Source organism: Oenanthe melanoleuca, chromosome 6 (assembly GCF_029582105.1).
Source record: "Oenanthe melanoleuca isolate GR-GAL-2019-014 chromosome 6, OMel1.0, whole genome shotgun sequence".
Taxonomy (NCBI): Eukaryota; Metazoa; Chordata; class Aves; order Passeriformes; family Muscicapidae; genus Oenanthe; species Oenanthe melanoleuca.
This window is the reverse complement of record NC_079340.1, coordinates 9,440,242-9,511,907: the sequence shown is the minus strand read 5'-3', so window position 1 is coordinate 9,511,907 and position 71,666 is coordinate 9,440,242. Positions and strand designations below refer to the sequence as shown.

At 41.7% G+C, this 71,666-nt stretch overlaps 1 protein-coding gene and 1 non-coding gene across 3 annotated transcripts; one reads left to right on the top strand and one right to left on the bottom strand.

The window, feature by feature from the left end:
* Nucleotides 1-17,666: 17,666 nt before the first annotated feature.
* Nucleotides 17,667-17,738, bottom strand: TRNAE-CUC (transfer RNA glutamic acid (anticodon CUC)). The gene has a single exon. It is a non-coding gene; the product is annotated as a tRNA-Glu (tRNA).
* Nucleotides 17,739-56,528: 38,790 nt separating this feature from the next.
* GHITM (growth hormone inducible transmembrane protein) lies at nucleotides 56,529-66,653 on the top strand. Of its 2 annotated transcripts, none has more exons than XM_056494425.1 (9): nucleotides 56,529-56,628; nucleotides 57,957-58,116; nucleotides 59,572-59,671; nucleotides 59,912-60,023; nucleotides 61,261-61,402; nucleotides 62,426-62,534; nucleotides 63,639-63,827; nucleotides 64,385-64,556; nucleotides 65,447-66,653. In XM_056494425.1, the coding sequence occupies exons 2-9, from the start codon at nucleotides 57,988-57,990 to the stop codon at nucleotides 65,532-65,534; spliced, it is 1,041 nt and encodes a 346-aa protein (XP_056350400.1). In that variant the 5' UTR covers nucleotides 56,529-56,628; nucleotides 57,957-57,987; the 3' UTR covers nucleotides 65,535-66,653. The 2 variants fall into 2 exon arrangements, with proteins under 2 accessions (XP_056350400.1, XP_056350401.1); XM_056494426.1 differs by lacking the exon at nucleotides 56,529-56,628 and adding an exon at nucleotides 56,698-57,092.
* The last annotated feature ends 5,013 nt before the right edge of the window (nucleotides 66,654-71,666 follow it).

Below are 71,666 nucleotides of genomic sequence, written 5' to 3'. Positions count from 1 at the left end.
TTGGGTTGCAGAGGAGGAGTATCATATCTGTAGGGAAAGCACTGCTATCCATGGGAAATACCCTCCATCCCCTCCCTGATTAGCAATGGCTACTCTGGTAAACCTCCCATTGAGATCAAGAGTCACAGAATCACAGAGTATGCTGAGTTGGAAGGGACCCACAAGAATTATCCTGGCCCTGCACAGCACCATGCTCAAGAGTCACACCATGTCCCTGAGGGTGTTGTCCAAGCACTTCTTGAACTGTGTCAGGCTTTGTCCTGTGACCACTGCCCTGGGGAGCCATTTCTAGTGCCCAACCACCCTCCACATGAAGAACCTTTTTCTGACCTTTTTGCTGAATCATGTTCAACTTGCCATCAACCAGGTCTGTTTCTGCAGTGCTGCTTTCCAGCATCTCATTCCCCAGAACCCAGGGTTATCCCACCCCAGGTGCAGAATCCAGCACTGTCTGCTGTTGGAATTCATATGATTGGTGATTGCCCAGTGTTCTGATTTGTCAAGGTCTCTCTGCAGGGCCTCCCTGCCTTGGAGGAGTCAAAGGCTCCTCTCAGTTGTGTATCATCTGCAAATTTTCTCAGTATCCCTCCCAGTCCTGCACCCAAGTCATGTTGAAGAGCACAGGGCCTAAAGTAGAGCTCTGTGGAACTCCACTGGTGACAGGCCTCCAGTCTGATGTCATCCCATTGTCACCCCATAATGTGTTTATCCAGCTCTGGACATTTTGTCCAGAAGGATCCTGTGAGAGACAATATTGAAAGCTTTACTGAAATCCAAGAAGATGACATCAGCTGGCTTCCCTTGATCAACAAGAAGGGTTACCCTGTCATAAAAGGAAATCAGGTTTGATCAGCAGGACTTTCCTCTCATGAGGCCAAGTTGGCTGTGACCTATAGCTGCATTGTCTTTCAGGTGGTTTTCAATACTTCCCAAAATCATCTCCTCCAAAGCTTTACCAAGCACCTGAGTTTTGCAGTTTTGGGGTCTCCTTTCTTGCCTTTGTTGGCAAGTGGGATCATTCCTCAAGGACTTGGGTGTCTTGTGTTGTATCTACTCCACAGTTCTAGCTGAGCAGGAGAGGAAAAGGAGCTAAGACCTCAAATACAACTGAAAAGTTTTGCAGCCTGTCCTGAGCTTTTTTTTTTTACTCCCTTCTCAAAGTCCCAAACAGAAGGCTGCTTCCAGAGGAAAAGCAGCACCAGGCTGATTGGCCCTGTGCAGAGCCAAAACCATCTAGGGCATCACCTTGTTAGCCAGAAGGAGAAAAAGACTGCAAAAGACTGAGACCTACCTCCATAAGGTAAAGTTTTTGCTGTTACTAAGGGAGCAGCTGAGGTGTGGGGCAGCACCACTGGTGTTTATTAATAGCAGAGAAGCACTCTCTGCCTTTTCAGAAGCAGGACTTACCATTGCACCTCATTTTTCTCTGGTCACAGGAGCAGCCTCCCAGATTCTCCAGGGCTGTTTCTGGATGTCCATCCCAGTTTTGCCACTCCACAGTTTAGTTTTGCTTACATTGCTGAAAAGCCTTTGTGTCTGGCAATAATCCCAAGGACCACAGTCATTAGCTCAGCAGGCTGGGTCCCAGTTCACCCTGTTTGGGTGTATCAGTGTCCTCCAGGATCAGGAAGCTCAGAAATGCCATAGCAGAACCCCTGAGCAAGGAAAGAGGGCTGAAGCCCTTTCTACACAGGCAGTGAAGCTGTAGCAACATCTGCATATGAAGTGGATGTTGGCTTTATACATGGAATAGCCCCTCTTGCATTCAAATTCATGAAAGATGCTGAAGTCTGTTCTTCCTCACCCACTCAGTGATGTGGTGTGGGTGTTTCAGTGACACTCTGAGTTCACAGCACCATTTCTCAGCTTCTTGTTAATGCTTGCCACAGTAGAAATCTCATTCATGGATGGCACTGATCTTATCACAGATATTGATTCATCAGCCAGAGCTGAGTATTAGCAATGCATTTTCCTGCACAGTTCTTTGATGGCTCTGATGTCTGATACCAGTGGAATAAGCTGGTGTTGGTTATGTAGAGTAGGTGGTCTCAATGGAGGGGTTTTGTTCAACTGAGGCTTCTCTGTGATTCTGTGAGGACTTATGTGTGGGTTTGGATTAGGTATTCTGCTCAAAGCAACTCCTAATTTCTTTTTCCAGCAGTTTCCACTGAACTCCAAGTGCCTATTACACAGCAGCAGATTAAAAGGGGAGGAAGGGTGAGGTGAACTGCTGATATTTGCTGGTATTAATTGGAATAGCTCTTCCAAATGATATCTCTCATTAATAATTTTTTTTAAAAAACTTTGTCCTGAAAACTGGAGTTTAGGGTGTACTGGAACAAACAATACCAGGGAAGGGAAAGCTTAGCAGTTAGAATAATTTATGGTTTTGTTTTCATTTGTCTGTTTTCATTCTGTTTGGGGAATATGGAAGAAAGCAAGGGAAAATCCTAGTAACCATAAGGCATTTTAGCTGCTTTAAGCTTTGTGATCTCCAGATTTCCAAGGCTGAGTGAAGCCATAGGCCATTTCAGGGAAAGGTGAGTCAAACCTGCCTGAGTAGGGAGCATGGGCACTCTCAAGTCTTCAGAAATCGTGTTTCCTAGAGGTCATTTTCCTGAGGCAACAGACTATTAATCATCCTCAGACTTTTGCAGGATTGAGTTTTGATGCATTTCTTTTCATCCATCTACTTCTTGCAGCTGTCTCTGTGACCAGATAAGCAGTGTCCTGTGGCATTGTCTGCTCTCTGCAGGACTATTAAATACATATAAAGCCATGCAGCAGCCCCTGTCAGAAAGTGGCAGGACACAGGCTGAGAGAGAGATGTAAGAGACAAGGTGTTGTAAGGGACAGCACCATCTGCTTTGTTGACAGCCCCTTGTGCAGAGGGGACAAGGCACTGATTAATTTGTCAAGGACTCATGAGCAGATGTGTGAAAGAAGGCACGTATGTGTATGCACAAGGCATGAGGGGGTGTGGGGGGCAATGAGATGGCTGTCAAGATGAGAGAGAAGGGTGACAGAGGCTTTCAAAATGGGTATTTGGACATCTCTTGGAGAAGGGACAAAGGCATTGACACAGCTGCAAGACCATAATGAAAGTTGCAAGTTGTTGCTGAGCAGCAGAATATAAGGATAGGTAATTATTTATGGTGCACAATAAGATGTGAAAAAGAAAGTGCAGGCTGGCTGCTAATTCTTAGCTGATTTTTTTTTTTTTTTTTTTATTTTTCCTCTGAAACCTAGGAGTTTAGAAGGTCTGCTAATCTCCACTAATTGGCAGTGCTGCTGCCAGGTTCATGTACAAGGGATAAAAGAGCCAGAAAGGATGAGGGACTGCCAGGGAGGTACAGCAGAGGGATAGGACACACCAGTGGTCAATGAGAGTTTTCACAGCTGCAGTCCACTCTGGGTTATTTCCCCAGGATCTGTGTTCTCCTAAAGCCATGCTATAAAATGCAGACAAGTTGTGTAATTAAGAAAATTAAAACCAGTCTAGAGGCATTTCTGTCAGCCTGGCTAACAAAGACAAAAATTGCTTCTTTCACAGAAAAGCTGTGAAGGAGAATTATCTTCTTACAATTGGTGCCAGTACTTTAGATCAAAATAAAAGTATGATCAAATATGAATGGCAAAGATTGACAAATTTAGGGAGACTTTTTGGAGGGAAGGGAGTTCCAAGCAGATTTGTGATAATCTCATCACTTTTATAAATTATCTGGAAATAATCTGTAAAGTAGACCTGAAAGATAATAAGTGACATTAACCTTTTGGGCAATTCAGCATTTCAGCTTTGCCTATTTGTGGTGTTAGTTATCTATGGATCAACAAAAAGTAACAGGTGAAGACCCCTAACTCACAATATCTCAGTTCTGGGCTTTTCAGGTCTTACCACTGACAGACAGTTTCTGGCCAGGGTCCATTGCTGAAATAAGTCCATCTGGCATGTCATATTTGAGTCCTCTAGAGAAGCTTCCATCTGGGTTCAAGGAAGCAAAGAGGAATGCTCTCCCATCCTCAGCACTGCACTTTTGAAAATGAAGAGATTAATACAAGTACTGTTCCATCCTCTTACAATGTACATTTTGCATGTACAAAACAAGAGAGTAAAAGTGTGAGAATAACTCAGTTTTTAGGGACTCTGTACCAAGAGTGTACAGAGCTGTCAGGACAGGATGCTTTGAGCTGGACATGTACCTTTCTCCAGACTAATCCAATTCAGTAGTAGTGAGGAAGATGAAAGGGTGGAAGTGTTTGAGGCTCTGCTGCTCTGGAATGCTCACACATTCATTGCCAATCAAAGTTATGTGCATTGTGTGGAGAGTGGGTGCAGCATGGATTGTGTGCAGGGACATTAATCACAGAATAGGTGTAAGTTAAAGCAAACTTCCAATTTTCTGTCAATTGTAAGGGCACCAGATGCTTAATGAAAGGAATTCCATTTTGAACACATTGCAAGCAACCCAAGAGATCAGTGCAGTCTGTTCTTGCACAGACAGGCAAAGAGGGACTGGGGCACAGATCACTTTCACTTCCACATAAAGTCTTTACTAATCCCTTGGTTACAAAAAGATTTGTCTCAGTCACAAACTCCAAGTCAGACTTGTAAAATACTACCCAGGAGCAGGATTGACATTGGAGCTGTGCAGACAGACCCCTGCCAAAGTATAATTGCAGGATTGGGGGCTTATGTTAATCACAAGTTTGTTCCCAAATCTTCTAAAACCATGAAAAAATTTCAGTGGCTTTGGATTAGGCCTTTATTTATGCTGTTTAGCCACTCTGTACCAGTTTGATCTCTAACTGGCTGGCTTAGAAGGTTTGAAGATGTTAGTGTCCACCTGCTTCCAGGTTTTAGCCTGGGAGATTCATGTCACTTGGGAAAACATAATTTTGTAATTACTGTGAATCCTGGTTATAAAAAAATCAACTCATGATAAACATGTTTTTCTTGCTGATTTTTTCAGGAGGAAGCAGGAAGAAAATTTAAGTTACTGGAAAAAAATTTGGAGGCATTTTAAAATAATCTGTGGAGAGTGGATTTTATTCTAGTTTCTGGGTGGCATGGGTTTGGGGTTTTTTTGGAGGTGGTTTTGTTTTTCTTGTTTTGGTTTGGCTTTGTTTGGTTTGGGTTATTTGTGGTTGATTTTCTTAATTTTTTTCTTAGTATTTTTCTTTCTGATGCTTAATGAAATTTTGGCTGGTAAGATGTCCCATGAGACATCCCAAGCAATTCACCCAGTGTTTTACATGCTATCAAAATACATGGATCCAGCCTGTGCAGCTGCTTGCTGTCAGGTTCATTGCATCCTGAGCATCCATGCCCCCAAGTGATTCCTGCTGGAGCCTCTCTGGCTCGTTGTGGGAGATGACAGCAGGCACTGAGTCAGTCTGCAGGGAAGGAGGATACAACAGGCAGCTGGTTTTGTCTCTCTCTGGAGCATTTCACATTCCTGGATAACAGGGGCTTTGTTTTGCCTTTGCTCCACATAATAAACTGACAATGGCTAAGGATTTTAAATCTTTTTTCCATTTGTTTCTCATGTGTTCCTAGAAATTGGAGAGGGAAGTGATGCTGTGTGTTTCAGGCAAAGCCAGCTTGTCCTCTACAGAAAAGCTTGGTGCATTTTACTGCACCCAGTGTTAAATCATCACCAACAATTACACCTCAGTGCTTTACACTCTCAGAGAAGTGAGAGGGTGGGTGTTGGGAAATATGTAACAGGAGAGCCTTAGTTACTGAACTACCATGAAACAATAGGATGGCCTGCTGAAGGTAATCCCCTCTTGATAGAACAGTGTCCTCTGCCAGAGAGCAAGTCCAAAGGTCCAAAGAGTAGTTTTTAAAGTGTGACACACTATGGTAATATAAGGATTCCTATAGGCTGTATGTAAATGCTATAGAATTTGTATCTTGTATTATATTGGTTAGTGGAAATTAAAATATTCATCATGGAAGAAGATTTATTGTATTGTAAACGGGAAATCGCTCGCTTCTTTTTCTCTCTCCCTCTCTCCCTCCCTCTTACCTCTGTCTCTCTCTCTTTACTCTCTCTTGCTTTTACTCTTACCTTTAATACCTCTTCTTCTCTCTCTTACTCTCCCTCTCTCCCTTTACATCTCAGAGAAGTGCGAGGGTGGCTTCTGGAGCACACAGCTCCTAAATACACTGGTATAACTCCAGAGCCTCAGGAATCGTTGCTGCCCTGAGAGCCCATGCAGGACTGCATTGAGGAGTGTGTGACAAACACATGTGGGCTGTGCAATCTGCTGCTCAGCATCCTGTCCCAGAGCACACAGGGCATCCCTGCCATCCAGGGGACACCAACAAGGCAGTGGCACTGGGAATTCCAGCTTCACACTGACAAGAGCTGCCACCAAGCTTTTCCAGCAGGGAAAGGAGCTGGCATGGCTGCAACAGCCACTGCCTTGCTCTGAACAGGTGGTGCCTTCTACCTGAGAGTACAAGCAAGGTGAGTGCACAGGCCAGCAGGATGGCCTGGGCTAGATGAGTGACCCCATGGGGAGGAGGACCACGAGGGGAGGAAGGGCACCTGGGTCTGGGCTAGTGACCCCATGGGGAGGAGGACCACCAGGGGAGGAAGGGCACCTGGGTCTGGGCTAGTGACCCCATGGGGAGGAGGATCACCAGGGGAGGAAGGGCAGCTGGGTCTGGGCCAGCACTGCCAGGGCTTTGCCTTCCCTGCCTCTGTGCCAGGCTGATGATTCACCCTTGCCTGGAGCAGCACATGGTGTAACTTGACTTTTATGCTTGTTTCAAAGTCCAGCTCTCCCCACATGGCAGGATTTTTAAATGACAGGTGCGTGTGCTTCTATGAAAACATTGCCTTGTTTCCCCAAGCCCTTAGCTAAGTGACCTTGTCAGGTGAACAGTCAAAAAGAAAGGCAGAAGAGGAACTGTTGTAGCAAAACTACCATTTATAAAGGGTGTCTGGATCGTGCACAGCTCATTCAGGCAGCTGATGATTTAAGATCATTGTTCAATTCAAAATGACAAGAGAATTTGAGCAAAGATTAATATGATCCTGCACCTGCAGATAGACAAATGTGGGATGGGCAAATAAGAATGTTGATTGTGACATTAAGGAAAAAAATAAAAAAATACAGTGTTTAGCTCATCTGAGCATTAGGCTCAAGGATTTCCCTGTTTCCCACTTCATTACAGCATTTAATGCCTTGTCACAGAAGGGTTCTCTCAGGGCTGCCTTTGTGATCACAGGCTGAGTTCCATGCAGAACCTAGAGAAATACAACATTGTACTGCATCCCCAGCAGAGATTTGAGCTGACAACAGTTGTGTTTGTAAACTCAGTGCCCTTTCATGTTACCCTGCACATAAAAAAAGAGCAAATGACACTCAGAATGGATCATCATGAATCCTTCCTTCACATAGGAAAGAGTTCCTGGACTGAGCAGAGCAACTCTGCTCTTCACTCTGGCACTGGCAGAGGACAGTCCTGCATTAAAAACATTTCAGACATGGTGTGCACTTGCTGTCACTGAGCTGGAAGGGCTGTTTAGCACAACACAGAGTCTGGTGCAATTTAAAGCCATTTAACCAGAACCATAGAAGTTCTCTGCAGCAAATCCATTATTGTTCTGTAGTTGTTGGGAGTTTTTGTGTTTGTGTTTGTGAGGTTTTCTTGGTTGGGTTTTATTGTTGCTTGAGTTTGGGGGTTTTTTGGGGGGAAGGGAGAGGGAGGATGGGGGGTCAGATATTTTTCTTTTCCTCCCCTAGGTCATCTGACAACTTCATTTTTCTGTGTAGTTCTTCCTCATGTCTAAATGTGTTTTAGTAAATCCATTACTTCCTCCTCTGTTTTGGCAGCTGCAAGTAAGTGATCTGTTTCCATCACTCCTCAAAATAATAATAATTGATTTTGAAGAGAAAATTAATTTTATTTACTTTCCTTTATAGCTATCCATTGCCTCTTCCTTGTAATCCAATAAAATGCCTTCTGCTTACATCTAGGTTAGTGGCAGCTCTTAGCTTGATACTTTGGCCACCTCTAATGTGATAGCAAATTGCTGATTATCAAAGGAGTGGTAGCACTTACTTAGACTCCCCCACACTCTAAATCTAGATTAAGGAATGTGAGAAATTAAATGCAGGCAAGAGAATGGTGGGTTCCTTAATCAGAAAGCTATTAAACAGCAGAACACAGCCCATTACTGAAAAGAAAAATTAAAAAGAGGCATAATTGAATATTTAATATGACAAATATGATGAAATGGACATCTGGAAAAAAAGCTGATGTTATAGCCTATCATGTTCTAAAATAATCAAAAAGAGGACAAGTGAAGAGTGTGTTTCTCCTGATGGTTACAGGAAGAGACAAAAGCCTGCCTTTTGTTTCTGACTGTTTGCCTTTATGGAGAGTTCTGTTCCAGTGTCCCTCTGCAAAGTGGCTGCAGTAACACCTGGCTCCTTTACTACACCAGCTCAAACAGCCCAGTCTGTGGAGTACATGGGATTTTTTTATCAGTTTTTCCTTCCAATTGAATAATAATGTTGTCTTTTTAGTTTTTTCCCTTGAGGACATCTTAAATTGAAGTTCATCTTTAAGAAGGGATTCTGTTTTCCTGTTTTCAAGTTCACTTATAAGAATGACCATTTTAGGACAGCAATTCCTGTTGCTTTAATTCTATTCCATGCCTTAGAATTTTTCTTAAACTTTAATTTTGGAGTCAAGAAATCTCTGGATGTAAGAATCTCTTCTTATAGAAATGCACATTTTTATTTTCATACAGAAAGATCAGAATATCTGAAGAACAAAGAAGCAATGTGCACAAATGGTAGGAAAATTAAAAGAAACTTGCAAAATAAACCATGTGATCTGATGGTTGATGTGAGGATGAGAAAAAAAGATAATGTCTTTTGAATGATTATGTTAAGAATGAGTTTTAGGGCTTTGTTTGGAATTAGTTTTGGAGGCACTCCTTTTTTCTTCTGACTTGCCACAGAGCAGTACTAACTCTTTCTTCTGTATTTTTTTTTTTCCTGTCTGAAAGAGCAGAAAGAGGCACTTCTATTTATTTATAATCTCTTAAACTGAGATACATAGCCTGGTGTTCCTGGCAGATTGCATAAAAGACCCATCTATGAACCAATAAAGAAATGCTCCCAGATTGATTAGACACTGGATAAGGCTTGGGCTGAGGAGAGCTGGCCCAAATCCATTTTAAGTTAGGTACAGGTCTGAGTTATGCTTCATCCTGCCTGCCTTTTCCTGCCTTCAGCTGCAGTCCATTGAAGCTGTTGTCTAGGATACAGGCAGGCTGAGTTTATTCAGCCCATGGTTTAAATGCAGAAAGAAGGATGGCTGGGGGCTGATGCAGACATCCATGTGGCATTAACAAGTGACTTAGCAGAGCTGGTTTCATCCTTCATGGGGGAAGGTGCATGTACTTAGGAGGGACCTTGAAAGTGCAGTGATAGAGACCACAACAGCTGAGAGAGAGAGAAACAAACACCCTGATGTCTGCATCCTCCAGCTGCACCTTTCTGTGTTTTGTATTGGTGTGGCAATGGGGATAAAACCTTCCCCTTTGTTCACTGATTTCACTCAAGTTTAAAGCTTCCCTTCCTAGATAGTCCCAGGGACAGTCTGCAGGGACCATCCTGAGCTGCAGGACACAAGCACCCATGTCTGTCACCATCATGGATGGGTGAGGATCTGCAAGCTGCATTCTGTGTCAGCACTGAGCAGCTTTCCCTGGCTGTGATGGCACAGCCAGCCCGTGAGGAAGAGGAAGGAATGCTGTTCTGCTCATGGCCTTTCCTTGACAGGTGATTATGGTGAGGAAGCAGGAGCCCAAAATTTTCTGCTTGCTTCTGCTAGGACCACTTCCATTTGGGAGAACCTTCTAAGGAAATGAAATCTGTGTCACAGAACATCATAAAACTAATACAAAAGATGGATTTGGAGACATGGGATTTTCCAAAAAGTTGGTTGGTTGAGGCTAATATGTAGGGGCTTGTGCAAGTCAGCCTTTCCCTTCCTCTGATGCAGGAGTTTTCTGTGGCATGCAAAACAAACTTCCAAGCAAAGCAATTAGCCAGTGTCCCTGCCTCTCAGGAATGAGCACACAGGAAGGGTCTGGTAAGACTTTCTGAGCTACAGAGCTTTAATCAACATCCTGCACAGAAGAAACTGCAGGGAAAACTGCATTATTTTGCTCCATTCCTCTAAAGATTAGCAGGGAAAAAAAGCCAGAACAAACAACAAATCCCCAATAATCACAGCTCATAAATTGTTCGTGGTGTGAACGGTCCTTAGGTAGATACACCCACCATGGGAGGTGTGTGACAGCTTCTAGGCACAAACTGCTGCCCTCTGTGTGGCCTACAAATTGCTGTGTACACTAGCTAACACTTTGCTGATGGGCTGGGCTGTTTAACAGGAAAGAGCTCTTGACTGAAAACAGGCCATTTTTCTCCTTCAAAGCAGATCTATTTTCTCATCACCACCTTTCATAGTAATTCAGAGATACTCACTTTGCTGTGCCAGCATCATTTTCCCTGGCTGTTTAATAACCATGCTCTGAACCAGGGCTGCAGAGTATCTCATTATTCTGCCCAAAGGTAGGAGAGGAAAGGTAGATGTGAAGAAAAGCATCTCAAAAATAAGGTTATGCTGCCAACTGCAGTATGGTATCTGGGATACTGCAGTCAGCATCCCTGCAGCAGCTCTAGGAGAGGAATGAAATGAGAGGAAAGAAAAATCAACATGGAAACACATTATTGATTTCTTTTCTGCAGCACTGAGTTTAACCTGAGTTTAATATCACTTGAATTTAAAATATTTGGGAGCTGCTGCTTGCTAATCCATTTGCAGAGTTGGATGAAAGCTCCTATTTGTTATCTCTGGAGGATTTGCAAAATCAGGAAGGGTTCATGCTGGAGAAGGCTCTCCTGATGTTCCCCAGTGCCTCAGAAAGGACTCACATGTCCATGAGGGAAGTCAGTCATTCAGAAATGCTGTGAAAGCAGCATCCAGGGCAAGATTCACTGCTGGGAGAGGAATGTCCTTCAGAGCAGCACAGGTGCCTAAAGCACCAGGAAAAACTGTGGGGGTGACACCCTGCAAAGGCACCTGAGCTGTGGATCAGCTTTCCCAGTAAAACCTGGAGCCTGGGGTTTGTTCCCAGTGCTGCTGGCTCTGTCTGTCCCCATGTGGTCACCAGGCCAGAGGGGCAGGAGCAGCAGCTCAGAGGGGCTGTGGGGTAAAGGCTGGAGGGGTGGCACTGCCATCAACAGGAACAACAAACCCTGAGGCAGACAAAATCAACAGGCACTGCTGAAATGTTTGGCTTTTGCCTTTTTGCCTCTCATTTCTCATGGTTTTCTTCAGGGCACAGGCCTTAATCTGCTCACTGTGAGAGTGCAGGGAAGTGCTTGGCCATGACACCAGGTCTTTCCAGCTTCTCTACACAAATCACACTTAATTTAAAATAAATTTCTAATGGGAATATTTGACATAAAATTTTTCAGCTGGCAGAGCATTGTCCACCACATGCTGTGTCTGTCTTTCTGGAAGCTGGTACCACAGGAGAGCCTGAAAATTACTTTCTTGTAATGGGACTGCCTTCTCTTCACTAGGTTTGCATTGATTTTTCTATCATTTTCAGCCATGAGTTAGAGGACATTTCAATCCTGCTGCTCCAGCATCTGAAAAGGTAAAGCATTCTGCTTGTGGTATTGCAGTGACTATTTCAGCATGGCTTGAGTTAGTTGAAAAGAAATATTTCAAAGGTGGTTTTAGGATGATTTTGTTTTTTAGCTGCCTCTTTTAAAACAAAATATTAAAAAAATATTAAAAGTAAAATAAAAGGATGACTGAGGAAAATGTGAACGCTCTGGAAGGAAATGGGAGACCTGGTTACCCAGGACATGAAGAAATCTGAGGTCCTCAAGAACTTTATTTCCCCTCAGTCTTCACTGACCATGAAGTCCAACAAGGCCAAGACAAGGTCCTGCACCTTGTCAGGGCAATCCCAAGCACAGACACAGGCTGGGGGAAGGGGGAAGGGTGAGGAAGGGATTGAGAGCAGCCCTGAGGAGGTCTGGGGGCTTGGGGGATGAGAAGCTTGATGTGACCTGGCAAAGTGTTTGCAGCCCACAAAGCCAGCTGTGGCTGGGGCTGCTCCAAAGCATGGGAGATCATTCCATCCCCACTCTGCCCTGGGAGATCCCATCTGGAGTGCTTTATTGAGATCTGGGCTCCCAGAATAAAACAATGTGGGTCTGTTGGAGAGTCCAGAGGAGACCACAGGGATGACCAGAGGGATGGGGCACCTCTCCCAGGGAAATGAGCTGGAAAAGTTGGTGTTAGCCTGGAGAAGAGAAGGCTCCAGGGAAACTTTGGAGAAGCCTTACAGTATCTAAAAGCCATCTGCAAGAAAGATGGAAGAGACTTTTTACAAGGACATGTCGTGATAGGACAAGAGGTAACAGCTTTAAACTGAAGGAGGGCAGTTTTAGGTGAGATATGAGGAAGAAATTCTTCACTGTGAGGTGGTGAGGCCCTGGCACAGGTTTCCCATCCCTGGGAGTGCTCAAGGCCAGGCTGGATGGAGCTTTGAGCAGCCTGGGAGGTGTCCCTGCCTTTGGCCAAGGGGTTGGCACTAGGCTGGTCCCTTCCAAATCAAACTGTGCCATGATTATGTGATAGACACACCAGTGCCCTTTGACAGACACACCAGTGCCCTTTAGCCATGGAGCTGTTCAGCACAACAGCAGCACAATGAGAAGAACAAACAGAACAAACCGAGCCAAAAAACCACAAGGTTGGGGAAAACTTGACAGTGCTCAGACTATGGATTTTTTGACTTGAGGAAATTTTGTCATGAAAGGCTTTCTATTTTGGCTGCTAACATTTTTATCTTTTTTTAACACCACAAAATATTTGAGGTGAGCATGAGCAGAAGAGAAGCTAACAGGCATTTTAACCAGGTGTTTTAATGAGTAATAAATTAAATAATTACAGAATCAAGAAGGAACCTTGCATTTTAGGATCACTGGTTCAGAGCCTACCAAGACCAGAAACAACCCTGGGATTTCTACTTGCTCTTTGCCTATTTCTGCATCTCATAGAGAAGGTGGAAGAGATTTTTTTTTTTTTTTTCCAGGTGCTTTCTCCCTCTCTCCTGCCAGCAGACTCTGTTAGCCCAAGGGCCTGGCTAGGGCTGGCCATTATCCCCACTGCTAAGCCAGTATATGGATAGGATATGTTGCTCCTGTCTTTAAGAGCAAAAAAATAAAAGTTGCTTTCTATTGCTATAAGACAGTAAGGTGGGTGGTATGCAATTGCTCAGTATACCTGAGGGATTCAGGAGCATCATTCAGCTGGTCCAAATCATTGGTACTTTCATAACACCTGTTAGAGTATTTATGATGGAAAATCCTGCAGCAAATGAGATGAGCCTCTTTCAAAAGGTCTCTTTTGTTTTTTAAAGCTTTTGGAAGACTCCTGAGACATGAGCCCAGAAGGCTGCCCATTTAGTAAGTGAGAGACTAAATTTTGTTTAATATTGTCTGTTTCAGAGAAGATGCTCATGACAGATGCTGTTTATTGAAACAAAAGCTTGATGGGTTTTGCTAATGATGGTGTATCCTACAAAATATTTATGTTCTGGGAATACTCTGAGTTGTGATCTTTTGGTAGGAGATTTTATTGATGGAATCTAGCACCCCATTATGGCAAATTTATCCTTTCCTTAGAGTTATATATATGAAACCTTTTCTCTGTCATTCGTTTTCCTGTCTCCAAAATGAGCATTAGCATTGCAGGATATTATGGTGTGGGTGAAAAGATGAATCGTTACTCTTTGGAAAGGTAATTAACCTCCAAAGGCATCTGCCAGAGAGCTGCCATTACACCATCAGCTGCACTCTGTTTCAGTTTTACCTTTCCCTGTCCTCCTTGTTTATCAGCTCAGCCCAGTGCAAGCAGGAGGATGGATACCTTCAGCACAACACCTGAAAGGAGCAGGGTGACAAAAAAAAAAAAAAAAAAAAAAAAAAAAAAAAAAAAAAAAAAGGGGGCTTTCACCAGGCCAGCTGTGCTTTGCTCTCCTGCCATCAGCATGCAGAGCAGAGCTGTGACCTTGGCACTGCACCTGAGCAGGTGCTGGCAGCACCCAGTGATGCTGATAAATTGAGCAGGCTCAGAGCAGGGAGGGCTGCTCGTTAATCCTGTGCAAGGAAAGAGGAGAGCCTTAGGATGGGGCCCTCAGGTGAGCCCTGCTGCTCTGTGCCACAGAAAGGCAGCTGCACAAAAGGCACATCGAGAGAGAGAGAAGGGGGAAAGCTTCTCTCAGGTGTGAATCCTGCTATGAGTGTACTGTAGCACTGGGAGAGAAATACTCAGCCTGTCTACAGGCACTTGTTTGCTAGTAAACAAGAAACACTGCTCCAAACAGAGATGATTAATGGTGACAGAAAAATTTAGGAACTGGGTGGAAAGCTTTATTCTGCCTTGATCACAACTACCCATTATGTCAGAAGGTTCTGATTTTTTCAGACTAATGGTAGGTGTACACTCATACAAACATGCAACTGCACTCTGATCTCACCCTCAAGGGACTGTGGATTTATCTCTAATGCTGCCAGATTTATTTATAAAAGATAGAGTACACTTACAAATGCTCCATTGTGCTCTGTTATTTGGAACAGACTGAAACCTGGTCCCAGTGGATAAGGCAGAATGGAAGAGGGTTTTTAAGTCTTTGCCCTCCCAAATGAAGCGATTTTTGATTGAAACCTTTGATGAGTTTCTACCAGCATACATGTAAAAAGAAAAAGACAGTGAGGATTCCATACAGAATTCCTGGTAAAGAATGCACATTTTGTGGCAGTGCTGGGGGAGTGCTCAACTTCATGTGGCAATGACAGCAATAACCATTCTGCTGCTGCTGCTGCTGCTGTTGCAATGCATGTTTTCCTGTCATGACACTTTGTCTGTCACCCCTCAGTGACCAAGGTGTAGTTTAGCTTTTCCATAACAAAGCACTAGAAAGATGGTGGAGATGATCAAGAGACATCTCAAACAGGACAGACTCTGCCATGCCTCCTGGGTATCTCACTGACAATTAGTAAACCCCCTGATTTTTTCCTAGCTACTTCTTTGTGTTATTGCCTAACTAGGTTTGTATATGCAGTCTCCAGTGCTGGAAACAATGCTCTTGCTAGTTCAGGAAAGATTTCCAGAAACTTTGAGGGGTTTTCTCCCTTTTATATGTCTGCTGCAGCAAATGTATCCAGATGTTGTGCCACAGCTGTACATGCTTTTGCCTTCCCCATCCATAATGTGGTTGGATTTTTGTGCAGATGGGCATGTGAATATCTGTTTGCAGAAAAAGCATGGCCTCTTGTACAAAAATCTCTGCTTACATAAGAAGTACATTGTTCTCAGCAGATAGTGAACTCCCTTTAAATCTCAGCTCTTCATAAGAGCCAAATGCCACAGTGACAGAATTAAACTCACTTTAGTATAAAGACTAGTATAAAGTATAAAAAGAATGTATCCAGCCAGAGCTTGAAGCTTTCAGGTATGGGCAAGTGCTGCTGCATTAAAAAAAAAAAAAAAAAAAAAAAAAAAAAAAGCAACTGTTTCCAAACTCTGTTAGTGATTTTTATTTCACTGCTTATAGTGCATTCAAGGCATGAAATTATGCAGCTCCTGAAGTGCAATGCTCATTTGAATCCATGGGTTCCAGCCTCTCCCAGCCAGTGGGAGTCTCTGCATTGATCCTGGCAGGCTGTGGACATGTGTAGGCAGAGAAGACTGATTTTGTCACCAGAATGATGAGCTAGCTGCACCCCCTCTTCTGTTACTGAGAGCTTGGCTCATGCAGGCATTCTCCTCAGGTTCTTGTTCTGTTCCAGGTAGTAAGGAGGTTTCACACACATCCTCACATCCCTATGCAATCCTTGCCTGGTAGGCAATGCTTTGTAAACAGCTATCCTTTGCCAGAACAGTGCTTTCCCAGATCTTTGAGCCTGAGAGTTTCTGCAGGGGAAGCATTTACTCTTTTGTATCTCCTGACAAATGGCTCTGCTAAAAGAATTGTGAATTTGTGTGGGTTTGTTTCTCTTTTGCTGCTTCTGCTGCTTGAAGTATTCTCAGGAAGGTCAACTGACCTTTATCAAGCCCTGGCCACTGGCAAGATGATATCCATAATGAATGTACTTCAAGCCGCCAGTGCTCCAGCATGAGTGGTTTAACCTCTGAGCCCTGCAGCACAAATAGTGCAAGACACAGAAAATACTTGACTCCTTCTCCTAGAGGAGAGCAAACTCCAACTGTGCACCAGATAGTGTGTAAAATATTATATACTTACAGCCTAGCTAAAAGAATAATGCATCCTGTCCTTTGCTTGGTTGAACACAGCAGTTCTTGCAACTTATTTAGTTTTTCCACTATATGTATGACCTGTGCTGCTGGAACTGTACTACTGGAAAGATGCAAAGGTTACTATTCCTAGTAAAGGTTACTCATTTCCTGGTATTGTTTAGGTTTCTTTTGATATCACTTGCCCTACCCTCTAAAAGAGAAATAACTTAGTTAAATTATTAACATATGGAATAGTAAGATGAGGCTGTAACACATACTTTTCACTTTCTGTGATACAGAACATAACATCTTGTGCTCCACACTGACCAGGGTTTTTACTGACACTCAGGTTGTGTTCCTCCATATCATGAGAGAAATGTTCTCCCAGCTGAGCAGCAGTGAAACTTCTAAGGCAGGGTGTGCACTTTTGATGAGAGCTGGCTGAAAGGTGCCAGCATGGCAGTCCAGGCTTGGGTGAATACAGTGAGGTGGAGCATTAATGAAGTGTTTCCTCACTACCCTCACTTATTGTAACCCATGGGTTTTTCCCCTAAAATTAAGACAATGGCCCATATTAAGCCAAGTATAAACAAACATGTTACTGAAGTAACCCTTTCCCTACCTTAGGGTTTTTTCCACCTGAGCTGTCAGGCCAGACAAACACAGAATGTACCACAGGAAAATATTGATGGGAAATCATTGTTTTTATACGAAGATTAGTTTTGTAAGTCCACTCTTGGGTTGCCCTTGTATGCTGTAGTAGTGCAGCTGTTACACAGCTAAGTGCTCTGCCCAGAGGGTAGGGACCAAGTCAGCCCATAAGCAGAGGTGATCCCTGGAAAGAGGGAAACAGCAATGCACCTGAACTGGGGACTCTGAAGAAGTGAATTCCTTCCCATTTCCTCACACAGGTGGTACTCTGAGTTCACTGAAGCACTCACTCTGCAAATGAACAAGCTAAATGCTTTATGAAAGAGATGGAAATAAATAACTGAGGCTAAAACTTATGAGATGTGTTGGGTTGATGTGGCCAGAAATGTGTATTCTATCACCATCTGTGTTCTGGGTTGGTGTTTTGTCTGCTCCTCTCCCGCTCCCACACCTCGCTGTCTGCATGGAGCCGCCGCCGGTGCCCTTTCTCCCCCCCTGGGGGGGTGGTGCCCCGGGCTGTGCTTGCTTGGCTGCCCCGGCTGCTGCTGCTGCTTGCTGCGCTAGCTACCCCGGCCGCTGCTTCTGCCCCGCGCTTTTTTTTTTTTTTTTTGGAGGCTTTCCCCAGTTTTGTCCCAAACTTGGACAAATAATTTGGTTCCCTGACCGGGAATCGAACCCGGGCCGCGGCGGTGAGAGCGCCGAATCCTGACCACTAGACCACCAGGGAACGTGGTGCTGATAATGCCAAGGTCGCGGGTTCGATCCCCGTACGGGCCACCAAATTATTTGTCCAAGTTTGGGACAAAACTGGGGAAAGCCTCCAAAGGAGCCCCCCAAAATAAACCCCCCTCACAATTCCTCCCCCCCACTGGGCTCGGAGAGAATTTTACTCAGGGGGAAAAGTGGAAAAAACTTGTTTATTAACAAACACAAGAAAAACACTTCCCAGCAACAGGAAAGTACAATCCCAGATGACAAAAGAACTGTTTTCACCGAAGTGAGAGACGGTCGCTGCTGGGAAGGGCGAGAAGCTTCTTGGGCAGGCTCCGGAGGCAGTCTCTGATGCTCAGGTCCCGTCCGGAGCCGGTACAGATCTTGGAGCTGAAGGAGAGAAGGGGGAAGGGAAGGCAGCAGCAGCCGGGGCAGAGCCGGGGCAGCAGCAGCAGCAGCGGGGCAGAAGCAATAGGGCAGCAGCAGCGGGGCAGAAGCAGCGGCCGGGGTAGCTAGCGCAGCAAGCAGCAGCAGCAGCCGGGGCAGCAGGGCAAGCCAAGCAAGCACAGCCCCGGGGCACCACCCCCCCAGGGGGGGAGAAAGGACACCGGCGGCAGCTCCATGCAGACAGCGAGGTGTGGGGGCGGGAGAGAAGCAGACAAAACACCAACCCAGAACAATCTGTTAAAACCAGGTGGGACAGTGATCCTTATCTCTGTGGCACATACCATCTGCTAATGGGCCATCTTTAAACCAGCTGGGGCAATCATCTTCATCTTTTCCACAGCCCATCCTCCCTCCAGGAAGATATCATCTGCTGCTGGGCCATTCAGTCCCACTGTGTGACTGATAAAATTACATCATCCCACTGGGAGATGCTCCAGACAGGGGAGCAGCCAAGCCTTTCCTACCTAGATAAAAACTGAGATTTTGGACACCAAGGGACCTTCTTTCCACTGGATTCCATAGGAAAGCCAGACCTTTCCACATCATCCCTGGAGCTCCAGAGGAAACTGCACCTTCTCCAGGAGCACTGCTCCAGCTGAACCACATCTGCCCCTGCAGGAGGATGCAGCCACCATTGAATGGGACTGTGCCAACACCCTGACTGACTGACAGGGTGTCAGGTTGTATTCTGACTGTCAGTGTTTTGGGATTGGTTTTTTTTGATACTGTATTTCTATTTTCCCAGTAAAGAACTGCTATGTCTAATTCCCATAACTTTGCCTGAGAGCCTCTTCATTTCAGATTTATAATAATTTGGAAGGAGGGGGTTTACATTCCCCATTTCAAAGAGAAGCTCCTGCCTTTATTGGCAGACACCTGTCCTTAAAACCAGGACATGAGGATACCTACACTTCTTTGACTAAAGACTGAGTTTCAAATAAAGATGTTACCAGCATCATAAATACATGACTTTTTGTATGCTTTCTGCAAGGCAGGCATTTTTTCAAACACAGGAGGGAGGATAAAGCCAAACAGATTGTGCAGTAACAGCAGTAGCTAATCAAAGAAATGGGAGAAAGTAGAATTTAATGAAGAAAAAGTCAGAGCAAATATGTCAAGAAAGGACCTACACTAAGTAGTCACCTACCAGGAGATGTACCTGCCCCAGTGATTCCATGTGTATATTATGTAGCTAACTTAGTTTCTAAAGGAGAGCTCAGTTTCAAAACCCTGATCGAAATCTGCGTGTTTCAGGTTGGTTTGGATGAAAACCAAAGGTGCCAAGTGTTATTTCTGTTCTGACTGGCCGAGTTAAGGTTTAAAATTCAAGCAGGTTTCATATCTGGGCCATTTGGGGTTTTGGCTGCTTTAAGCCACTCAGTGTGTGAGGGGAGCAGGCTTCACCCATGCTCTAAGGTGTGCAGTTGCATTAGCAGAACACCTAAATTAGGATAAAATATCCAACTGGGTCTCCACACAGCATCCAGTGAGCTGCAGGGGTCTGCATGTGTTCACCTGCACAGGACTGGCTGAACTTGCTCTGATCTCCCTTTGAATGAGTCATCCTTGCAGCATCAGAGAAATCTCCATCCCTGCTGCACAGAGAAGCACAAGCTACTGTCTGTTCTGCATTCTGAAAACAGAGGTTTGGGGTCTGTGCAAGTTAAATCTCTACTAGATATTCTTATCTCAGCAGCATTTGCTGGGATTTTAGTGTGTTGGGGCTTTGGTGGGGGTGAATTTGTTAGTTTTTCTTTTTGCTTTGGAGTCAAGTGGTTCCTTATGCCAGAGTACAATAACCCTTTTGGTAGGGATTTTATACTGACATTTGTTCATTATGTGCAGGTAGATTTATTGTTGGGTATAATTTTAAGGACAAGTAGGCTTTGAAATACTCCCTTCCATGACCATGACCAAATTCTCATGTAATTTCTTCCTATTACACAAGAAAAGTAATAGAGATGTGATAATTTGAAATATCTTCTTATACTCAGAAAATTAATGATCATTTATTCCCTGTCCCTAATTGAGTACTCATCCTGATTTAGAGATTTTAATTTTACTTGTAATGTTATTACCAGTTGTTAAATTATAGAAGTCTATTTTTCTCCTGTACCTCTGATCTAGATAAATGCAAAATCAGAAGTTACTTGAAGTCATTTGAGATTAAATAAAAGAAAAATGAGAGATGAGCTTGAGGAGGTGGAAGTATTTTAGGATGTTATCACATATTGCCTGAACACTTAGATTCCAAGGTGATACATACCTAAAAACACCAAAGACAGATGTATCTGGCATTATCTCACCCTCTAAATGCTTGGTAAAATTACAGAAAAACTGAAACAATAGAGAAAAGGGGGTTTTTCTTCTTTTTATACCTCCACCTGTGACAGTTGCCCTTAAGGAAGCCTGTCACATCTTTTGATAAAAGGTCCATCTCCAGTTTTAAATGGGAACTATCTAAGCTGAAGCAGAGATTCAAAAGCACTTTGTACAAACAGTCCCCCGGGAGCCTTGATCTCCCTGCTAACACAACAAGGAGAAAAGGCAGCTCAGAGTCAGGCTGTCCTGTCAGGGGAGGCAGGGGAGCCTGAGCCTGGCAGGGCACTGCCCCTGAGCACCAGGGCACGTGGATTTATTTGCACTCTCAGGGCAGTTCTCAGCCCTTCTGCACTGACAGAAATTACTCCAGCACAGATCCCTCTCCTCTCCTTGACAGTCTGAGGCAACACTGTGGAAGTAAATGAAGCTGCACTCTGCTCCCACGGGCAGTTTTAGGGATGTGTCAGATAAATGTTCAGTAAGCTCTCTGAACAAAAAGAAGCAAGAACTGAGGCCAGCTCCTCCCCAGGTGTAGCACGGGGCAGTGCCTTGCACTCTCAGGAACTGTGACCATTCAGTCCATGTCAGGACCTGTCCCCAGGTCTGCCCCTGACCTCTGCAGAGCTGGGGTGAGAGAGAAGCCTGGAGTGAGCCCAGACTGTCCTTCTCCAGCCCCTCCTTTTAGCACAGACTGCCACCCAGGACACTTGCTCGCAGAAAATGCAAAAAAACAAACAGGAAAAAAACTATCCCAAGAGCCAGAATGAATTTACTAAATGGTTCATGTGGGAGGGAATGAGAAGGTCTGCGTCCTGCTGGTTCCTTTTGTGCACTGAAGGATCTGCAGCACAGGAGGAAAGCAGTGATGGAGAGCAGGAGGGAACAAGGATCTCTCTGTGGCTGCAGGATATGAGGAGAAACAGTGAGTAGCAAGAACGTCTTCTTTGAGACAGAAATGCTTGAAAATGTTTTTCTGAAAGGGGATGCCTAGTATAGACTTGGTGAGGGAGGGTGTGGGAAACACACAAAAAAAAACCAAACCCTTTCAACAATCGAGCTACTGCAATGGTGAGCTCGATGGTGCCACCCAGAGTACCTTTCTGCATAATATATGATGCTCTGTGTGGGTCTGGAAACTGGGAAGATTAAAGCAGATGATCTTTCTGCATGCAAAGCAGCCAGAGACAGCATGATGGATTATTACTGAATACATTTCTGGCCATGCATAATTGTGTTCTGCTCTTCCTTGCTGAAGTTCTACCACCATCTCTCTGCCAGACTTTGTTACTTAACTCATAAGAGCCAAAAATATTCTTTTCTTCTCCATGTTTTGACCATAGCTCTCTCAGAGGTCACTTGCATTGCAAGTAGGTTACTGCCAGCTCCAGTAAAGTATTAAAATGGCATCAAAACCACCTAGAGCAGACCAGCAAGGTGAATCAGGCTGCATGTAAGGTCTGGAAAAGAAGTGTCTGTTCAGATTTTGATAGGCATAAGCTTTGTTTAACACTTTGTGGTTATTTCTGCACTGTCTGATGTCTGATTTGCACTGATAATGTTAATGCAAAACAACAGAGGGGGGGTTGTTTTGTCATTTAGTTTCCTGTAATTTTTATTTGACCTTTATCAGACAAATACTGTGCAGTTTATTTACTGAATAAGGGTTAAATAATCCTTAACATGTAGGGGTGAGCAATACAGAAGAAAAATTCACTTGCTTAAAAATGGGAAACAAAGTCAAAATGAAAGTGTCCATGTGCACTGGGAGTTTCAGCAGCCCTGAGACCAGCTGCTGAGGGACAGGCAGGGCTCTTGGTCTGCACAGCTGAGCTGCTGCTCTCCTGGGGACAGGATTTCTGTGACCTGGTTTGTACTGCTGCCCTCTGCATTGGTGAGAGGAGCTTCACTGCAGGCTTGTCACTGTGGATCATTGCCTGGTTTACATCTCTGGGGTGTCACCTACTTCAAATAATCTATAATTTATCCCCTGCATTAAACAACTTCTAATTGCACGTGGTACCTATGAACACTTAGTGGCCTTTTACTTCTTAATAAATACAAGTGAGAAATGCAGAAACTGCCAAAAAATGTCCTTCTCTTCTCTTCTCTTCTCTTCTCTTCTCTTCTCTTCTCTTCTCTTCTCTTCTCTTCTCTTCTCTTCTCTTCTCTTCTCTTCTCTTCTCTTCTCTTCTCTTCTCTTCTCTTCTCTTCTCTTCTCTTCTCTTCTCTTCTCTTCTCTTCTCTTCTCTTCTCTTCTCCTCTTCTCTCCTCTCCTCTCCTCTCCTCTCCTCTCCTCTCCTCTCCTCTCCTCTCCTCTCCTCTCCTCTCCTCTCCTCTCCTCTCCTCTCCTCTCCTCTCCTCTCCTCTCCCATTCCCCAGTAAAGAAAAACTGGAAATTTAAGGAAATATTTAAATCAAACTTATGTTTAGGTATTTTTTTTTCTCAGAAATAAACAGCAAAAGTTATTTTGAAGCAAGGTTTAAAAAGGAGATATAACTCCTTCACTCAAATCCCAGAAGCATTTCAACAGTCTTTAGTTCAACACATATCATATAGGAAATTACTGGAGATTTTTATATTACTGGAGACTTTTATATATATCTATGTGCATATATATATATATGTAAAAGTACAGATATATCCACAAGCAGTCTTCAATTTACATTCAGGATTACTGTTGGCCCTAAATATCAGGCTGTGCTAATTAAGTTGTAATGAACAAATGTGCATCATTTGCTTTCCAAGCTTTTTCATCTAAAAATGTGGGATTTTTATGTTCATTGTGACATTAATTCTCCAGTTACATACTGTTACTGAGCCTTTTGGATATAACCTTCAAGAATATTGATGCTTTCTATTTTCAACATTTTCATTTCTAGCCTTAAAAAGACATGTCAACAGGTGAAAAGTGTACTTTAATGCCTTATTATGCTGCTCAGCAACACATCTAATACTATGAATATTTTTCATTTATTCAAAATTAAAGAATTTGAGCCATAAATATACCCCATGGTATTTTTATGTGATAAATAAATGATGCAAATAATACATTTTTTTCTCCCTCAAAGACATAAATATGGTTTAATTTGGATCAGCACATAGCTAGTAGGGATATATAATTGTTTTCAATGCTTCCATTCTTTCTTTTAAGATGTCTGGAATTGTCTAATTCCAATTTGCACAGGACTGAATACAAAATGACACGTTTATAGAAAGCAACTGGTTGCCTTTAGACAGCAAAAGCTTGGTTGTTCCTGAGCTCAAAGTGTTTGCTTGCCATGAGGTGCAGGGAAGGGAGCCATGTGGCTGCACCCTGCTAACCTGCACTAAGCTGGCACCTCCTTGCCAGGAGAGTCAGCCCAGTAAGCACAGCTCATGGAAAGAAGATCTGCCTGCAGGATTAGCTGTGTCTGTGAAATCAGGCACTTGTGATGGTTGTTCCTTTTGAAGCCAATTCTCGTCCCTGAAGGATTCTGAGATGCAGTCCTGTGTTCCCACTTACAGACCAAACCACAAGGGCTGGGACCAGAAGTAAGTCCATGGCCTAAAGGATGCCTGTACTGAATCCTGTTAAAAACACAGGATGGATGCAGCTCCTCTGTAGCTGCAGTTGTTTTCCTGCCCCTGGGTGACTCTGGGTGAAGAGCAGCTTCTCTTCCAGGAGCTGTGCAGCAACTCAGCTGTGTTCCTGCAGCAGAGGGGAGCTGGGGAGACATGGCAGGCAAAACATACCCAGGCACACATCAGGGCCCCCAAAGCCATGGGGAAGCCCTGATGTGCTCCAGGAGGTCAGAAAGCCTAGAGAGAGATCAAGAGCTGTGACAGCAATGCCAGAGTTGGGAGGGCAAGAGAAGCATGAGAAGAGCACGTGTGCTTCCATCTGAGAGGCTTCAGGACTTTGTGGTTCCCTCTCCACAGCTCTTTCCATCCCCTGCAAGGTGTGTGTTTTCCCTACATGGCACTAGAAAGTTGCAAGCAGGAATTTCAGGCATGGAGAAAAAATGGAAACACAAACTTGTCCTGCACCCACAGTCTTTTTCTTTTTTCTGATGGCATCATCCTACAGCTGCCTTGCTGGGCTAAGATGCTCTCCCTTTGGGACTCTAGAGGTTTTCACTGTTTTTACTCTTGTCTGTCATCTATGTCTTAGGCATAGTCCATTTTTCCTCTAGAGATTTGTGTAAGACAATGCACTGAGGAATTAGTTCATGCAAGTCATTCCTGAGCACAACCAAAAAGCCTTGAAAGTGATGAAATGTTTTTGTGTCATCTGTGAATGCATTGATATTTATCCTTATTATCCTTCACATTTTCAATTCAACCAGCACATAATTTATCAGCTCTGTTGTCAAATGCTGCATGTAATTGTGTTAAGTAGAAAGCTTGGTGGGGGAGAGAGGAGAACAGATGGGGGGAGATAACCATTCCCTTTTTCCCAGGAGAATTGCAGAGCAGACCTTGCTTTGAATTTGGTGGCCATCTACTCTTCTCAAGTACTCCCATGGCACATGTTGCAAAAGTGGAGCAGCATATCAAATGTAAGAATGTCGTTCAGCAGGGGCAACACAGGTAAATGTCTTACTGGAAGGATGCAGAGCATGGGACTGGAATGCTCTGAGGGTTTGCCAAGCTGAACAGTTGCAGAGCAGCCCCTTGCTCATTGACAGCACTCTGAAAATGAAATCCCTCAGATACAAGATGCCAGTGCACTGCAGTGGTCTCCTTTTAGTATCAATGTTATGCAACTTTGAGTAGAATTTAGTTCTTTTAGTCCCCTTCATGAAAACATGTATACAACACAGCTAACAGATGGCACCACTTAGACTGGGGATGTTAGCAAAAGAGGCTGGAAAAATCCACTGACAAGCTTTAATCCTGTAGGAGAACATGGCTCTGTCCATGTTCCCTGGCTGTTCTGTCCTCAACAGTGTGGAGTCACAGCACAAGACCTGACACTGAGATCCCTTAGTGTGTGCTTTGCAGAGCTGCTAATTAAGACACACAGGGAGCACACCTACAAAGTATGGCCAGGAAAGTAGCAAAGGGGACAACTTGTGGGCAAGTTAATCCCCACACCAAGGCTACTGCACACTGTGTCACAGCTGGTTCTTCTGTGGCCTCTCCCTTCCTCCATTTCTCATCATGACAGAACACTCCTTTGAAAAATGCTCTTGCTTATGTCTTGGACACATTCTCACCAAGATTTTTTGCATATTTTAGCCTAAAAAATTACATTAAAAACATTTAGATCTTCCTGCTAGCTGTTATCTTGCACTCTGGAGGAGCTGCAGTGCAGGGAGCATGTTGGGAATTGACAGACATCTTGATTGGTTTCCCTGGACCTGGTAAACCTGGCTAGGAGAAAGCCCTTCTGTCGGAATGAATTAGCTGAGGGTCTATTATTTTCATGCAGAAAAAGCCAATTCTTTGTTCACATAATGCATTTTTATACAGTTTTTCAGACTTTGTGTTGAACTCCCATTAGTTAATAATTTTCTTGCTATTCAATTAATTGGTTAGAAGGTGTTTGTGTACATGCTGAGATTCAGGTGTTTACAGTTTTCCTTTGTGGATTCTCATGGGATATATCTATTGTTTATACAGGTGCACTTCTTTTTCTCCCCAAGGATTGGTTGTTGTGTTAATCAACTTTTCATATCTAAGATTGTTTTCATGGGAACTTGCAAGTTGCACTTAGAAGAAGACATCTTTTACCTGTCTACAACTCCCTTCTGCAATTCTCTTTCTGAAGCACACTTAGAAAAGCACTGAGGAAGTACTGCTGTTGGAAGGAGCAGACTCAGTGCCTGCAGCAGGAAAAGAAATCCTTTTTCTTTCTCTTTTTTATTCTTTTGATCATGAATGGAGATACAGAAATTGCAATAAAGCTCTGTGTTTTCCCAAGGTGCTTTGCTCACAGGAAAAGGGAATGTTGTGACCTGGAACCTCAGCACCTTAAGAACTTTAACATTAAGCCTGGTCTTTGAGTGTGATGTGTTTAAAAAGAGGACATTTCTTTAGTTAGGTTTGGTTTCCCCATAAAAAGGCTGCTGCTCTGGTGCAGAGCAGTGCTGTGGAATTCTCCATTGGTAAGAACTTGTAAGGCTTTGCCTTTTCTCCTGTTGAATGGTGCATCTGTGCTGGGACCCTTAGCTGGCATTGCCTACTGGAATATGGCAAAACAAGGCAGCTACTGAGCTGTCAGGAATGGGGAGGCTGGGCCAGGGAGCCCATCCAGGCACCAGCTCCTGCCAAGCACAGAGCCCCTCAGCCAGCCTGCTGGGGAAAAGCTTTTCCTGCAGGATGAAACTGCCCCGTGCACTGGCTGCACTGAGAGTGAGGAGTTCTGTGCTGCAGCTTGGAAAGCAAGAAGGGAAATAGGATGTGGTCTGCCCTGGTGTGTCAGCCACTTGGGAGCACTGGCAGTGACGAGTGCCTGTCTCAGGCAGAGCAGGGGGTGTGAGGGATCTGAACAAAAAAGGGCTGCCAGACTGGTAGCTTGATGTCAGCCCTCACTGTGCCAGAAGAGCAGCTTGTCTCCTGTTAATAGATCAGCAGAAATTTCTGTGCCCCTCTAGCATATTAACAGCAGTTTGCCTCTGTTTTGTTATATAAATAGATTAAGCTTTAGCTGTGCTCCTATCAGACACATTTTCTTTGCCTTTTTGGGTTTGTTTTTTTTTTTTTGAATAATCATCAGATAGTCTCAGTTTTGTCCTACAAGCAAAGCTTTGAAAAAACCCTGAAGAGCTGACTGAACAGTTGCTTTTCTTTCAGCATCTGTAGCTGTTTAATATTTTGCTTGTCTGTCTCTTCAGGTGCACAGGGGAGACAGAGCTGCTCTCTCCAGTCTGTATCAAGACAAGCAGAACTTGATCAGCTGGGGAGAGAGGACGAACTGCCACAGCAGTGCCAAAATTTCTGGCTCATGTTCTTGAGCTCTGCTGTTCGTGTGTCAAAAACTGAAATGTAACTGGGTGAATAATCCTCAGGCCATAAAATTCATAAGTGCTTGGGTTTCAGCCAGCTCTTTGGTGGGGATTTTGTGGGTCCAGTTTTAATTCTTCCTTCCATTTGACATGGGAATCATGTAATTTATGCAGTTCTGGAGGTGTGGAACCAAGCAGTGCTTTTTATCATTGCTATTTTATTTATTAATTTATTTAAGTGCTACAGTGACCTGTTACCTTCCTTATAAAATCAGAATTTTACGAGTATTTAAAGCAAAGTGACATGTGAAGGAGCTTTGTATATAGTTCTGGATACTCACTGCCACAAGCTAAATGGACTTAAATTCGTTGAAACAAAAAAAAAAAAATCCTGATGCCACTGCTGTAATGTAAACACCTGCCATGGTGAGGTCAGGCATCAATGGCCTCAGTGACAGAGCTTTCTTTAAGCAATTTTGTAAATAGCAACTGTTTCTTTCATGGACAAATTGCTTTTTGTCTTAAATTTCTGCTTAAGAACCTCATCTAAAGTCAAATCACTACAATGCCACTACAGTACTTGTCTCACAAGCTGAATCCCCTGTTGGATTTAGTATCTCCTATAACTTTTAGCCTAATACTTACCTCTTGGCAGACTCTTGAGGCATAGCCAGTAATGAATTCAAGAGACATTTCATGCCTGAGCTGGGAATTTATTTATCTCACTTCTGTGGATCCACAGAGTGGAAAGACAGGACACTGACAGCATGTCTTGCTGGCACGTACTGAGAATGATATTGAAAACATATCCCTAACTACTTTTATACATCTGAATCCTGTGCAACAACTTACTCCAATTAGCTCAAAATGTGTCTGACTTCTGTGGTGAAACGATATCAGCATGAAATGAATTTTCCTTGGACAAAGGAGTTAAGTGCACTTGGGGTTTTTTTTGGGTTTGTTTGGGTTTTTTTTTGGCACAGACTTGCATACCTGTGCTGAGGTTCTGGTGATGCTGTAAGCTTTTTTGTGAGACTGCAGAAATATATTAGTATTCATAACCTAACCTAGAATGTTATTAATGCTCTCCTGCATTCTGCTTACAGTGTGAGCTTGTAGACAACTGTCACTAATTCTCCAGAGCCAGTAACCTGGATTTAGTCTTGTAGAATTTGCTCTTATACATGGTAATAAAGCATGGGAATGATATCTGGCTGTGGTCATCTTAAGTAGAAAAGCATTATCAGCTCTTGAAGTCTGAGCTACAAGTTATTTCTGAGCTGAGGTAAAAAAGGCTGTCTAATTTTATTTCTCCGTGTATAGAAAGGAGGAATAATAAGAACAAAAGCTTTTGAGAGAAGCAGGTGAAGTTTATTGGGGTTTTTTTTTTTTTTTTTTACCTAAATCAGTGACCTCTCTGTCACTGATCAGATACTGGTCATTTGCTTTTTTCTTTCTTCTTTTATTATAAAAGCGTTTGGTTTGTGTTTTTTTTTTCTTTTTCTTTAAATCACAGCTGTGTCAGCCCTACTTCCACCCCTTCACTCCCTCAGAGTGGATGAGAATTTGCTGCAGTGCATTCTGATAGCCTTAGTGCTTTTCCTTTAAGTCAGTTCTGTGGTTAAACAGATACTTTAAAAAAGATGACAGAATCCAAAGAGGATGAAATATCATCCCAGTTTTCCCTAGGGAAATAATATCCTTGATGTAGAGTCTGTGTTACTTAGTTTTACTCCTCTATCCTTTTTGTGCTGTCTTATTTTTTCCCTTCTTAGAAAGACACAGGGATCTTGCCAGGCACAATATCAGCACATGAACTACAAAGGGCTCTAAAATGCATCTCCCTGCGTGCCAGGACAGCAGAGTAAAATACTGCAGCTTTCTGTGAGAGTCCATTTTGTACCACTGGATTACAAGAGAGCATCACATAAAATGTATTCCTATTTTCCGACCTAGAAAGACAGATGAATAATGTAATATTGTCATAAAAAAGAAAACCAGCTAAAGATTTATTCTTTGAAAGAAACAAATACTATTACTTCCTTCCTCTCTGGTTCCTTCTTCTTGACTGGCTCCCTAGCAATCACTTCTAAATTTCAAAACTGCACTACTGCCAACTTGGCATGCTATATAGAAACACAGCTCTTCAATAATATATGTGCTGTGCCTGCTCTGAAAGCATATTTTGGCAAGGGCTTTTCTGACTCGAGCTGGTATCCACTGTCAGGGATTACTTTTCTATTACGCTTTAATTTCAACGCAGCCTGCGAGAGGCTGCTATCCAAGGTGCTGGAGAGGAGTGCGCTGCTTCCTGCAGGAATTTAGGGGGTATCGGGGGCTGAAGAAGCAGCCCTGGAAATCCAAATCCTGCATGCAAAGAGCAGAGCTTCTCACTGGACTGTACTCCCAGTGAGGGTCTGAAGGAGCACATCCACAGTGTAAGTCCTGGGGGAAGGTTCTTAATATTTTCTCTGGTCTGCTGAATCACAGAAAATGGACATGACACACTTTTCTTGGGTTTTCTTGGGTTTTCTTGGGTTTTCTTGGGTTTTCTTGGGTTTTCTTGGGTTTTCTTGGGTTTTCTTGGGTTTAAGTAATCTGAAATTACAATGCACTTACTAGTTCTTACTAGAATGAATACAAACTGGATTCAGTCCATCCTGGATTTAGTCCACCCTTAAAAGCTTACCATGCACAATATGCTTTAGGTTATTCAATTTCTGGATAACTTATGCTGAAAAATAGAACCACAGAATGGCCTGGATATTGGTCACGGGTATGAAACTGTAAAAATCTATTTTATAACGTTATTTTAGAAAGTGTTTGTGCCACAACATAAAATTAAGCTCCCCGGTATACTGATATTTATGCCTGTGTAATTCTGTGAATAATTTTATAGAAAGCCATGTGATAGGATGAGTGCTTTTTAGGAATTTGATACTAAGAGATACAATAGACTACATTTTTTTAAAGTAAAACAATAATTAAAGCCTCTTCTTCCTACAATTCTTATGGCTCTGTTTCTGAAAGCCAAGCAAAGTTAATAATTACTGAAGCATGAAATTGTGGCAGTTAAAATGTATATTTGTCTTCTATTACAGAGAAATACATGTGAAAGAGAAACTTCAAAATTATGAGAGGTTTTTTAGTAAATCTTACTTCAGAATGAACATTCTTCCTTATTTTGAGGTTTGGGAAGGGTTTTATCCCAGTTAGATGGTTTTTTCTCATTTGTGATGCTGACTGTGTACTAACACAAACTGATGATGTGGCAATTGGCACATTTTTATTTACAAAGCACTGGTAAAATACTTCCCATTTTAAGATAATATTTTTCTTTGTTCAGTGGCAAAGCAGTTTTATTTTTCATGAGATAGAATTGCAAAAAAATTTCAGTATTTTTACATAAAGTGATGCAATCTACATCACAAAACAGCTTTCCATAGAAAATTTAGAAAAAGTGGTGAAAAGCAGTGCAATGTTTCAACTTCAGATTAAAACCCAGCATTTTCATCATTATGAAAACAAGTAAAAATGTATGACCACCATCACTTCTCAGGATCAGCAATCAGTGGAGTTAGTTTTTTGATTTTCTCTTCCCTTACTCTATCAAATTGTTGCATTTGAATATTTAGCTCAGCTCCTTTGATCTCCTTCCTCTATTCAGCTCACGTTTCTGTCTGTACTTCCTCACGTTGACACATAATGAGGAATTATTTATAGATAATCGAATCTCTCTCAGTTTTGTAGCCACTGTGAGCCTGCTCTATTGCATACATTTGTCAATAAACTACAATGTGATTTATTTCAATGCACCTAAAGCCATCTTCACAAATGGAATTCACTCACAAAAAGATGTTCACCTGCTTTGCAGAATTGTTCCTCTCAGGTACTGTTCTCATTTGGACAAGCTTGAACAACAAAACCAGAGCTAACAAAGTAGCTGTAGCAGCCCCTCCATTGTGGCTCTCCTTGGGAAATACCAGTGGTTCATGTTTTTAGAGTTGTGTTTTGGCTCCTCCACAGATGTGCTCTTGTTGCCTTCCTCAAAATTCCTTCACTTCTCCATTTTGTCACCCTATTTTGGATGGTATTTACAAGATGCTTGGTGCATTCTCAGTAACAAGACTGTGGGCAATAAAATGGGATAAGCTTATGCTTGTGCACATTTTTGGAGCAACTTGGTACAGCTGGAACATGTACAAAGCACACGTGGAAGGATGAGACAAGTGTATGGGACACCAAATGCAACAAAAATTAATTTTGCTCTCTTGATTATTTTCTTAGCACACTGGCATCTAGCTTTACAATGTCCCCACTACCAGAGGATTCTCCTGTTAATAGTACTGCTGTGCAGTGAGTGTCCTGCTTATCCCAGCTGTCTCCTTGCTGAAATGTCCTGGATTATGAAGCTGTCAGCTTGCTGTGTGGAGCCAGACTCATGTCAAGCAGCTGCCACCCCATATTCATAACCTATCTTGAATCAGTCTGAAGGCTGCTTGCCTAAAGGGGTGCTCAGAAAGTCCTTAAATATCCAGCTTTTCTAATCTAGAAAGGAGTTCCTGTAACTTATAGGTATCACCTTGGTAGGTGTGTATTTAAGAGCCTTTTTTTTCCCCCTTCTTCTAACATATCTCAGGTTTGCAGCAAAATCTGTATTTCAGCAGGCATGCACATACCCAGCGCACATCCAATCTTTTCTGGTCTGTGTGGATGCTGTTAACATTATTTATACATTTCCAGACATGGCTGGAAGCAGCAAGATAAAAGCTGTACTTTATGAGTGCTCCCAGAAGCACTGCCCTCAGCTGCATAATTACCTGTGGCATCTGCTGGGAGACGTGTGTTACAGAGTGGTGGGAGCTACTGATTTGCATACCACTATTACCCTGGTTTTCCCCATTTGTTAACTGACCACAGCATGCTCAACTTTCTCTTCTTCATCTAGAGGACATTATCCCTGCTTTCTTCTGAAGGCAGGACACAGTAAGCAGTGCAATAAGTTGGGAAGGGAGAGGAGGTAGGTGGAGGTGTCCTGCACCTGTGTCTGTGTGTGCATGAGGATACACAGGTGTTGGAACCCTGGGAGTTTTGAACTTTCTGTGCTTTCTGAGACTGACCCCCAGGAGAACACTGCTTTTGACTTCAGGACTTGGAGAAGGCTTCCAAATTTGAATAATGGAGTTAAAATCACTGGTGTGTAGTTAAAATAGAAGTAATTTCACATGGTTAAGAGTTTTAAATTTAAAGTTTTCAGAGTATAATAATAAGTATGGGACAAGATAGAAGGTTTTGGTTGTTGTCTCTCATTTTTGTCCCTTCTTCTTCATGCTTTCAGGTAGTAGTTTTTGGTTGGATAGTTAGTGCTGCTGCACTGTATGTCATAGAGATTTGGTTATTGGGTCAAAAGTATAAATAATATAGGTGTTAATTCTCTGTTGTACTGTTTAGCTTTAAAAGACCTTGTAACCAGCTAGTTCACTCTCCATTTTGCTTGCTTTTAGCTGGTAGCTAGAAGTGTTGGAGAACTCTCTGTACTTTAGATAAGATTTAATAAACAACCAAGTCCAAGCAAGAAATCCATCTCCATCATGTTTCAATCCTAACTCTGAGTAAAGGCAGAAGAAAATGAAAACAAGCCACTAATAAGGTTGTGCACCTAACCCATTACACACAGGGGTAAGAGAGGCTGCACAGCAGCACTTGGTACATGCAAGAGAGAGGTAGGAATGGACTGAATGCATGCTGCAGGCTTCCTGTTGGCCTCCTGCAGTACTAGGAAGAATGTAATTCTTTAATCAAGCACACAGCTCTAATTAATAATGAGGAAGGCCGTCCTGCCTAATTAGGGTTTCCCTGCTGACCCTGCAGGATGTTACTTATGAGCCTCATCAAATCTCCATTCATTCACTCAACAAAACATTGTTGACTAATAACTTTTATTTTTTGCCTGATGCTTCAGCTATCTGCCTTTCTCAATATCATCTTTTCTTGCCCCTCCATAAATTTAATGCCAGGCAACACCTATTTCTTCCATTCTTCTAAAGAAAGCATTAGTCCAAACAAATGCACTTAGTCCATGCATTTGTATTTTTGCAGTGGACAGGAGAACAAGATTTACATTTGAGAGGAAGAAATGCTTTCTGACAGTGAGGATGATGAAATAGACTTCTTTAGGTAGGTGGTCTCAGCAGGACTAAAAGGCTTTAAGAACAGCTTAGAATATTTTTCACAAAAAGTGCTCTAAGGTGTAGTTGAGTCTGGTAGCAGGAACTTAAACCCAATGATCATTCAAGATCCCTTGCATCATCATTATTCTTCAATTATTGTAGCACAATCAGTTCTGCAGGTTCAACTCACTGCCTGCCACTGTTTTCAATTAAGAGTATTTTGGGGTTGGGGGACATAAATATAAGAGTAATTAGTAAAGCTGGCAACATTTTTAGTGACACTTTTAGGTACCTCCAGTCATGAGACAAGGTACTAAGCTGTACCATAGCTTGAGAACATAGTTCTGCAGCTCTGGGAGCCCTTCAGCCATCAGGGTATTCCATGCCTGAGCTTTCATGGCTCCAGTTAAGGAGCTGTTTCACTGGGCTTGGCAATGGCAGTGCCAAGAAGCACACAGGTCTCTACCAACTCATTGGTAAAGCATCTCATCTCAGGTAAAGGACTGGAAGAACACTAGGGATAGTGTTCCTCCCATGTCCCTTAGAAAATTAAGGATTTCAAGCATGCTAAGTTGTGTTAATTGCCAACCAGTCTTCCTGCTGCAGGAATCTCTTCAGGAGAGGCAGTGATTTCAGACTGCAGCACTTCAGACTGTTTGCTGTATGTGCTGTATGCAGAGCACCACTGAGCTGATGAATGGTATCAAAGCACCAGAAACTGTGATGTACTCCCCCTGTCAAGTTTGAGCTCTGGTAATTAAATTCCTTCCACCTGCATTCCCCTTCCCATTTCAATGGAGAGAGGTATACTTCAATTCTTTTTCTAAATATTTATGCCAGGTTAAGGTGGAAAAATTAAATGTTTCTTGCTGTCCATTCCTCATCCAGTTACAGATGAGCAGTGAGAGTTGAGCCATCTGCATCACCACATTTGAATGGTAAAGTCCTTTGAGACCTTTGGGAGGTAAAAACAATTTCATACCAAATCCCATCCCCAGAAGTGTTTCATTAACTTCTTACAAAATAATGTCTGCTCTTAATCTTGGTGGAATAACATGGAGGTCTCTAACACACACTATAGGTCTGAAGCAAGAGAAGATGCAGGTAATAAAAGGGGAGCCTGGGCCATCAAGCCCAGCAACTGACCAAAACCTGCATAATGCCAGCTCCTCTCCAGGTCCACAATTTTGGTTTTTCATTGTTTCTGGATAATTTCTAATTGAATTGAAGGCTTCTCCTGAGTTTCTTCTAGCCTATTTCTAAAGCAACTAATGATACAAATCAATAGAACACAATTTTAGTACTTACTTTTCTATATATTTTATGTTTTCTTTTTAAAAGAGCCCAAGTATCTACACAAGGAGGAACAGTCAAAACCCCACATCCAAAGGAATTACAAGAGAAAAAATCCATAGTATTCTAGTACAGAATAAGGCCCAGTATAAGCCTGTTCTAGTACAGAATGGTGGTGTCATTTTTAAAGCTCTGCTTTTTTATGAAGAGCTAAAGCATGCAGTTAAGGAAGTACACAAGCAGATTTGATTTGCTGGAGAGCAGCTAGCTGGGATGGCAGCAGCTTTGCCCCTGCAGGCTGCAGCAGCTGGCACAGCCAGGGACACTCTGGTCACTGCAGGGACATGATGGACCTGCCCGTGGCTGCAGCCCCTCTGTGCTGTGGCTCTGTGCTTTGCTGTCTGCTTAAAACTCTGCTCAATGTTTCCCCAGCTGGTAAGACTCAGTGTAAGTGCTGGAGAGTTTCTAGAGTTGAATCAATAGTTGCTGTTGCTGCTTTCTGCCAAGACTTTAACCTTTTTTTAAGGCAGTTGTGCACAACGTTAATGAGTGTCTGCAAATAGAAGCCTGTATTAAATTGGCACTGGAGTTTGTGCCCTGGAGTTTGTTCAGACACTAAATGCAGCTGAAGGGAAAGTCTGAGTATTATTCTAAAATGTTAAGTACCCAGAATTTCCTCTCTTCTTCAGCTGATGCACAGCAAGTCATCCCTTCTAAATGACCCTGTTAGCTTGAGTTAGAGGCATTTAGTGCTCTGACTCAGCCATTACAAGCTGTATCTTTCTAATTCATTTCTCATCTCCCCTTCCACTCTGAGGCCAGCTGATGGATGTAGAGATGGGGCTGGGTGAAATGCCAAAAGCAGCTCTCAGCATGCTGTGAGCCCTGCAGGAACCAGCCTTTATCCACCAGGATTGTGTGCTAAACTGATGGGCCATGTGCATGTTCTCTGTAGTGCACACACACCTCACACATAAACTTCAGCTCTGTTTGTCAGTCTTTATGGTATTTCTGAGAGTTGCTCTAGGTTACTGAGCAAGATGCCTGAAATGATGCTTTACCTTTGAGCATTCTTCATACAAAAGGTTTGTTTAATAATCATTACATCTTAAGTGTTGAATGGCATTTCAAGCCTTTCTTGCCATATCATCTGATTATAGCTCTGTTTGCTTCACAGACAGAATATGCAAATCCTCACAACATGTCTTCACAATGAAATGAGAAATTACCAGAATTTTATTGCTTGTTTTCTTCTCTGCTACCTCCTGGACAAAAGCCACCCTCAAATAGTTTCTCTCATCTAGTTGGTATCAACTGGGCTGACAAAGTAAAACCACCAAGATCAGAAATAATTACAAAATCTTAAGGGAAATTTTAAATGTGCACATTCTCTGGAAAAAAAAAGACAAAGCACATTTTCCAGATCAGTGAAACAAGTGAGCATATTCCATATAGGTTTTGTTAAATTACATATTTAAGAAAAAGAATCCCTCATCTTGTCAATTGGATGGAAGGAATCAGAAGGATTTAAGTCTGAAAGTGGAGCGTGGTATGTGGATTATTAAATGCAGAAAAATTTAGAAGACTTTGCAGGATGGAAAACCAAAACATGACCTGACTATCTGTGGCACTCAGGCTTCTGAAGGCACTTGTGGTTGCTTGGGAAGTGCAGGGTAGTGGGAGAAGCAGCTCTGCTGGGCAAAGTGGACTGGGGTAAATGCTTCCAAGGGGAAAGCAGAGGGAGGAAATGGATCTTCCAGCATCGAGGTGGATGTGGAAGGATGTGCTTCTGCTTCCATGGCCCTGTAGAACTTCTCCAGTACTGCCTCCATGAACACTGGGGCTTTCTGGTGGGATGCTGCCAGCTTCTGGCTTCTCCCATCTTCCCTAGCAACGTGAAAGGAAGGGAACCTGATAACCCTGAGAGTAGAGGGGCTGAGAGAACAGAGACTCCATGGTTCTGCATTGTGCTGGCAGAGACTGGAGCTGTTGAAGGTGGAGCCAGCATGCTGGCCATCAACCCTGGGACTTCAGGGCTCCTAGGATGTTTGGGCCCATCTAGCTTTCCTCACTACTTGGAACATTAGGCACACTTTGTAGGGAAGGTGTCAGGCTGGGAAAGTGGACTGGAGAGCCAGAGTGGCCTTCACTGGTTTCTGACTGCTGGGGGGACTGCCTGAATGAGCCAGAGGTGTGGGGGCAGCTCTGGGTTTCCTGTTTGCCAGGCTGGGGCTGAGCTGAGCAGCAGCTCTGTCCTGAGAGCGTGGTGAGTGTCTGCACTGTACCTGCACGGAGAGGGCAGAGCCTGGCAGTGCCACACAAACAGCATTCAGAGCTTGCTGAGTGCCCACATCACTGGCTGAGTGAAGGACAAGTGTTATCTCCTGCAAGGACACAGGAGACATTTGAGTTCATGGAAACAGGATTATAAAGCCATCAGTGTAGTACATCACAGTACAGTTTAATTTTCTGAAATGCAACCAGGTAGGTGGGGAGATGAAATTTGGGTCCATCTATTCTCTCACCACCTAAATCCCAGTATTTTAAAAATATCACTTAAATGACATTAAAATAGGTCTAGACCTCCAGTAAAAACTTGACACAGTTTTTCATTTCATGATGTTTCAAGATTTTCACATCAGGTTGGGTTGTTTTTTTATACCATATGCAGCTTGAAGCAGAGGTTGGATTTGTTACCTGAGACTTATTCCAAGTAAAGAGGTTTGGCATAGTATGTGTTTGAACTTACTTGTTTTTCAGAGATTTCTTTACTTTGCACTTCCTCTGAGGTTAAGCTGCCAAATAGCACAGCTTGGACTCCTTTACTGGCTTAGGAAAGACAGGAAAAAGTTTCCCCTGAAGACCATTAGAGGTTAGATCTCTTCCTCTAGATTTGATTTGCTGAATTCCACTTGTACTGAAGGAAGGAGCTTTAGTACTCTTGGCAGACAGCTGTATTGTTGTTAACAGCTCAAAATAAGCAGTTATCTGATAACTCTGATAAATGACTGCCTTGGAGGGAGTATTTAAAAGGCATTACCTCAACCAAATTATAAGGGTAAGAATGCCCCTCCTTGTGTGTGAGTGGAACAGAAGGGCCCACTGCATCTCAGGTTTGCTGTATGGAAACATTTTGTATGTATGTATTCATGCTGCTTCACTACAGCATGTTAGAACAATCATACAAGTATTTCCATGCTGCTTGCAAACTGTTGGAAGGGATACACTTGGGCAGGGGAAAAGGATGCACATTGGTAATGTTTTTATCATGTTTATTATCATAGTATTTTGTATATTTAGAAGTATGGGTTTTTAGAAGCTTAGTAAAGGCAGCTGTTGCCAAAGAAACTGCAAGAAGATTCCATGTTGATAATTTTTCAAAGCAATCCACATATAAATCCCACTTCAAGTTTTACTTTGGTGCAATGTTGGCATAGGATCACATCTTAATCCAGATATAGGTTTGGAACTTCCCTAAACTTCAGGGAAAATTAGATCTGAAATTTGTTTTTCATCATTCCTCACGATTTCTGTTGGAGTGATATCACCAAAAGACAGTGGCCAGTCAGACCATGTGTCTGACTCCATGTGGCATTTGCTAGATCTGAGCATAAAGAGCATTAACATTTAAAATCAACTCTTGAAATTTGTCCTCACCTGCTGATCAGAGATGTTGACCAAAACCAAAATTCTAGACCAGTGAAACTCTCCACATCTCAACTGTGTGATGAGACAGGCTATGCACCAGGTTTAGACTGCTGTCACATTTGTGGAATGTTTCACACACATATTTTTGATGGAATCATGACTGGGCAGCCAGGGCTATCTGACAGGCTATATGAGAATGAGATTGAAAGCTTTTTCATTTTGTATATGTTTACAAGAGCAGTTACTCTTCTTTAATAAAATAAAATTATTTCTTTTGCTTCTGCTTTCATCTGTAGAGACATTGAAACCCTGCAGTTTAGTAAACAGTCTGGAGGAAGGTGGGGTTGAATTTTATTGAATTTTATTTGGGCATGTTCCATAGTCTTCTGTCTCTGAGGTCCCTGGATATGATGTATAAAATTGGGATCTCTCAGGACATCAGGCACTCTTTTTCCCATTCTTATGCCTCATTTGAATAATGGGGGTTTTTCTGGCATTGCTAAAGCATTAGTAATCCAGTTGAGTTCACTTAAAAACTCAGATTTTCCCAGAAGCATATTCATCTTCTCAGATGCAGAAAATCCTTCATATCTTGTGTCATTAAATATCTTGGAGTATTTTCAGACAGAGAAGAATGATGGTCGTTCTGGTTTGGACAAAACATGGGTCTGACATCCAAAATTTTTCGAAGAATTCAAGGAGTTATCAGGGTTTCTTTTTGTATTTCCCCCTCCAGAGCCTTGTTATCAGCAGAGACAAGCATAATTCTTGTTCAGCACTAGTCCCTGATTCTGAGAGCTTACACATATGATTAGATTTCAGTGGAACAGCTTGTGTATAAATTTAAACAAGAATTTGTTGCAGGGCTAGAACTATTGTGAATAAGGTGCATATTACCCCTGGGATCTTTTGATGAAAGGTGTTGTTATCTGTATCACTCAGATCAGATCTGTTGTTTTTACATGAGTGCTGTGGTTGTAGTCATTTCATTTTCTAACATTTAGAATAAAAGATACAAACCCTGCATGATCTGAAAAGAGAATCAACATATCACAGGCACTGCATGTAGATTCCTCCCTAGCACAGCTGGCTGACAGGTATTTCATGGAGTTAAAGGTCACACATTTTTTTGTGTGTGTCAGGCCACAGTTTGCTCACAGATCAAGTATCTTTGACATTTGTATTCACATACACCACGTAAAAGTTCTTCCTGCTGACTGTCATGGAGCTCAGAATTAGCTGGTTGGCTAAATTCACACAATCTGATTTTTCTTTTGTGCTGCCCACCACCTCTGGCTATTATTAGATGTAGCAGAATTGTCAAAATGCTCATAAGCACCCACTGATTTGTGGCCAGAGCAGGAACACTATGGATAGGCTTGAAAAATATAATCTGAATTAAAAAGGAGTTCCTGCTTTCCTTGGGAGGTAATGCAAAAATAATTATTTATTTTCTCTCCATGTATTACAGAGATGGAAGGGAGAGCTGCTTGCAGCTCTTTTCTCACTGGAGGATTCAGACTCATCAGCCCTCTGAGAGCCCAAGACTGAGGCTCTCATTTGCCTCAGTCTGTGATCCCTGTTATATTCTGTGGGCTGAACATCACAATCAGTGAGCTCTCAAGATGGGCTTAATGTTCTTGACATTCCTTGAAAGAGCACCCCAGAGTTCCCTTTGGTAGTTTTATTAGTAATGTGTTATTTCTTCAGAAAAAGCCGAAGTCCTGAGCTTACTCAGGATTGTATGTTTTGCATTTGATTTCAGTGGAACTGGGATTTCACCCAAACTGGTCTGCACGTGGTCTCTTTGTAAAGTGCCCACCACCTGAGTGATGTAGGGTGTGTGTTCTTTCAGGAGCACGTGCCACATTTTGTGCAGATTTGCCTGGTTGCCTCCTCATTCCTACTGAGATACAGCTATTTCCCTTCATACCAGTCATTCTACATAGAGCCAAAGAGAAGCTGTATTTAACATGCCCTACAAAGAGCACCACCAGTGGGTTCCACCTTCCTGGAAGCAATGCAGAATTCAGCCAGAGGCTGAGGTTGGATGTGCCTCAGGGCCAGTGTGTACATGCTCCCATAGCCAAGGGATAAAAGCAGCTGTTGCTACAGCATAACCCATCTGTGCTGGTTCAATTTCTACCTTAGGAGCAGATAAATCTGGAAATGGCTATTTCTCTCCGTGGCTGAAATGAGAACGTAGCCAGAGAGTTCAGATACAGATTCTTGTTTTGTAGACCTGGAAGTTGCATACACAAATCCCTGCTCATGTGTGCTGAGCAGGAATAAAGCCCTAGTGGAAAGTGGGATGAACAGTGCAAAGTCTGTAACCTTACAGACTAGAACAATTTTGTGGACAGAAAACCTGTCTGTGAGGCACGTCAGCACATAACTAGACTTAAAAGTCAACACTATGACACATGTTAATGACCTAGTTTTTCTTCATTTACCCTCTAGTATAACTGTGTATATAAAACTGAAACAGTAAAAGTCTATGCATTTTATCTGTGCGTTTAATATGGCATATATCACTTTTGTGCTATGAACTTGGAGCACTTGCCATACATCTCAATGAAAACCAATAAAGTATCTTTTGTATCTAAGGCAGGAAAAAAGTATCTATCTCTGTAGTGCAGTGAGCTCTGCCAGCAAAAGAATGTAGGGATAGTTTTGACTGCAACAATGAGATTATAAAAAACGTTCTAAAGTAAAAACTTCTTACTGCCACAACTGCATGTTAAGGGCCAGGAGTGAACTCTGAGAGCTGCAGAATTCTGTCTTTGTACTGCACTGCCATTGATATGTATTCTCATTAGAGGGAAAGTGATTCACCCAAGGTAGGATGTCGACAACTTTGCTCTTTCCCACACACTTTCTTTGAACTAAGGGGTTTTTTATTGTCAAGGTCCCTCAGGATCACAGTTTATGAGAAACTTTATGCAAGTTCAAAACCTACTTAAGTCTTTTTTTTTTATGGTGGTACTTAAACATGGCAGGTTTCTTCAATTATTTAATTTACACTTTCTACCAGCAATGACTGGCTTCATTTTTTCTTCAGCTGTTTGATTTCATTGCACCACTGAAACCCTGGTATTGCAGGGTTTTGGTTTTGGGTTTGTTGTTTCAGGATTTTTTTCTGAGGATCACATCAAGGATAGCTCAGCATATTGAAAAGCAACGTACTTAGCAGCTTACCTTCCCCCTCAGGTACAGAAATAATAAAAACAAATCTAGAAAGACATTTAATTTTGACATCTAATGGCATGCCAGGACCAGACACACACGTACTTGATAAAGCAACAGCCACAATAGGGTGAAGGGGATGGGTCTTGAATTGAAGGTTCTTTTAATGTTCCTGTTGTTGCAGACCATCACAATATATGAATAGGGACCATTTCCATAAGGAAAATGAAAACCAAGTTCTTTGCACACTCACATGGCTCCCATGAAGGGCTCAATAGAGATTCCCTTTACTGCTGGATCATGCTATAAATAAGCAGATGGTGCTAATTTTGGGTCCAGATTGCTGGATTTACATACAAAATGTCTTTGGATAGCAGGAAGAAGGTTGAATAGCTTTAAATTAAACAATAAAAGCATAAAGAAAGAAAAAGGATGGAAGCAAGAGCAACAATACTATCAGTATGAAAAGCTCAAAGCCTGCAGTTCTGGCAATGTTTTAAAGCTGAGTGAGATAATACATAGCTAAGATTACTCAAATACAGTAAATTGAAAAATCAGTGGAGTCTTGCTGATTTATAGCAATAGTTTTGATCCTATGCTCTTACAATTTTATTTTCAAGTTAAGACTTCAAATATATTAATTTTAAAATATTTAATAAGCTCTAGCCATAAGCCTATTTTGGATGGTTCTGGTTACACAGCTTGCATCTGAAGCTTTCTGTAATATTTGGTCTTAACCTGCTTTTCAATCAAGCTGATGGAAACCTGCCTGCCTTGATTTACACCTTCAGAAGGATTTGTGCCATAAGATCACTCCTGTCTGCTGTTGTAACATGATCCTGCCCCAGCTCTTACAGCTCCTAAAAGCACAAACAAATGAAAAAAACTCATGACAGTGTTGCCTACCTAACTGACTTCAGTCCTGAGCAGCAGTGTCTACAGACAAAGAGCTGTATGCCAATGAAAAAAAACATGTTAGATTGATGCCTTTTCTTTCTCTGGATCAGTTGTGTCTAGTGTGGATGTCTCCTGGGTTATTTTACATCTAGATAATGCAGTGTTTTGTAGAAGTATTCAGTATGCACTATTTGAGAGCAGCATGGGTAAAACCACATGGAGCACTTGTTCTGGAGCTCATGGACCCGTTCAGCTGCCCTTGAAGGACAAACTGATCATCCAAGAGGGACAAATGGGAAGGCAGCCACACAACTGAGACAGGATAACCCTGCCCAGCATCCCTCTGCAGCTCATGGCTAAACACCACATGTTGCTGGAGAGGAAGGTTGCTTGCAGCAGCTTATGTTCTCATACAGAGGATAAAACTACCTTGCCAAGCATGAGCCTTGTGACCTCATGAGAAGGGACAGTGTTCCCTACAACTGCTGTTTTCATTTGGGTAGTTAAATTCCAAATGAATGTAAACTACTGGAGGGGAGCAGAGAAGCTGGAACTTGTCCAGGAAAACATTGGCATGTAATAATTGCAAGTGAGTTTGTGTTTGCTTCTCTGGGAATGGTTCATGAAATCCATGTACAGGCTTTGCCTTAGTCACAGCTTAAATGCAGCTGTCTCAGGGGAAATATGGAGGTTATTTAATAGTGCCCAGCAACGACACAAAACAACTTAGGGCAGGAAGAGAAGGCACCATATTAAATTAAAACTGCACAAAGCAAAATTTAGGGAGACAGAATGTAATTACCCAACTTGGACCCTGGCCAAGGCACTGATGCTAACACCTTTATTATTAAAAAAAAAAAGGAAAAATGCCATGAGAGCCAGGAAAATCAAAAAGAGAGACCTTGCTTTCAGTCTCTTTTCTGAAAGATGGCACCTCAGGTAGCACAGTGCCCGTTAGCACTGTGCCAGGATATTGATTCACTACCTACTAAGAAAGAAGGCCACCCACTGAAGAACATGCATAATTAAAGCTAAAAAATGAGCTGCTTTCTCTGTGAAATACAGAGTTCTCATACCAGTGTTTCTCCAGGAATACACCATCAGGGGAAAAAAATAGTTTGCACTTCACCCCCAAGGAATTTTGCAAAGGTCAAGCACTAGAGCCAGCTGGATGCATTATTTAGTGACTTGGCCATTTTATTACTGAATATTTCATTGGGTTTGTTTTTACAATCAACTATTTCTGTCTGTGTTAAAAGGTGTTATCACTAAATCCCCCCTGGTTTTTTTGTGGTAGACACTGAGACAGAGGCAGCCAAAGGAAACAAATATAACCAGCTGTCCTTGATGTCCAGCAGCTTCCAGCTCCTTTGGGTTCCATTAGCAACTCCCACCTTCCAGTGATTTTCTCAGTGTTATTCTAGAAGATTGCAACTGAAATCAGGATCCTGTTGCTGCCCAGCAGTGTCCCACAGAATTACTCCAATTACACTGTGAGGTCCTGAAGATACATCATCAAGTACTCGTGAGGTTCCATGGGCACATGGGAATAGGGAAAGGGTGAAAATGAGCAGAAGGCAGAGGTGCTGTGGTGGGAGCAGTTTTGAATTCTCTGTGCAAACCAGAGACACAGAGACTGGAAGTGACCCATACATCTACCACAGTTATGATTTCAGCCATGGACTTGGATTCAATCTGGATGTGGCCATTTACCCTTTACAGACTGGGTGTCTTCCTAAAGGAAAATCCAGAGATACCACCTTGGTCAGAAGTTCCACAGTTGATTGTGAAATCATTTGAGATTTTAGGGTGTGTGCTGTACAGAAGTCCTTTTCAGGCTGAAATTCAGTAAACCTGTGTAAGATGGTTACTTAAAAATGTGTTTGACCTTCACCAGTCCATTGTGACATCTTGCTGAATGGGTGGATCTCCAGTTTTAGGGAAACAGATGCAGAAGATTTAGATAGCCTATGTAACAATTGCATATTGGCATTTATTTCATTTTCAAAAATATGGGCATTTTTTATCTCCATTCCTTGCATAATTGTTCGCTTTGGATTGGTTTTGGTTTTTTTTGGTTTTTTTTTTTTGCTACTAGGATATTTCAATGCTAAATTATTTGTAAGAAACTGCAGAGCAGAGGCTGCCTTTTATGAATAAATACTATTAAGCACATTATCTAGTTATGCTAAGTCTTCATGGGCAGCAGCTTCTACTGTATAGCTTTTCTATATAAAATGCCCTTCAGAGCCTGTGCACTTACCAATACGATTTTATGGGTATCTGTAGTAAGCTGGAACATTTTAGATTAATAAATTACATAGCAGCATTATTATGTGCAGGTTGTGTTGCTCCAGCAGGTTGTTACAGTTGAGAATGATTTCCAATGTAAACCCAAAAGCCACAGCTGCCTTTATATAATCAGAAAAGCTCTATCCACTTCAAGTAAGTAAAATGTCATAGGACACATGACAGGAGAATAAGAGGCTCTGTCTTCCATGGGCCTCATCTTAAGTGCAGAAGTCTACACTGAGTTGAAAGAATTTCGGAATATAACAAATACAGCCAGAAAATACCACAATATCTGAGGAGAAAATCTGAAATTAAAAGTATTTTTTGCAAACATAAATTTGCATGGGTTCTGCATAAGCAGGTCCTTAATACCATTAAGAACTCTTGTTTCAAAAACCACTGCATGTTTTCAATATTTATGATTTATCATGGATGAAAGGTGTTTCTCCCCACAAGACAATTTCTTGACTTTTAGTAACTCTTATTTTGATCAGTACTGAGCACTTTTTAGAATCCTTACCTGTGATGTCTGCACGAAAAGAAACATAAACTTTTAATCAACCTTCTTTACATACAGTCTTCCTTTGTTAATAAGTAGAAAAGGCTAGAATGCTTTTCTCTTAATCATATAGGAATTTCATTAATTCCAGCCTTCTTAGTGATTATACTACAAACCACAAAAATATGTACTTTAAATTTCTTATGAGACAAAGAGAATACAGCATGTGATCTTCATTTAGATCCCAGGTGCTACCCATTATGATGAAGGATCATTAAAAAAATGAGTGAATATGTTTGTAACCTTCTTGGCCAGTAGCACACAATTACTGCATGTGCATCAAAAGAAAAATAATGATCTGATGCTGTAGCCAGAGATATGGATGTACACTGTGAGTACTGTAAGTCAAGACCCATTTTACAAGTTACCATTGCTCTGTTTGGAGCTTGGATATGCAGGGGTTTCTGACAGCCACAGACAAAAAGGAAACATTGGTTCATAGCTCTGAACTGAGGTAGGGTAGCTAGTGTTTCATCCACAGTGCAGACTCTCTCCAGTCCTCCACAGTGCCTCTGCCGTGGAACTATTCTGCCACACCCAAAGACAGTGTGCAGGAAGCTCCCCACGATCAGTACTTTCCATCCCATGTTAGCACAGGAAGGGCTGATAATCCCAAAACTATACTTTTCCTCATTTTAGGACCAAGCTATCCTCCAGCAGGTTCTAGCAAAGCCATCCACAGGGAACTGAGCTTTGAACCATAGCCAGATATTCCTGCTGCTACATGGGATGGCCACAACATGGCCCCTGAACTACAGAAACTATGCTTTTATGAAGCTCCTATGTAAAAAGATAGTGACAATAATAATACCCAACATTCATATATCGAGATTGCTGCAGAGGCTTCTTCAAGATTTTTTTTTTTAATTAAATTCTTTAGCAAAAGTACTCAATGTAAAAAGGTCACATTGTGCTGAAGAGGAACCATCTTGGAAAAGGAGATAGATGAGGGTACAGCCACATTCATGATGATTCATGAATGATTTGATTGGCATCATGCTCAGTATTTAAAGTAGAGGGAAGGAGGAATGGAGAGTATTTGGAATGACAGTGTTTGTCTTCCCAAGTAACTGCTGGGTGTGATGGAGCCCTGTGTCCTGGGGGATAGCTGATTACTTGCTTTCCCATGGAAGTGTCAAACTAATTCCATGTTTTTTCTTTCCTGGCTTGTGTGGCTATTACTTTCCGTATTAAATTGCCTGTAACTCAATCCATGAGTTTTCCAGCTTTTACCTATCTGATTGTTTCCCCAATCCTGTCATTGCAGAAGTGAGCAAGTGGCTGTGTGGGGCTTGGCTGCTGGCCGCGGTTAAACCAGGACAAGGTTACTCCCTACCCAAAGAACAGCCCTGATTCAGCTAAAATTGTCACTCCCATAAAAGAGGAAAATACTAGCTTTTCTCTGAGTCTTGGGATTTTGTTACTATTGATTTAATAATCACCTTTTCAGATACTGTGGTGACAAGAAAAAAATGACAAAAGGGGTAGATAATAGATAGTATCCAGTCCAGGATTTTATCTGATTTCTTTCAGGCTGTTGTAGAGTGATTCAGCAAGGTAATAGTACTGACTTCAGTGGAACCCACTGTAATAGGGTGGAGAGTCAGAGCCAGTAACCTTCTCACTGTAGCTCTAGTTAAGTACTCCAGTATTCAATAAAAGAGGAAATCCCTCCTTGTCTTCTTTCTGGTATTTTGTATCTTTTAGTTATGAGCAAAAATATAAAGGGTTTGGTTGTCTTATTTTCCCAAAAGGAATGATTCTACAGAAAACATCCATTACTGCTTACTCTTTAACTAGATGTTATTCCCAAGTGCTGTGTAATCATTAAGTGAGCTTTAATTTAACAAGTGTGCTGCTCTTAGCACATTTTCACTTATGTAGTAGTAAATTAACTATAACAGATTGTAACTGTTCTCCATCATTTAGCAATAAGTAAATCTTCCCATAAATATCTTTAAAACTAGACCAAGGTATTTTTATAGCACTTGCTCACCACTCGTTCTTACTTCTCATCACAGCTTAAACAATATCCATTTCAAAGGAAAGATTATTTTTCCTGCTGATGTTCAAAATTTCAGTTCATTTGCTTTCTGGCTACTGGGAAGGAAACTGCACCACCTGAGGTACGTCTCACTTGACCACCTCTGGTAGATGAGCAATGCTTTGAGACCAGGGATGGAAACACTTCATTGGCCTAAGTGAATTCACTGGATCAGTGAAGCATCGCTGCATTCCCACAATGATTTCTTTCAGTGTCTCATAGTTTCACACATTTATATCACAGATTTTGCTTTGGTAGTAATCAGCAGCAAGTTTCTGAATTACTATAATACTAAGGGCCAAATTCCAAAAACACAGTAACCAAAGCACAGCCTGACATTTAGAGGAGCTCTCACCTTTTTATCTGCAGCCTTCTGAGTTTCTATGTTAAGTCAAGCCTCTATGCTTGTGTGTAAAGGGGGGAAACTCCTTCTGAAAGCCTGTCCTTATGTGACACTCCTTTCTGCCTGCTGTCTATACAGACAAGGAACGACCATGATTAATTAGAATAGCTACTAAAGTAATTTCTTGAAAACAATGATGATATTTAACTTGAATATTGTTTTCTCCAAGGCTTTGTCCTGATCCTTTAGGATTGTGCACTTCAAAGGGAAAAAATGGATCTGGCAGTCACATTTATGCTAGGCTGACATTGTTGGTTTGCAGCCAAAGAGGCGTATCACAGAGGCACCAGCTGAGGGATCTCAGCCACTGAACCTTGCTGCTAGCCTTACAAGAAATCACTTCAATGGTGACATGGAATTTCTCTGTCCATTTTGTCCTCAAAGTTACAAAAATGTCATCCCAAGTTAAATCACAGTTTTCTCATGTAGGTACATGACCCTTCAGAATCAAACATGCCACCAGCTTGTTACACATTTCACAGCCTCAAGCAAAGTCTTGAGGATGAAAATTTTGCTTAGAAAAGTCCTGTTCTAGCCTCACCCTCTTATTATACTCCACATATCACAGGACATCGCCCATTCTGTGAAGTTTTCAATATTGTTGCTTTGTTTGGCTTTTTAAGGGCAAAAACAAACATGACACTAAAATTAACTGTTATTCTTCCAACCTCAGTAAAAAAAAAATGGGTCTGCATTTTTAAAATAATTGAATTTTCATTTGAAAACTGTTTAATCATAACAGCCTCTTGTCAGCATTATCGCTCAGAAATGTTCTGATTCTTTGACACCTCTCTCAGTTCATGGGGATTTTGGTCTGTAGCAGAAACCAGCAGAAAACAAAATAGCTAAAAGAGGCTAGTGGAATTTCAGTTGCACAGAGGTGTTACATTAATTATTTTTCCAGTGAACCCACATGTTCTTCTAAATATACAGAATGATGGCTTTAGATGGGTAATAATCAGTGATTTCTCTCAGTAGTTTTAGCTGAATTGTGAGATAGAATTGTTCCCTGGAAGCTTATTTTCACTTGGCAAAAGGAAATACATTCATCTAGTCATGCAACTGCAAAAAGCAAAACAGAAGAGGAATTCATCCAGCATTTTCAGCACTTCCATTTTTTAACATGTAGAAACTTATATTTTCCTTTATATGCATCATCAAAACGAAATCTTGCTTTTGAAATTTGAGAATTTTTTTGAGGAAGGGTGTTTTGGAAGTGGCCCACTGTCACAAAAAAATGCAATAAATATTGCTGTATTTAGAACCTGGATTTCTGTCTGGGCAATTTGTATGTACAACTGTACTGTGTCCACTCTTCTTAAGGATTTTATTTTGTCAATCCCTGTTATTTAGATTTATTATTTCAGTTCTTATGCTATTCTGAAAATGGAGATAAATATTTGTAAAGCATTGTATTTTTTCAAATGCAAACATTTTTCATTTGCAAACAGTAAACTCCTTGGAGTCTGTAGAGAAAGGCATGTGTGAGCAAGTCTAATAAAAGTTATTTTACTCCTATTTTACTACATCTCCATAAGGTAACCTTGTTCTCAGTTCATGTGATGCCTCTGTTTGTCTTGTCCTAGTGTAAACTATGTCAGCAAAGGTTTGATCTGTGTGTATTATGTTGTGGCTCTGCTTAAAGTTATAAAAGGACAAGTTCTTCAGGACAAACTTCTCTCAGTAGTGGTGCTTGTTTTACAGTATTTTGGGAGCATGTATTTCCCTCTCAGTCTTTTCATTGACAGGAAGTCATATGTCCTTTCATGTGTCAGGGAGTGCTGCAAGCAGATAGCCCAGTCACCAGTGTCCTGGTGATAAGACTGTGTTATGACTCTCATTGTAAAGATCTGAAATTTTCATCAGATATGTAACATTAAAAGCATGCTGGATAAATTATGAAAAGAAGAATGGAAGTAGCTGAGTTGTTTAACACCTTAAATAAAAGGAGAAAAAATAGGTGGATCAAAGAAACCTAAAAAGCAAGTCTGTTTGCTCTTTTTCATCAGATGTTACTTGGATCCTAGGGGGTTTCATTATACAGATGGAGAGTACAGGGCTTGTTTACCAGTGCTGAGGCTTGCACTGAAATGACAGCCTGGTCTGCAATTCCCTTGGGATGGTGTGGGCAGAGCCATGGGCAGAGATGAGCTGTGATGCCTCACCTTTGGCTGGGATCCTTGGAAACCCTGGCAGCACAAGTCCAAAACTGCATACTGTTTCCTCAGCCCTTCATTGAGAACAGGGCCCTTGCCAGCCTTTGATTTCCTGTCTGCACCATGTGGCTGCTATCAGTTTACAAATAAAGAAAAATTAAAATTGGTTTATGAACTGCTATTATTATAACCGAGTTCTGCTATTAGCTAGGTCTAAATGTTTTCATATATTCCACACCTCTGTTGCCCTTTGAGATTTTTAACTGTTGTTTTCTTGTACATTAATAATTTCCTTGTATAATTGTTCCCAAGAGAATGAGCTGAAAGAATTATGAATTAATTTGCATCTTTTAATGTACTAATAAACTTTGCAAGTAGAAAATTTCACTCCATCCAGGTGGAAACCAATCACTTTAAATCAAAGCTTACTGAATTTCAAATAGGGTTTTTTTTTCAAGAAGTTGCAGAAGAACAGTGCTCTGCATGTTAAAAGTAATTAGAAAGCACAAACAGCCATTTCAGACAAAGCCCTAGGTCATTTTTTTTGCTGCAGCATAGAGTTCACAGGCACTTAGGAAAATGAGTATTTGTTGTATTTAAACAAAATGAATAGCAATTTCTTGGAGGTTGAGAGGTCTCAGGCTGTAAATGTAGATTTCACTCTTTCACGGAAAAGTATTTTTAAGCTGTTTTAGCGTTTTTTATTGTCTGATGTAAATAAATAATTCATGGTATAGCCTCTAAAACAGGGTTCAAGAAAAAGAAATGTCCTTTTATGTACAATTTATTCAAATAGAATCTTGAGTGAAAAAAAAATTCTATCTCCTGTATTTATTTATAACCAAATAATGTCAGGTCCTTGTTCACCAAAGCACTCATTTTCATTTATATCTGAGCACTTGAGAAACCAAAGCTCTTCTCACAAGTAACTAAAGCAAGAAGTTCTGAGCATCTACTCTAACTTTAATACAGGAGAGTGTTACTCACATAGTTACTGACAAGCTTAGACTATTTACTGAACTGGTCATTTGACATTCAAGTTTATTTACCTTCACGTATTGTAGCCTTGGTAAATCTGGGAATAGAAATGCATTCTCTAGCCCTCATTCTCCAAATGAGACACAAAATATATAATCAATGGAGAAAACAGGTCTTGATATCAAGCTTCTGATTTTGGAAGTTTATTTTAGTGGCTGATAAAGTTAAGCATTAACATTTGACAGGGCAAAAACCATTTGTTTAAATGGCTACAAACTGTAGAGGCCATAATGATCCTGGCTATGGGAATCAAGGGACAGTGCAGAAAGGGGAAGGGACTGATGAAGGACAGAGAGAAAGCAAGGATAAAAGATGGCAGGTTTGGAAGAGCGCAGAAGTGTTGGAATTGTGACCAAGGGGAGGCCAAAGGAATGTCACAGGAGCTGAGAAAAGGCCAGGTAGGCACGTGCTGGGGAAAGACCCAGAGTAAGAGGAAATGGGGGTGCCAGGCCAAGCAAAGGGTACTGCTAATAAGGCAAAGGGAGCTGTGCCTCTTCCCTGAGGGAGCAGATGCACATTAGAGGCACAACTTCATCAGGATTATTGATATGGCCAGAGAGAATCAAACACACAACAAATGTTCACTACAACCTGGGTGATGTTTCCTCTCAGAAAACCGAAAAACAAAGTAATTTTCTGAAAAATATGGCCTAAATATGAACGATCAAAAAACTGAATGCAGGAATTTTTCAGTGAACCTGAAGGTTCAGACTTTTTATATCCCTTAGGGCTTTGAAGAGCATAAGCTTCTTTATCAACACAGCCTGATACAATGCTCCTTTCTTTAGCATGCCCTAGAAGGAAACCACTGTATCGACTGAAGAAGCCCCCAACAGAAGCTGTTTCTCCCACAGAGCCACCAGGCATGCAGGTTTCCACACATTCTACCTGAAAAGAGTTTTTCTGTTGCAACTTTGAAGTTTGCAGAATGATTGCAAAGCAAACTTGTATGTGTGCTCAGAGCACTGTCATGAAAAGTACTGACAAGAGCAGAACACCCAGTAGTATGAAAATACACATTTAAAACAGCTGCCATTTTTATTCTTTGAGATTGAGTGTTGTTTGATTTTCAGCCTGTTCCAGAGACTGCAAACAGATATATTGTTTGTTTTCCATTCTTAAATGATTTTTATACAAATGTATATACAAATTAATTATTTAATGTCTATGGTAATTAAATGATGCTTTTCCTGTGCTCAAAAACAGCATTTTTACACATAAAAACATCCAGCTATCCCTTAAACAGTCCAGAAGACACTATTTGACCCCAGAAGTGTCTGCCATGATGGATTAATTTTATTTTAGCAGGAGATAAAACAAGTGAAATTCTTTATAGCAGGCAACCTTTCTCCAATTCCAGACTGGAATTACTTTTGCTCAATGTAAACATATATGAAAGTCCTCAAAAGATACAAGGTGCAGTACAAATTTCAGTGCAATGCTTTTTAAAATGAGCAAGGTGAAAACTTTATAACAGAAAGGAGGGAAGACAGCTCAGAGCCAGCACAGTTCAGTACCACTGAAATGAGGCTGCTGTCTATTTGAGGTGTTTTGAGATGTGACCAAATAATCCAAGACCCTGAAAATTATTGTGCCTGTAGAAAATATGGACACTGCTTTCACTCCTGGCACTGCTCTTGCTCTCGCTGCACAAATTCCTGCAGGCAGGACTTACTCTTCCATGGTAAAGTAATACTCTATTTAACAGCATTTTTTTCTTGCCAGGCTTCAAGAAAGTCATCATTACTGTCTCCCCAAATTCCCTCCACACTGCAGTGTTTAATGATATCTCATCTAAAGTAAGAACATGGTGCCTAATGAATATGCATTTGTGATATGAATACCAGGAACAGGTTAAGTCCAAAAGTACTCTGTAATCTGCTGGGAGAGATACATGGAGTGCTGGAATCAGCACAGCCAGAAAACCTTCAAAATATTTTTCTTCAGCTCTAATTTGAAAGCGTCAATGGCAAAGTTTACCCTAAGGAGAAATGGTGCTCAGCACAGATTTATTTATTTCCTGCTGATGAACACAGCCATGAGAATGACTGAGATGCTTTTTTTCTTGCAGAAGGGTGCCAGAGCTGCCGAGTTATAAGCTTAAGCTTCAAAATTGACATTGACTCTGTTTATTAGCACAGTAATGGGCTTGTTGTGGCTCCCGTGGCTTCCCAGGATTGCAGAGGGCTGTTTGTAAGTGTGGCTTTGCTGTCCCAATGCAGGTGGCTGGCAAGGCAGGGTGCACGGTTGAAAATACCCCACGTGGAAGATGACTGCATTGCTCACGATCCTCCCTTTCAGGGCAAGGCAGCAAAATCCCTTCACAAACTGTTTATCTCTAAGAACAGGCTGAATTCACTTTTAGAAAACACATGATGTTTCTCCTACAGGACTTGGGGAGCAGAGCTTTGGAGCCAGGCAGCCAGATCAGCTTCCCCCTTGGCATGGCAGTGTGAGACCACCATCCCTAAAGCCCTGGCATCAGCCATTCATGGGAATGTCACTGCTGGGATCTAGCAGGGCTGGGAAGCAGGTGAAAAAGGGCTGTTCCTCACCTTGTTCCTGCAAGACATGTAGGGTTTGGAGCTGACTTCACACTTCCCTCAGGATACTCAAGTCCCCTCATAATGGCATTTTCTGATCTTGTAAAATTTCTAATTAGAAGTTAACCCTCTAATATCAAACTGTACTTGATCTTCTCTAGAGAAATGTAAGATTTATAACACACACAAAACATGTTGTTGAAAACGTGGCCTATTAAAAAAAAAAAAGGAAGAAATTTTCATGTACAAGTAAAAACTTTCAGTACAAGTTTTCCTGTTTACATTTCTGACTACTGAGGATTTGTTCACTTATTTTCAAAAAACAGCATCTTCATGAGGTTTCCTTTTTATTACTATTATTTTTGTTGCTTTGAAAATAACTTTTGTTTTACAACTGTTACTGTTTTCTAAATACTTCTTATTGGCGTATATCAGTCCTAAAAAAGCCAAAAGTGCTTCAGATCCTTCAGGAATCATCAATACTTTGTAGACTCATAGAATAGCTGAGATTGGCAGGGACCTCTGAAGATGATCTAGGCCAACCCTCCTGCACAAGCAGGTTGCTCAGGACTATTTCTCCATTGAAAATCTCCATTAGAAGGAATGCACAATGCTCTGAGCAACCTGTCCCACTGTTCAACTACCCTTACAGTAAAAAAGAATAAAAATCACTAAAAAATTCTTACTTAAAAAAAAAAAGGTCTTATATTTCAGTTTAGGTCCACTGCCTATTGTGCTGCCACCAGAAATCAGTGAGAAGAGTCTGGCTCCTTTACTCCCTGCCATCAGTTATGATGAAGTGCCCTAAGCCCTCTCTTCTGATGGAGCAGCCCCACCTTTCCCAGCCTGTCCCTTGCAGCCAATCACCCCTGAGGGCTCTCTCCAGCGTGCCTGCATCTTTCCCCTCTGCAGCTGGAGAGCCCCTGTGCTGGTGGAAGGGCTCTGCACTTCCCTTTGCAGATGTGTATGGCATTCCTGTTTGCCCAATTCTCTGCCAGTCGACTTCCCCCGGATGGCAGCACAGCCACGTGGTGCAGCACCCACCCCTTTGAGTCTTGTACCACTGCAAACCTGAGAGCCCCTCTGTGCCACCATCCAGGCCTTAACAAAGGCACTGAACACTTCAACAGCTGAGTTTGCTGCAGGGTGGGCCCTGTGCAGATTTGGGTTGCTTCTTACAAAATTATCTATTTAAGAAACAGTTTGGGGAAAAGCTGGGATGAGTATCTTATTTGAAAGTCTCAGGAGAGTTCTTTACATGATTATATGCTGTAGTAAAAGAGATAAGTTTGATTCCTTGCATAAATTATTACTATTAATAACTTAATTATAAATTTAAATATTAATTATTATAATGAATCCTTTAGTACCTAACAATTAAAGAGTGTTACAAACTCTGAAATAAGCACTACAAGTCTCTAAATAAACAACATATTCATAGCCTGAAACTGACTTTCTTTTTTTTTTCCTTGTGTTGTAGGAGACCTCAATACAATAGACACCAAAGCTCTGCATTTTCATTTACTCCAACAGAAAGCAAACAAGTGTCAGAGTAAGTAAGAATCAGACCTCAAACCCCAGTAGGTCTGGCCGCTCATGTGTTCTTCTGCTTCATTCTTCTAAATTCAGATTCTTCCTCAATATCTTACGTGCTGGTGCACTTTCAGACCTCTTCCATATCTCTCTCGACTTCCATTTTGTGAACTAGCAGGTCACTGTATTTCTTATAGTTTAAACAAGGAGGCTCTGAGATACAGAAAGGTTAATCTCACAATTCACCAAAGTGGATCTGTAACACTCATTCCATTTCTGGACTTAATTCTATATTCAATACATCTTTTCTATTATATTTGTCTTTGATCCTGCTCAAGACTCTTCACAGTCTCTTTTACCTGGCAATGAAGAACCATGGCTGTATGCAGTGTTAAGGCTGAAAGAAACTACAGAGCTGTAGCTGGAGTGGAACTGGAAAGGGGCTCCCAAAGCAAAATCTGATATAAATTTGAGGATTTGATAGTCCAGGGAAGCGCTGCTCTGTTCTTCCTAAATCTCAGTTCAGGATTAGAGTAAAACTTGGAAAAAAATCTCAGACATTTGGAGTGATGCTGGAAGGAAGCTGCCAGTTGAGAAATAGTTTAGCCCAAAGGGAATGTTTAGACGTGGGAAGCGCCGTGGAGCGTCCCTGCAAGGCTGGGATTAGAGCTGGCAGCATCTACTTTTGTGATTTACATACACAACTCTGGCTCACGAGAGCACCAGCCTTGAAGCATGGCTGTATCCACAAGGAAGAGAGGTGTGACTCCGAAGAGGCTACAGAGGGGGAGATTTACCTCCAGCTTCTAGAGCACTGTGCTGTAAGGGAAGGAAGTGCAAAGGTCCTGAACTTTCTGACAGGCCGGGAAGGATAGGGCTGAAATGCGCAGGGAGCGAGCGGCGGAGGTGGCAGAGGCCGTGAGCGGGGTGCAGGCACCGCCAGCGGCCCGGCACCGGAACGCTGCTCTCCTGAACTCCCACCTACCCTACCGTGCCGACACTTTGCGGTGTTCCCGCCTCATTAATCCCGGCCCATTCCCGCGGCGCTGTAATGCCGTGCTCCTGAACTCCCACCTATCCCACCGTGCCGATACTTTGCGGTGTTCCCGCCTCATTAACCCCGGCCCATTCCCGCGGCACGGAGCGGGCGCAGCCCCGCCTCACGGCCGGCCCCGCGAGCGCCCCCTGCCGGCGCGCCGCCCGCGCGCTTCCAGAACCGTCGCTGCCGCGGCCAAAGATGGCGGCCGCGCGCGTCACCGCCGCTCCGGCCAATGGCGCCCGCGGGACCGGGGGTCACGTGAGGAGAGCGAGCCAGTCGCGGGCGGGCGCGCGGGGCGGCTCGGCGTCACTTCCGGTGCCGGGGTCGGGCCTGGTGCGGCGGCGGAGCCGAGCGGAGCGGGGCGGAGTGCGCCGGAGGCGGCGGGGACCGCGCGGGGCCGGGGCAGGTGCGAGGGCCGGGTTGAGGCCGGGGCCGGTGTTGGTGTTGGGGCCGAAAGAGACAGAGAGCCCGGCCCGGGCTGAGGCGGGCCCGGCTGCCGCCCTGCCCGGGCTGCGGTGACTCCCCAGCGCTACGTTACGCTGCTGCCAGTTAATATGTGGGAATTGTCTGTCTTTAGCTCTCAACTCTGTCCGCCTATGCTCTTGATAAAGCGCTTGAAGTTACCTTGCTCTGAATGCCAGTTTCCAAAAAGGAAAGTAAAAGTCGCCGAGCGTTCCGTGTCAGTTCCTGCAGGCCGTGTCCCCGTGGGAGGGCCGCGTTTGGTGGCGCCGTCAGGATGTGCTTCCTAAAGTGCTTCCCGTTACAGAAGCAGCGTTTCGTAACTGCGCTGCAGAGCAAAGTGACTTTCTAGCAGCAGGGTTATTATGTTCTCTGTCACTCCTCTGTGATTAATGCGAGCTCTCCTGTGCTGTGCGTGCTTGTTTCTCACCTGCGTTTAAACCTGCCTTTCTTTAGAATACTCTTAGCTTATATTGATCCCTGCACATATAAAGTACGACCAGTCATGTGAAAAAAGGCACTGATAGTTGGGGTGTTCCATGATATCAGGGTTTGTGTGCAATTGTAATTAAAGAACATTAAAGTGACTCCAGGGCCTTGGGGATTTTTGTGTTACGTGCACCATTTGTGGCAGTGAGTTGGCAGTTTTTATGCTACCAGTGGAACTCACAGGCTGGTTCTGCTGGTGCTGTCGATTTATCTGTGAGTGGTGTCACTGTTTTCTGCTCAGAATTGCACCTGAACCTGTATTCTGGGCTGTGACCTTGACTGAATGCTGTGCCCATAAAGCTCACTGATTCTTTAAAGGATGGCTTAAAATCTCTCTCCAAGTATTTTTCCATCATACATTTGTGCTGTTTGTTCATTTGGAGTTTTAAGTAAATTAGGAGAGCAGAATAGTCCTGCAATGTTGTGTCTCAAGACAAAGGTTAGTTGCCAAAGTAACTCAAGCATAAGTACATAAAGGGTCTTGATTTAATTTATGCATATAAAAAGTGGTATGTGCTCCTGGTTTTGAGTAAATTGTGAGAGAGAAGTCTCTGATGGAACTGGGAGACAAATACAGGTAAAGCAAAATTAAACTGTATTTAAGAAGGTTTTATTCCCTATTACAGTACTTCATTGATAATACTGTTTTTACTATGGATTTTCTTTGGTCAGTTGGTTTGGGATTTTTTTTTTTAGTTCTGTTGTAGTTGAGAATAAGTAGTAAGTGTGCTTTGTCTGAAAACCATGTAACAAAACAGCAGAATACATTTTCTTGTGCATTTGCAGGAGCACAGTGTGTTAAGTTATCTCAGCAACCATGCTGGCTGCCAGGCTGGTGTGCCTGAGGGCCCTGCCATGCCAGACCATCCGCCCCACCATCACTCAGGCTTCCCCAGCCTTGAGGAGCTCCAGTATAAAGGCATACAGACTGTGGCAGCCTAGCCAGGTAAGCTCATCCTCTTTCTGATCACCCTCACTGCACTTATTTTAAAGGGTTAAGTGTGTTGCCAAAAGAATCGCTTTGCATGGAGTACCTGATGTGATGAGACTTCTGCTCTAATTTACTGAAGGAAGAATGTTGTTCAGTCAAAATACAGGAGTTTAGGAGTAGTTGAAGTGAAGTCTTCTGTTTCAATGACTGACTTGTGTCTTGAAATTAATGGGCAAAATACCTCAAAATAGGTAGTTAGGTGTTCTGTCTCCCTGTTCCCAAGTTAAAGTCTGAAATATAGTGTTAAAATAAACACTTTCTTTTCAATTATTTTAGTCCCAATGTTTGTTGAGCTGTAGTCTAGGTTAGAGCAATTTCCAAGCTATGGCAGGACAATCACAAATCTAACCAGCATTCTTAAAAACCAGACTGTCATTATCCTGTGACACTGTTTACTCTTCATTAAGAGAGGTTGTTGCAGACCTGCAGTTCAGAACTTATAGGGGCTGTTGTTGCTCTTCTGTCATCTTGATGAAAATGCTAGTGGCAAATTCTTCACCTCCTTCATATTTTCCTCTTAAGCATTCTAAGTTTGTAGGTACATGGTGGGTTTTTTGTGTGTGTGAGTTTTCTAGCATTAGGCTGGATTTCATTAGCTGCCAAACACGACCAAAATGAAGGGTTCTGGTAAACCCCTTGAATTGTAGTGCTCTAATAGCTGATGAGAGTAATGCTTGTAGGTTTTGTATTTGTTGAAACAATTCACAGCTTGATGTGAGTCCTTGACTGCTCAGATGCAATTTTAATTAAAAATTTCTGTAAAAATGGTCAGGAAATTTAAAAAGTTGTTTTTGAACTTAAGTGTGAGTGTATTCTGTGTTGCTCTTGCAACTTACTACGACTTTGAGCAGCATACTATAATTACTTGGAGCTTGTCGACCTTAAAAATCTTGAATTTTATAGGCCTTCATTCAAGGTTTGTTCTATAAATCAAGGTTAAACTTGAAAGCAAAAAATTTGTGCTGCTTTTCCAGTTTTAGTGTCTGTAAAATGCAAGTATCATGCAAGGTTTTTTTTACATTGAAGTGTTCCCACTTCAAAGAGTGTTTTAGTGTAGAAAGCAAAATACCTTTTTACAGAAAAGTGACAATAATGTTTTTATATTTAACAAAGAGGCTTGTGGCAGTCTTTAGTACAGTGGGACTAGAGTAGAAGAAATGCAGTCTTAAAATTCCAGCTTCTGGAATTCACTGCACTGGTTCTATGCTTATAGAATATGTGAATGTTTCTCACAAAGGTTCCTAAACTTTAAATGTTCACTTGTTTTCCTTGAGCACAGTTGTTTCATATGTATGAAGGTGAGCACAAGTTAATAAGAGATTAATTAACAATTTTAATTGTAGCAAGTAAGTTGACTATATTCTCTATTAATTCATTAAATATTTTTTATGTTATTTCTGAATCTAACAGAGTTATTCCACCAGAGTAAGAACGGGTGCAAGGCGTGGAAAACTTGGCCAGGAAGTGAAAGAAGCAGCATTTGAGCCATCTGCAGAAGCTGCACTTAAAGGTAGAGGAGCTGTGCTTTAAATACTGAGAATCTTTGAACCTTAACTTAAAACTTCCTCGAAGGAATATATTTGTCACTACTGAAACTGGTAGTGAGCTGACTTGAAATTAAGTGAAGCTTTAAGGAGGAGGGATAAAATGGAGCAGCTATTGCAGACACATCAAAATTCACATGAGGATGTTGTTAACTGTCCAGGAAAAAGCATTCATGAGAGAGTGTGGTTTCTGTTTCTTCACACAGCTGATCGCCTGGGGAAATTCGTTGTTGCTGGAGGGGCTGCTGTTGGCCTGGGAGCCCTCTGCTACTATGGGATGGGCATGTCCAGCGAGACCGGGGCTATCGAAAGGGCTGCGTAAGTAAGATGGGATACGTCTCTCATGGAGCACATCTCCTCGTTATCTGTCTCTCCAGTGCTATCACCTGGTGTACACTCAGCTTATGGTTTTCTAAGCTCTGAAGAGTAAACCCCTGCCTGTGTCTCTGCAGATATTTAAACCAAAATTAGAACTATTCAGCCTTAAATACCTAGTAACCTGAGTGAGTTTGTTTTGCTAAATCTAATGTAAAGAGTATATAAACTTGTCTTATGAGTTGTGCTCCAGATAACTTAGGAAGTGTGGTCTTCTGAAAAGCATTGCTAAGGCCAGTGTCTCTGGTGATCTTATGAGGCTGTTCATTAAACTTTAATACAGCTGTTAAGAATGTCTCCATTAAACAGCTTATCTTGGCAAAAGCTTTGATCTAATAAATGTGTTCTTAGAACTTTGGTGAATTGCTTCTTGGTCAAAAAAAACCTGGCTGTTGGCAAAACTGTATAGTTAGACTTAAAAGATGGGTAGTAATAAGCATGGGCTTGGGAGAAATGTGTGTTGGGCACATTTTGATTTAATTTGTATTTGGAAGAGGCAGTCTGCAGTTATACTGAACATGTGCTGCTTGTGTCTATGAAAAGATTGTGGTACATAGAACTGTGTAATTTTTTTCTGCATGAGCCTTAAGTAACACATCAAAAGAGTGGATTGGGTAAAAATGGATGCATTATGTTTAATTTTAGTGTTAGCAGGGAAAGTTTTCTGTTTTGTGCAAAGGATACTGCAGTTAGTCACTTACGTCCAGGTCTGTTGCTATTGTTAGAGCTCTCAAAATGACGTTTGTGTCCTGTGGTGTCAGATAACCATGTGCACTGTGACTCAGCAGTTTGTGAGCTGTTTAGTGCCAGTACACATTCTGTAGACCTTTTACTTGAAACCAGTTTGATACATGCACACACCATTCTCTTACTTTTTCTGTAGTTAAAAGTGTTAATTAGTTTCCCGTGCATGCTTTTTGCTTAGAATTGGATTATAGTTAGCATTATTTGTGATTGTCAGTGTTTCTACTGAGTTAACATTAGATTAAATCAGCAAGATTGACATGTTCAGTCCCCATTGTATAGTAAACTCATGGCAGAAGTTGCTAGACCACATCACTATTATGAAACCTCCCTTATATCCATGGCTATGAATGCACTTAACAGCTTGATTTTTTTTAGCTGCTTTCTATTCTGAACCTGCTAACTGCACAGCTCTGTATGACTGCTTATTTTTCAGTATTTGGCCACAGTATGTGAAGGACAGAATTCAGTCTACGTACATGTACTTTGCGGGCAGTATTGGCATGACAGCTCTGTCTGCTGCAGCAGTGAGCAGATCTCCTGCACTCATGAACCTCATGACAAAGGGCTCTTGGCTGGTAAGCTTTGTTATAGAAATGCAAGTATTTGCTGAGAAATGCCCCCAAATGATGGTTGATTAAAAAAAAAAAAAAAAACACATGAGAAATGTAAACTGCTTGGTACAAAGTAAGGCAAAACTTAATCTGCATTAGTGTCCTTATCCATGAAGACTGTTCAGGTATCCTGATGATACTTTATGATGTAAGATTTGGTCATTCTAGTCACGTTCTAACCTGTTTTTTCTATACTGCTTTGATGGTTTGTCAAAGACAAACTGTATGAGCAAAAAACCACTATGGTATCCTTACCATCTGTACATAATACCTAAAGCTAATGGCACAGTTTCTGTTGCTGTCTATAAGTAGAAACTGAGGTCCCTGTGCATTCTTACTCATCCCTGTGCTCTCCCATGGAGCACTTTGAAAGCTGTCTCCTGTTTGCCAAGGCTGAAATGGTACTGGTAGGGTTAGTATGCATTGTGTGTTGAGTGGAGCGAAACAGCAGCAGTTAAATGCCAACACCTACATAACTTAGGGAGATTAATTTGATAACGCATCATTGGTGATAAAGTTGTACACTTCTCACCAGTCTGGTAGATGTTGAATGATTCTGCTTAGAACTATGAGTAAGAAGAGGCACTGAGGTTAAAAAATCATTGGTAGCAAAAGCCTGTGTACTAAGTGTTGGTTTTGGGTGGAGAAATGTATACAAAAAAAGGCTAACACATTTCAGGTACCTTAATGAGAGTGAGAGGCAGAGAATCTTGGGTTTTCCTTTTCTTACTTTACACAGCCAAGAGAGTTGCCAGCTTAACAGTTAAGTTTGGATTTCTAGAAGGCTGAGTAAAAATAAATGAAAACTACTGCAAGTTAAGATCTGCAAAGATTTGACTGCAACCTTACAGGAGTAAAATCAATGAATAATCCAGTTGTGAATTAGGTTGCTGTTTTCAGAGTCAGTGTTGACTCTTAGACTAGGAGATTAGAGCACAGACCATATGTCCATATGCTAACTTGAGCTCTGTAATACTGTCTCTTCAGGCAATTGGTGCAACTTTTGCAGCTATGATTGGTGCTGGACTGTTGGTCAGGTCCATATCCTATGAACATAATCCAGTAGCTAAGCATGCAGCGTGGATGATGCATTCAGGTATGTGGTTTCAGTGTTTGTTGTAGAGATGTCTGTGCTTCAGTGTGACCAGATGCTTACTTTAACAAAACTCTGGCTTTAAAGTAAATTTTTATCTACTGCTGTAGGGAAACTGGGATTTTTCAGAGATCAGTGGGAACACCTGAATGTAAGGGAAAGGTGTCTTAAGTGTCCTTAACAGAACTCTGGTGTTTTTCATAGTCTTCCAAAACTCATGCTCAAGTTAAACTTGAGGTATGTGTACTCCACATTGAATAGAACTAGATGGTTTCATGGCTGCTTTGGTTTTCTGACTCTTTCTACCACTGCCACTTCTATACATGCACTTGCCTACACTAACCATTCTTCATCTGTGCAGGATAGGAGGTATTTGAAAGCCTGACTAGAAAAAAAGAGATTTTTAGTATTAGTTTACTTTTGAGATGTGTGTCCATCAGGTGTTTAAGTTGTTAGTACAGATCAATTTCTCACTAATGATTCCTACTTCAAATAACAATGGCTCTCATTTTTCAAAACTGTTTGCCAGAAATATGCTGTAGTTCAGAAAAAACATGTGGATGTTGGGCACTGAAGTCATATTTGCTTCTCCAGAGCTAACATGTCTGTCAAGAAGAAATTATGTTTATTGTAGTGATTGTTACTAAGTGAAACAACCTAATGAGATATTAATGAGCTAGATACACGTTTCCTACAAGCCTCTAGCAAAAAAATCTGACTTACTTCCCTAACTAATTGTTGTATCAGAAATCTGTCCTGCTTTTCAGTATTGCATGCTCCTAGTGCTATTATTTAGTTTATTAGTCCACACTAAATATCTCTTCTTACTAGCTCTGTTATGAACCAATCAATATGGTGACTTTTGTTAGTCTTTTTTTCCCCAAGATGAGTTCCCTGAAGTATTCTAGTGCTAAATAAAAGTACAATGTGGAATTTAAGGCTGCTAATTTATTGTGCTCCCTTCTAGATAAGAGCACAATCAAGTACATTGGTGTTTTGGCAGGTGTGGCAGTTTGAGCCATGCCATCTGACTGGAGATTAAAAAATCAAGTGGGTTTGGCATGTGGTGTTCCAAGTCTTATATGTGTTCTGTTTTTCTTTGCCCAGGTGTCCTGGGTGCAGTGGTGGCTCCTCTGGCCTTCCTTGGTGGTCCTCTGCTGATCAGAGCTGCCTGGTACACTGCTGGAATCGTTGGGGGGCTCTCAACTGTGGCCATGTGTGCTCCGAGTGAAAAATTCCTGAACATGGGAGGACCGCTTGGCATAGGCTTAGGCTTCGTTATTGCCTCTTCAATCGGTGAGATACTGTTTCAATACTGTCCTGTAAAGTAGGTTATGACCTTAAGTTCATAACACAGTTAGTTTCAGGCTGGTCTTCCCAGTGAAGATTTGCCTTAAATATAGCCCTTGCAACTCCTGCACAGCAGAAAATATTCTGTCATACTTGTTGTTGGAAACAAATGTGGAGTTATGGTTCTGGCAGATGTTAGTCTGACAAACAGCCAGTAGGGGTGCCTTATATTTTAGATACTGCCTGTGAGTAGGGAATGCAGTAAATGTGGCCTTAATTCTCGATCCACTTGTTTTCCTTCATGTGTTTTAGTCATTGTTGTAGTCATAGGTACTTTCACCTGAAGAAAAATGCACAGTTCCTTGGGATGTTCAAAATGAATGGACCAGGTTGTGTATGTTACATCTCGGTGTGCGTGGCAAAGCTCTTGGCATCAAACACACACCACAAACTGAGACTTGAATGCTCACTGTGGAGTGTGTGCTCCAGTGACTGGGGTGTGACCCCACTCAGAGTAGCAGGTGCACACAGCTCCTTTAGCAGTGTTGTACATTCCTCTCCAGGATCCATGTTCCTGCCTCCCACCTCAGCCGTGGGCGCTGGCCTGTATTCGGTAGCGGTGTACGGCGGCCTGGTGCTGTTTGGCATGTTCCTGCTCTATGACACACAGCTGGTGGTCAAACGGGCCGAGACGCTGCCCGTCTACGGAGTGGTTAAATACGACCCCATCAACGCGTAAGTGTTCTGTCAGCACCGCTGGGCTCGGGGGGCGGGCACTGCCTCACTCGGAGACTTTCCTCTCTAATTAAAAACCAAGCCGTGGTAAACCATGACACTGGGTAAGAGCTTGCCTCAAGTTAGATTGAAGTATGCTTCAAAAATAACCTTTTGGTTATTGTTCAAAAGTGTATTGCTGTTAAATGTGAAGAATCGCAGGGTTTGAAAACAACAGTGAGGAAATAGCTACTGAAGTTAAAACTGAAATCATCGTGAGAAATAGAATTGAGTGTGTGCTGTCACATGCCTCCTGCAATGCATTCTAAAATGTATTTTTGTTTTCTAAAGCATTGCTGGCAGAATTTATAGTTGCTTTCTGAAAATAACTGTCTGTATCAGTTCAGACAAAAAAAGTTAAACTTCCCATGGTCATTTAATATTTATTAGTCTTTGTCACTAAATAAAAAAGCTGCAATAGTGTGATGGATAGGGAAGGAAGGATTGACTCAGTTAAAACCAAGTCTGACTAACAAGTAACTTTCTTGTAAATATCTGTCTGATCCTGGGTTAATTCTTACCTCCTTGGTTCTGCTTTATTCTAATTAGAGTAATACTGATTTTCTTTAAAATTCTTGAAGGTGAACAGATCAAAGTTCAGTATAAAAGCAGAGGCTCCTGTATGAGAATAGTATACTATCCATTAGGATTTTTATAATTCTTGCTGGCAAAATTGGTAGAACAGAATACAAAATGTAGGCCTTTTTTGACATACAAAGCACTGAGGAGAATCATAGCTGAGTTTTGTAAAGTTAGTTCATGCAGGCTCTTGAAATGAAGTATGATAGTGTGAAGCACCAAATAATTCTGTGTCTGTTCAGCAGTAGTAACTGTGATTTCTTGTGTCCTAGATGCATGGGTATCTACACCGATACACTGAACATCTTCATCCGAGTGGCCAGCATGCTTGCAGGTGGTGGAGGTGGCAGGAAAAAGTAAACAGAGACTCACCTTTGCAACTGTCTGACAGCCTGCATAGTGCACATGTTAAATAAACATTCATGGTTTAAGCAGTAATGCTCAAAGTGAGAATTTTAAAGCATTTCAGCATATTTCAGTTCAGGTTCAGTGCAATGTGATTCAGTCTTAGTTTTTCTTCAAACACTTTCCAGATCTGTGTTTAAAATAGTCTGAACTGCTTCTAATTGCACATTATTTTGGGAAAGTAAATTATTTTTAATATATGAATAAAATAGTCCTACCTGCCTTTTAAGGGGTTTGATGGCAGTTCAACTCTTTCTTTTTTTTGTTTTTTTTTCCTGTTGTTGCATAGTAAAGAAAGTACTTTTGAACTGGTATCCTATAGGCAGATAGGGATACAAGCTACTTCATGAAATGCTGCTAGATGCATCAATTTTCAGTTAAGTTTCATAAATTTTATTTAAGTGACATCTTCAGAAGAACTGAATAAATTGCCCTAAATGGCCCTAAATCAATTACTGCAATCATGACTGTAACCTGGGCAAAAATCTCAGAAAAGTTTAAGAAGGATTTGACAAGTTAGTTGACCAAAAAGTATGAAGGAGACAAGATGTGGGAGCTATGCACCATTTGTCCTGTATGAATTTCAGTCTCCTGGAGTACATATGAGAATTCCTTGCTTTAATGTTGACTGGCTGTAATAGCTAGCTTATTTTGATACTAGATTTGTAAAACTGTTGAATGGCAATATATCTGTCTTTCTTCTGGCTAAGTTCCTGTACTGTAGATGAAGGTCTGTCCAGAAGAGCTCATAGTGGTCATCTCTTGGAAGCTTGTGGAATTGGCACAGAAACTGGGAATTGAGGATGGCATGCTGTAAACCCCAGGATCATAAATTTGCCAGTGTTATGTGCTTTAGTCTAATATGTTAAATTTGGTCTAGAAGGAATGTTCCCTAACAATGAATTTGATTTAACAGTAAGAAATTTATATTTTCCAGACTCTGTTGGTATTTGTTTGAACAAAGGAGAGTTCTTGAAAATTTTGACCTAATGTCAGCAGCTCATATTTTCAGTTTCTGGCAAATATGTTATGTTTATGTATCAACCTATGAACAATAAAATTCTAGCCTCACAAGTTGACTACTCTCACTTTTCCCCATGTTAACAGAAGTATTTTAGTACCCCTGCACAACAGCTTGGTGAAGAGTACTATAAATACTTTTTTTGTTATGGTTGCACTTTCCTTTGTAAGAGAGTATGTTCCTCTGTAAAAAAATCTACAAACATGATTCTCAGTTTCACTGGCCAGCACCTTTTTGGGGATGTTTCCCAGCTGCAAGATAGTGGCTATGCTTTAGTGGTTCTGTTGGTGTCACCTGTTGGCAACTTATGCAGCCATTGCTGCTTTTATGTCTGCCACACACTGTACTATCTTTTGACTCTTTAAGCAGAGGGAAGAAAGAGTGGATTGTGAAGAACCTTGTTGCAGCTCCTTTGTGCCCAAAGATTATAAGGCACAATTTAGTTCCTGGCACTATTTCAGCTGGAGGGACATCTGTAGTGCTTAAAGGGAAGAAATTTTTGCATTGTGTGAGTTGTAAGTAGCCTGTTCAGAAGAGTTTTATCTTCTTAAGCAATTTGATCCCTTATTTTCTTCATACTTCTACTGTAGCCAAACACAGCAGTGTGTTCGTCCTCAAAATCTGAAATGTACAGGGAGAGTCCTAAAATTCTGACATTTGTGCTTGTTACAAAAGATCTTTTTGTCTAGGTTCTGAGGCTGAAGTTTTAGAGGGGTGATGAACCAAGGAAGGATTCTGCACTGTTTGGAATAGTGAGGTGTAGAAACCAACACACTGGTTATGGGAGGTGTTTGCATGGAAAGTGAGACCAACAGGAAATCTGATAACCTTTTGAGAAATAGTGCCTGAAGGAACATGAGCATCACTTGTGCTCAGTCTTGTAGAAAGGTATGACTTGGCTTCTGTGGATGAGATCACAGCACCAGCAGTATTTTCTTACTGTTAGTCTCCAAAAGGAATAAGAAAAATGGAGTTGTTCCTTTGCATTTGAAGTCAAAAACTAATATATATCTTAAGACAGCTCTGATTTGATGGGAGATGAAAACCTAAAGCCAGCACTACCGTCAGTGACACCTGGCAGAGCTACTTACAATCATAAAACTTGGATTTTTTTTGCAGGTCCAGGCATGACTCATCAATACATAAATTGAATTTGGCTGAAAATTCCCCACCTTCTACAGTAATTCTTTATTATGTGTGCAAAAGGACATTAAAGACAACAGTGTGTTTAGTCCACAATTTAATTAAATTCTGATCTTTGCTACTGATTATAGCTGGTTTCTACAGGTTTTCATGATGTTTCAAGTAATTCTCCTTTTAAATCATGATCTAAATAAGCAGCTACATAATGTTTAATCATTTACTTCAGTTTTATCAGGAATATAAACCAATTATTTTCCTAAGAAAATGTTCTTCACCATCAGCTAGTGTAATTAAGAAGGCCAGACTCAACTGACACACATATTTTGAGTTTGCATAGCAGAATGCAACATGAAATTTAGATCTCACCGAATGAAATTACTGAATGCAATTAGATTTGCAATTTTCATCCAGCTTGCCCCACCTCAAATGCTGAAAGCTGTCAGGTAGTATGCATTTGCCTTCATAAAACCTTTATAATAGTTCACCTATAACATAGTAACAGGGTGTGCCTGTGTTTGAACTGGCCCCAAGGCAAAGACTATTCCTTCCTATTCCTGCTGTCATTAAAGAATAGAACATTTTTTTTTAACTCTTTAATATTTGAAAATAATTTAGGAATACAGTATAATTTTCCTTGAACTTCTGTTTACAACAAACTTGGAATTTAGAAATTGTTGCCGTAAGTTCACTTCAAATTTTGAAATAGACCATCTGCAAATAAAAACGGGGACTGCATTTAAATAACCCCTCAACCGAATATTTAGGTAAGATTTTTATTTCAGTATTCAACCCTCTCTGTGACCTTTAGTCATCATTAAGAAAGTGAGGTGGGGAAAGCAAGACAGGCAGGTTCTTGCAGCGCAGGAACCGATCCGTCAAGGTGTGACACCGGGCACTGGGCCAGCCTTCACCCACCCTGTTGTGGCAAATACCACACAGAACTAACACTTGACACACAAACCCAGCATGTCTGAGAGTGATGGCTTGTAGATCTCTGACCGCCTCCTTTGCCAGTGATGAACAGGAATAGCTCCAGAAAATACCAGCTTTGCTAATTCCTTCCCTCAGTTTTGACACCATTTGGTGTGTTCTGCAGACATTGTTAAGCTTCTGAACAAATCTTTAGTACTGCTGTAAGGCATTTCTTTTATGAGCTTGTGCACAGCAGCTAAACCTTTAATGCAATATATTGGTGTTTGGTTTTGCTTGTATGAATGAGCAACCTTGTAATACATTTTGTATTACATAGTTACATTTTGTATTCTTGCTAGTGAAGGACACCTAAAAAATCTATTGAAACTTTTTTTAATTGTCAGTTTCCTTTAAAGAAAACATGACATCACATTCTTGTAATGTTGGTCAACAAAAAACTAAAGTGGGATAGGGAAGAAAATAAAAAGCTTCTAACCATTATTCGCGAAAAAAAATAGTCTAAATTTTAACTGGAAAGCTCGGATTAAATATAACTCCCAGGAAAAATACTAACTTTGAATTTTTACAAATTGCATGGTGGTCTGGGTATCTATGGAAGTACCAGACTCCTTCCTGGACACTAACTCAGCACCACTGCAATGGAGAGGTAGCAGAGGCACGATAATGTATCAAGGTAATGGCCTTGGAGTTACAGGTCTTCCTTTACTGCATGCAGGTGTAAAATCACTGCATCATCCCACCTAGACTGGACACAAGATGTTGTACATCTACTCACCCTACCAACTCACCTTATTCCTGACTGTAGTGATGTCAATTCAGAGACAGAGATCTCTTTTTTCCTTCCTAAGCAGTGCAATACATACTCATCTATTACCATCTTTTCGAAGAAAAAGGATGCCATAAATTGAAAAAACCCCAACAAACGGCAAAACCAAACCCAAATTGCATGTCTTGTAGCACCACATTCCTTAAGGACTTCTAAAGAACGTGTAGGAGCAAGAGCCACTGATCAGATTCTTCCTCCTGCCCAAGACAATATAAGAAAACAAAATTCCACATGTGCTTACAAATTATATTTTAGTCCCAAGGGGATGAAAACAGCTACCAGCTAAGCTGAAATGCAAAAATCTCACTCTTCTGTCATTTATGTCTTGTACACAGATGGATTCTTATAAAACTTGGGCTCTTAAAAGCTTTAGCAGGGTTCTGTCCAATCAAGCTTTCACCTAAAAGTAAAGGCATTGCTGCTGAAGTCTTTCTTCTTTTACTCCTTCCTGTCACAATAAGTACAACTGAGGTGACCATAAATGCTTTGGTGGACAGACTGTGTTCAATGGGTTGAAATGGTGCTCAGTAAACTGGATTATGAGATTTTAACAAGCTGGCAGGAAATCAACAATGGAATGTTATCCTCAAATATCTGTAGGAGGAGACAGGAAGAAAAGTTGAAACTCACACCATTATAGAAATGGAAATCTAGCCTCTAAATTCCTTAGCTCAAGTTCTGGACTTTATTACCAATTAATTTTGTTTATATGAAATTATTGGCATATCTACAATGTACAGAATAACCAGAAGAGGTGACAGTGGCCAAGTAACAGCATCAGGACAAAACACTCTTATCTCTGCAACCACCTCTTATCAGATAGCAGAGACAGGGCTTATTTATGTTTTTAAGAAAGAGATGAATATGCAGAACAATCTCAAAATCTTTCAAAATGCCTAGGGGCTGACATCTGCATGGTATTTTCTGTTCTGGAGCCTTGCCAGCTGAAGTAAACATCTTATCTATTCAGGAAAAAGAAGAGTGAGATACCTGCCCAGACATCTGTCATTGTACCTTTCCACTTCCTTTTACCAAGTTTTCTGGAACTAAGCACTGGGCATCCAGATTTGTTTCTTTGTACAAAAGACCAGATAGAATTCATAGTCTTCCATCATCTTTCTGAAAAACAAAGCAAAGAAATTGCTGAGTGAAACAAGGGTGAATCCTTTAGAGCCATGCTAAGTGGCAAGAGGGATAACCTTCCCTGCTGAGGTGCCTGTTCCTTCCCAGCTTTGGGAGAAGCAGCATGCAGTGGGAACAGATCTGCCTCCATAATGAGAAGGTTACACAGCTCCTCTCATCACTCCATCATGGAAATGTGATCTCTAGCAGATTAATTGTCAAAAACAGTCTCTTAAATCACACCTTGCCTGAACTAGAAGACAGGGCTACCACAAGAAAGAAATGTTTCCATCACATATGCACACTGAACACTGCACCCAGCGTAAATGTTTCAGGCCTGAACCCTTGCCTCATTTCATTATGCTGTTTAGAAGCCTACAGCAACCACAGATAGACCTTGAAAAACTAGAGACAGAACACATTAACTGAGTAGGGGGAAGGGAAAGCATCTGTTTTTTTCACATTTGCCACATTGCCCACAGGAGGAAAGATAAAACCAAGCAAAATAAAAACAGCTGCAAGTTCCATTTTAGTAGAACTATCCAAGACAGTGACCTGTGAAGAGAATGGAATGAACACACAGAGCCTGGACATCCTGAAGAGCACACATGAAACTCACAGACACACCAGCTGGCAGCTCTGCACAGCCTTTACTTGCAGGCACAATGTGAGGAGTGGCTTGACACTCATTGAAAAATCTGTGTCAAAGATGCTTTAAAACCTGTTCCAGGACAGTCTTCAAAGTGTTTATCAGCTCACCACAAACTGCTAGGAGAAATTATAACCTCAGTCTTGCTCTTCATTCTGATCTTTTTTAGTTACTATATCCCACATGTTGTCATTCTGCCTGTCATGTAGTGACTGCTACTGCAGCCTTCAGTTTCTACACTATGTTCCCTCCTTCAAGTACATGCTCCTGGATAACTACATTGGTTCACCATAACTTGTCTACCTTGAATTAAATTAACTTTGAGTCCTGAAAGTTCCTAGTGTTTCCTGCCTTCTCACAGTTCAAAAGAGTTTCATTTAGCTCTAAATTTAA

Excerpts from the sequence above, each read along its gene's own strand:
- GHITM (XM_056494425.1), top strand. The coding sequence starts at position 57,988 with ATGCTGGCTGCCAGGCTGGTGTGCCTGAGGGCCCTGCCATGCCAGACC. Across the intron at positions 61,403-62,425 it reads TGACAAAGGGCTCTTGGCTG|GCAATTGGTGCAACTTTTGC; the intron begins GTAAGCTTTGTT and ends CTGTCTCTTCAG. Across the intron at positions 64,557-65,446 it reads AAATACGACCCCATCAACGC|ATGCATGGGTATCTACACCG; the intron begins GTAAGTGTTCTG and ends CTTGTGTCCTAG.